At 44.3% G+C, this 71841-nt stretch overlaps 4 protein-coding genes and 1 pseudogene across 4 annotated transcripts; 1 reads left to right on the top strand and 4 right to left on the bottom strand.

Annotated features, from left to right (window-relative positions):
* Nucleotides 1–20933: 20933 nt before the first annotated feature.
* LOC123110659 (uncharacterized) lies at nt 20934–22828 on the bottom strand. The gene is made up of 2 exons (XM_044531238.1): nt 21565–22828; nt 20934–21476 (listed from the first exon to the last, which is right to left on the bottom strand). Exon 1 carries the CDS (start codon nt 22826–22828, stop codon nt 21953–21955), a length of 876 nt encoding a protein of 291 aa, XP_044387173.1. The 3' UTR covers nt 20934–21476; nt 21565–21952.
* A 123-nt stretch (nt 22829–22951) lies between these two features.
* LOC123110658 (uncharacterized) lies at nt 22952–30896 on the top strand (annotated as a pseudogene).
* A 9-nt stretch (nt 30897–30905) lies between these two features.
* Nucleotides 30906–38893, bottom strand: LOC123114685 (glutamine--tRNA ligase-like). The gene is made up of 22 exons (XM_044536123.1): nt 38648–38893; nt 36777–36824; nt 36619–36690; nt 36394–36493; nt 35387–35482; nt 35236–35297; nt 35047–35148; nt 34788–34877; nt 34456–34608; nt 34314–34369; nt 33868–34045; nt 33546–33743; nt 33364–33462; nt 33157–33288; nt 32941–33077; nt 32737–32836; nt 32549–32644; nt 32276–32376; nt 32062–32167; nt 31862–31951; nt 31649–31778; nt 30906–31565 (listed from the first exon to the last, which is right to left on the bottom strand). The coding sequence occupies exons 1-22, from the start codon at nt 38891–38893 to the stop codon at nt 31468–31470; spliced, it is 2490 nt and encodes an 829-aa protein (XP_044392058.1). The 3' UTR covers nt 30906–31467.
* A 3101-nt stretch (nt 38894–41994) lies between these two features.
* On the bottom strand, nt 41995–44551 carry LOC123114686 (uncharacterized). The gene is made up of 3 exons (XM_044536124.1): nt 44306–44551; nt 42436–42483; nt 41995–42349 (listed from the first exon to the last, which is right to left on the bottom strand). The coding sequence occupies exons 1-3, from the start codon at nt 44549–44551 to the stop codon at nt 42149–42151; spliced, it is 495 nt and encodes a 164-aa protein (XP_044392059.1). The 3' UTR covers nt 41995–42148.
* Nucleotides 44552–47647: 3096 nt separating this feature from the next.
* LOC123114687 (uncharacterized) lies at nt 47648–50220 on the bottom strand. The gene is made up of 3 exons (XM_044536125.1): nt 49975–50220; nt 48089–48136; nt 47648–48002 (listed from the first exon to the last, which is right to left on the bottom strand). Exons 1-3 carry the CDS (start codon nt 50218–50220, stop codon nt 47802–47804), a joined length of 495 nt encoding a protein of 164 aa, XP_044392060.1. The 3' UTR covers nt 47648–47801.
* Nucleotides 50221–71841: the final 21621 nt, after the last annotated feature.

The raw sequence follows: 71841 nt of genomic DNA on the forward strand, positions 1-71841 counted from the left end.
GCAGTAATGTAAATGGAGCATCTGTACAGATTCTCCTTGTACTGCTAGTGCATTACAAGGTCCAAGTCTCCGCTCCCCTACTCCGCCATCCAAGGTGCTTGCTCTAACTTGGCAGTGTGATATCTGGTTGCATGTCGCATATGGTGTCTAGCTTGTATTGCTCCTAATTAGTGTAAACTGCATCTTCTTAGTTTACACATGATACATGTGAATATGACACGCTTTCCTGTTTTTGGTACATACTATATATGTCTATCACACCATGTTCTTACATGAAACTACTCTTCTTGTGTATCCTGCATCAGTCGCTTATGATGGGACACCTTTAAGTTGGCAGTGTGATATTGGTTTGCGTCTTGAATATGATTTCTAGCATGTAGTGCTTCTAGTTTGATGAACGCCACCTATGATGAGACAGTTTTAACTTGGCAGAGTGATATTGATTGCACCTTCCATAAGGTGTCTAGCTTGCAGTGCCTTCTGCTTCGTTACCACATCATAGGTGTGAATATGTCAAGCCGTCCAGTTTTTCGTACATATTCCATACTCGTATCACAACTTTGCCTTTCGTCAGAGTAGTGTTCGTCAGTATCATGCATGAATGAGTTCTGAAGAGCGAATTATATTCCTTTTTCTTGTCGGTTTGACCTCACAATGCAAAATCAATGAAGCGGAAGGAAATTGGTAAGGCATTGGATGATGGTGGTCCTTTCGAGCAACTGAAATGGAGGTTCTCTACAGATTCTACTCCGCCATCCTCCCAACAAGATTCGCACGACAATGGAAGGCTGGACAGTCAACGTAGTTGTGTAGATGATGAGCACATCTCCCCTACTCCACCATCACAGCTGCTTGCTCTAACTTGGCACTATTATATGTGGTTGCATGTTGCGTATGATGTCTAGCTTGTATTGCTTCTAACTTTTTTGAATTGCATCTGCTTACTTTACACATATGTCTGTGAATATGACATGTGTTCATGTTTCTAGACATACTATATCTAATCACACCATGTTCTTACATCAGACTACTATTCTTGCATATCCCGCATCAGTCACTTATGATAAGGCACCTTGAAGTCGCCACTATGATATTGGTTGTGTCTTGCATATGAGTTCTAGCATGTACTACTTCTAATTTGTTGAAACGCCATACAGTTTGAACTTGGCAGAGTGATATTGGTTGCATCTTACATATAGTGTCTAGCTTGCGGTGCTTCTAATTTGTTGAAATGCCTTCTGCTTAGTTACCACATCATAGGTGTGAACATGCCATCCTGTTTTTTGTACATATTCCATCCTCGCATCATGTGTTTGCCTTTCATCCGAGTAGTGTCCGTTAGTATCATGCATGAATGAGTTCTGAAGAGCGAATTTTATTCCTTTCTCTTATCGGTTTGACTTCACAATGCAAAATCATTACAGTTGAAGGAAATTAGTCCGGCAGTGGATGATGGTGGTCCTTCAGAGCAACTCAAACATGGGGTCTCTATAGATTCTACTCCGCCATCCTCCCAACAAGATTCGCAATACAACACAAGGCTGGATAGTCAACGTAGCTGTGTAGATGATGAGCACATCTCCCCTACTCCACCATCACAGGTGCTTGCTCTAACTTGGCACTATTATATGTGGTTGCATGTTGCGTATGATGTCTAGCTTGTATTGCTTCTAACTTTGTTGAATTGCATCTGCTTACTTTACACATAATGCCTGTGAATATGACACGTGTTCCTGTTTCTAGAACATACATGTACATGATGAGCACTTCTCCCCTACTCCACCATCACATGTGCTTGCCCTAACTTGGAACTGTTATATGTGGTTGCATGTTCCGTATGATGTCTAGTTTGTATTGCTTCTGATTATGTTGAATTGCATCTGCGTAGCTTACAACTTATACCTGCAACAATCACTTACCCATAAGACACATTTAACTTGGGGCTGTGATGTAGGTTGCATCTTGCATTGTCTTCTAGCTTGTACTGCTTCTAATTTCTTGAAATGGCACTTATGATGAGACACTTTTTACCTGATAGAGTGATATTGGTTTCATGTTCATATGGTGCCTAGCTTTCATTTCTTCTAATTTTGTTGAAATGCCTTATGCTTACTTTGTTCATACATATTCCATCCTCCCATCGTATGTGTGAATATGCAACGCTGTGTTTTTTCGTATATATTCCATCCTCCTATCCTGCGCTTGCCTTACATCAAAGTAGTGTTCGTATCTACCATGCATCAACCAGTTATGCAGAGCTAATTTTATTCATCTTCTTATGGTTTTGACTTCAGAAGGAAATATCAAAAAATAGGAGAAAAAGAGTAAGTTAGGGGATGTTGGTGGTCCTCCGCACCGACGCAAACAGATACTCTCTAGATTTGCCACTGCTATTGCTAATGAAGTTGAAGTCCCAAGTCTACATGATGAGTTCATCTCCCATACTCCACCATCGCAGGTGCTTGCTCTAAGTTGACAGTGTGATAATTAGTTTCATGTTGCATATGTTGTCTAGCCTGTATTTCTATTTTGATTAAATTGCACCTGCTGAGTTTATACATTATACATGTGCATATGACATGGCTTTCTATGTCTGGAATACACTGCATCTATCTATCATACCATGTTCTTACATCAAAGTACTATTGTTGTGTATCCCGCATCAGTCACTCATGATTGGACGCTTTTAACATGGCAGTTTGATAGTGGTTGCATCTTGCATTGATTTTCTATGTTGTATTGCTTCTAATTTTTCGAATTGCCACTTATGACAAGAAACTCTTAACTTGGCAGAGTAATATTGGTTACATCTTTCATATGGTGTCTAGCTTGCATTACTTCTATTTTCTTCAAAATCCTTCTGCTTAGTTTACACATCGTAGCTGTGAATATGTCACGTCGTCTTGTTTTTCTTACATATTCCATCCTCATACGGTTGTCTTACATCAAAGTATTGCTTGTCTGTATCATGCATCAATGAGTTCTGAAGAGCGATTTTATTCTTTTGTGTTGTGGGTACGGCTTGACATGGCAAAGTCAAAAAAGAGCAAGGAAAAGAATATAGTAGGGAATGGTGTTACTCATTGGGTGAAACGGAAAAGGATCTGCCCTCGAGATTCTGCTGGTACTTATAGTGCAGTAGAAGGTCCAAGTCCATCGGCTAAATCTACAAACACAGTATCACCTGCTCCACCAGCTGCAGCATCCGCTTCAACTATACCAGCATCTCAATGAGTTACTCGTTCGTTTGCTCCAGAACTGGCCAATTCCCAAGCTGCCTTCACACCTAACACTACTTTCAAAGCACTGCTGACATAATAGGACTTGTCAAGGTCAGATGAACCTCATGAGCATCAACACCAAGATGGTACCTGACCGAGTCAAGTTGCAGTTGCATGCTCTTTTATATGTACTCTCACAGTTTGATGTACACTTTTCCATATTCGTTGTTGAACTAGCACCACGGCGCAAGCGGAAACAGACATCAGGGATAATGCTTGATAGATTAACAAAATCTAAAGGAGGAAGAATGGAGATCCATTTTGAGGCAGGTTTAAAAAGGTCACGTGATGCTACAGAGTCAGCCAAGTTAGTACAGAGGCAGCCGTTGCCGTTAGGTGTCATGCACGTATCCTCCCAACGTGGATCCAGTACAATAATGAGAAAGACAATACCCAGTTTAACACCTTCCTTGACCTTTATCCGTAAGTAATGTTATTCATCACAATTAGTAATATTGTCTTGCTCTGTCCCATACTTTCTAGCTTCCTCCTAATAAGACTCACATTCTTTTTTCAAGAGATGAGGTTCAAGTTGGATCCGAAAGATGATGCAACTAAACAAGCATGGACTCATGTTTTTTAGTCTGCTCTGCGACAGTATCAGTACCACCTTAGAAAATCTCACTTTGAAGGCAAGGCTAACAATGAAATTGCCCAAACATCTCCAGTGGAATATATTACAGATGAAGACTGGACAGCCCTTGTTGAACACTGGCCTGATCCAAAGTATCAGGTAGGCTATATGTATTTGATCAGACCACATATTGAACTTGTATTTATGTATGTGCCTTACAAGTGTATCTTTTTCTAGGCTAACTGTTTGAAGAACAAGACCAACCATTCTAAAGTGAAATTCCAACAGACAATAGGATCTCGTACCTATATTGCACACTGCGAGGCTCCTGTAAATAGCTGCTACTTCCTTCTTTTTTCTGTGCCATATTATCGTATCTATATTGACTTGTTCCAAATACAGAGGAAAGCCCGTGCGGACCAAAAAGAACCTGAACCGAATGCAGTGCAAATCTTCAAGGATTGCCACACCAACAAGATGAAGGGCATGAGCACACCAGTTCAAGCTGCTGTTGTAAGTCCTTACTCCTCCTTCCTTTGAACTGATTGGTACTGTGATGTGTTCATTTAACTGCTTGGTTTGCAGCCAATGTCAGTTACTCTGTTCACTTTTATAAACAGTTTCTTAACGTATCATTTCACCTTACATGGTTTAAAAGAGATGAAGGATATTCTTTTGGTCTTGATCTGTAATCTAGTTGTTATGTTCACGTGCGCACACACAATGATAAAATAGCATGTTTGTTCTATATCTGTTTGCCCATGATATGAATGATGTCATACTATGTTCATCCTACTTTAAACAATGTCTCTTTATCCTTAGATGTCAATGAATGTGAGGAAATAGACAATACAATAGGCATGCTACATGGACATATGTTTCGAAAGTGATTTTATTATGTAGTTGGCACTACAATACATGCTAATGTATTACAGTAGTTCACCAAAATAAGTTATGTATAAACATGTAACCTACTTTGTTTGTTTTTGTCTCATTAGTAACTTATCTGGTACACTAATCTACAAGTTCAAACTTTCAGCAAGCTATGGAACAAATGATTGAACAGCCACAACCACCTGAAGGTGACGAGGCTACCACAGGCACAATGTCACCTCTTGTTGCAGTGCTTCAGTATCTCTCCACTAATAGTGCAAAAAGCACCTTCCTGCGTAATTCTGGGTTGGTTGTCAAGGTAACCTCGTCCAAATCGCCTACTGAACAAAATCTTCCGGCTAGACAGAGTGATATATCTGTGCTCCAGACACAAGTCCAATCCCTAATGGACGTCTTTACGGAAACAAGAATAGTGGTTGACAAATGTCGTCAAGATATGAATGGTTTTGAAACCAGACTATCAGACATTCGCTTCGTTGTTCAAGAGCAATGGCGAAAAAAGGTGAAGATCGTGCTGCTCCATCAGATTCTACAGCCTGAAACATTAGCACTCGGGTCAAATGATATGTGCTTCTATACATCTGATGGTGCTTTTATCTGCAAGGACTGTAAACTTTATGCCAACAGGCCTTTTGTTGTATGGCTGGAATTTATTTTGTTGTGATACATCATTTATGATGCTGCCAAAGGCTACAGTAATTACGGCACTATTTTTGTATAGTGTAGGTTTATCTTAGACATGTATACGGCTGAAAGCTTCGTAGGAGCCCAACATGCCAACATTCGTCGGGCCCATTCCAATTGGGCTAAAAACGATTATGGGATGAAATTTGCATGTAGCCCACTAAAAATATTTGGGCCTAAATCAGCACAAGCTTTCATATTTTTCTGGTAGGCTTGTGCCCATAGTGGGCCTTTAACAGGCCTAAACATAATTTGGGCCCTTAGTAACAATAGGCCGTTTATAGGTGTAAATATCTCAAGCCGATAAAAACATGGGTCTTTAATAGGCCGAAAGTGAGATTGGGCCCTGATTGTGCCAAATAACCCACTGGTCTTAGCAGGCCGAAATGGTGGCCCGTTTACAATGCGGATCGTTCACAGGCCGAAATTCGGATGGGTTGTAAATGCGCCAACCTACTACACGGGCCTTTAACAGGCTGGAAGTTCGGTCGGGCATGATTAGTGTCATTTTTATATAGGTCGTTAATGGGCCCGATGTGACATTGGGCCACATATGGCCCATGGATTTCGTCCGACGTTAGCAGGCCGAAAATCACAACAGGCTGAAAGTGGCCCAAATCTATAGTGGGCCTCTAACAGACCGAATATGACCCAAATCCTTCATGGTCATTTATGGGCCAAAAGTTTCAATGGCCTGTAAATGGGCCCAAATGAAGCAGGACCTTTGACAGGCCGAAAATACACCAGGCCGTAATTCGGCCCAAATACTTAGCGGATTGTTAACGGGCCAGAAGTGACCATGGGCCGCGATGATGACAAGTTTAGGACGGGTCATTGACGGGCCGATTTGACACTAGTCGTACAGGCCTTAACTAAGAATGTTGGGCCTTTGCTGGGCCGGCCCATTATGGTCTGCAAAATCTTATTGGCCTTTAGCTAGGCCGACCCATTATGGCCCGCTAAATCTTGTGGGCCTTTAGTTGGGCCAGCCCATTTAAACCTTATGGGCCACTTTTGGGCCCATCCATGTGTCAACATATAATAGGCCCATCTCGACCATTGGATGAGTGACACCTATGCCAACGCGGAGCTGACACATGGTTCCGTCGGCCAATGAGAATTTTACACGTGGAAAATCGGCATTGTTCGTGGCTGTTAGCGGGTTATCGGATCCAAAATCGGACCCGATAGCTTAATGTCGTTCTATTACAGTGGATGCCACATGTTGGTCACCCTTGACGAAAGCACTTCTATGACGCGTGATTTATCATCATGGAAGTGGACACTTCCACGATGATAATTTTGGTAATGTCATAAAACACTTCTACAACAGCACAGGTATGATTGTCTTGATTCCGTCATAAAATCGTCATGGATGTACATGCATGACAGAAAACGTGACCTACTATGACAAACACGTATCATCATGGAAGTGTATTTTTTTGTAGTGTTGAGGCCAGTCTTTTTGCATACCCGCTTGACTGATATTTTGAAAATGCCTCCTTACGCAAAGTACATGAAAGATATCATCACCAATAAGAGGAAAATACCGGAAGCTGAAATCTCCACCATGCTTGCTAATCACACTTAAGATGGAGTACCTAAAAAACTTGGAGATCCGGGAATACCAACTATACCTTGCTCCATCAAAATAAACTAAGTGAAAACTACTTTGTGTGATTTGGGAGCTGGTGTTAGTGTTATGCCTTTGTCTTTATATAAAAGACTTGATTTGAATAAACTCACACCTACTTAAATATCTTTGCAAATGGTCGATAAATCAACTGCCATACCTATCGGTATTTGTGAGGATGTGCCCGTTGTTGTTGCTAATGTTACTATTTTGAGTGACTTTGTTATACTTGAGATGCCCGAGGACGACAACATGTCGATTATCCTTGGTAGACCTTTCTTGAATACTGCAGGGGCTGTTATCGATTGTAATAAAAGCAAGATCACTTTTCATATTAATGGTAATGAGCATACGGTGCACTTTCCGAAGAAACAATTCCAAATGAATGTTATTAATGTTGTTGAAAAATCTCCGACAATCACTATTGGAAGTTTTCAACTACCTCTACCTACTGTTAAAAAGAAATATGAAATGCTTATTGTTGGGGACATTCATATCCCCATTGAGGTAACTTAGTGATTTACGAAAGTTCTTCGGTTTCATGCTAATCAAAAGTGGTTGTTAATAAGACATGATCAACCTTGTTAATGGACCATTTTTTAGAGGTATGAAGTTGATGAATTTAGTGAGCACTACTTTCTGTCCCTACCTTTTGTTTTCTGTTCTTATATGTTAAATAAAATAAAATGCCATGTTTTGTCTGTTTTCTAAATTTCCCATGGAATAAAAAATGACCCAAAAATAAAAGTTCTCAGAATGCTCTGAAAATTTAACACGATTTTTTCTGAATATTTATGAATTTCTGGTGCAAATAACATCAGAGGGAGGTGCACCAGGTGGGCACAACCCACCTGGGCGCGCCAGGACCCCCAGGCGTGCCCTGGGGGGTTGTGGTCCCCACGTGGGCCCCCTCACTTATATCTTCATCCCACATCACCGCCTATCTCCAGACAAAATCAATATTGCTCTCTCTCTCTCTCTCTCTCTCTCTCTCTCTCTCTCTCTCTCTCTCGTGTTCTTGCTCTCAAACCCGTGGATTTCGATCTCTTTGCTCCAAGCTCCATTTTGAAACTGTTTTGGGGGATTGTTGCTTGGTATGTGACTCCTCCATTTCTCCAATTAGTTTTTGCTTTAGTGGTATTTATTTTGAATAATTAGTTGCTCTTGGTGCTGCTGTAGATGAGCTTACATGTTGAATTCTTAGAGTTCTAAGTAGTTTGAATGCTTGTTATGGCCTCTATGCACCCTTATGAGTAGTTGATATCAATCTTATGAAGTTTTGTTGAGGAAATTTTGTGGACTAAAAATTTCAGAATTTTGTTCATAGGAAAAACATGAGTATGTTTAGGAAGTTTGCTTCCAAGAAGAACTCCAAAGGAGTGATTGGGAGTCATCTGACAGTGATCTCTATACCCGGAGAATGGCGGAGATACGGCCGTGCGAATGGCCGCATAATCCATTCATGGAAGGGGTCAGAATCCTTCAGGAGTTTACACAATACGCTGCTAATGCCGGCCTCACTGACTTCATCGCAGCTGAATGTGAATAGTATCATCTCCTCACAAACTCCTTTGTGCAAAGTTTCAATTTCCTTCCAAGTAATAACCCCCCTGTGGTAGAATTTAATTTATACGCTGAACCCCATCAGATACCGCGCGCTACTGAATTTAGAAGAGCCTAGGGCCTGCAGAGTTCGAAGGCCTCTATCATACTCTGTCTGTAGGAGATGAGAGAGGGGTGTCCAGTGTCACCGCCACTAGCTTGCACTTTCCTACCGTGCATTATTTTGCTCTATTCATTGCAAAGTGATTGCTTGCTAGAGAAAAGGAGGGTGCACTTAGTGCCCCAGACCTTGCTGTTTTATGCCATGCACTCCAAGGCAACACCACTTATAGCTTGGGAGCAATTGTGGCACGCCGCCTTCACATTAATAAATCCAAGGGCAAAATACATGGTGGTATTTACACTACTCGCTTGGCTAATCGCTTTAACATTCAGATACGCCCACATGATTATCCGTTGCCCAAGGTTCACCTATATCACGCGGCCATGGAACACCACTAGTTTGTTGCAGGCGATTACCCTAACATTCATGTTCCTTATAACCTGGTTTTTAGTGTGAACACTCGTGATATTATTCCATTGCATGCACATGCTTTGTTTGATCCTATTGCCAGGGGTGGATACAGGAGTATGCCTGCGGACATCGTCGCCTACCGGAACAACCTAGCTGCAACACAGGCCCAGCCTCAGCAGTAGGATCCACAGGTGCCCGCTCCTCAACATTTCAACATTGGAACCAATGGTTTCTTCGACTAATTATTACCAAGTTAGGCCAAAAGCCTAAGCTTGGGGGAGTACGTATTTTCACTGACATTACATTCATGTTTACACATTTCATTTGTCGGTGTTTACACTTTTTCATTGTATTATCCATGCTAAATTTATTTTCTTACTTTCTTCTTATGTGTTTGAAAAACTTTGAGAAAATCCAAAAAATATTTCCTGCTTATTTTTTATTTTTCTTCCTTGTTTAATTTGTTGTAGCACTAAAAAGAAAACCCAAAAAGGTTTCCTTGTTCTTCTTTTACCTGTTGGGAGCGTTCCCGTGTAAATAGTTTTTCTTGTTTTTGTTTTTCTCTTTTATTTGTTTGTTTAGAAAAAACCAAAAACTCCAAAAATATTTCAGTGTGTTTCTCTGAATTTCTTTTCTTTTCATTGAGTCATACCGAGGAGAAGACCATGATGAAAATGTTGGGTGACTCTCATATGCATTAATGTTGATCTAACAAAGAGCCCATTTTACCTTGTCTTCTCCTGTTGAATAAAATGTTTGCAGATTCCAGCTTAGTTCATGGCACTCTTGGACTATTATTATTTTCATACCGTTCGGTTGTGCAAGTGAAAGGCAATAATGACGATATTGGATGAACTAGCTGTGGCAGAGAGAAAAGGGTATGAACTCGACTTGTTCTGTTTTTGTAAATATGTTTAACCTAGTATCCATGATTCAGCCCATTATGATTAAATATGTTTGCAATGACAATTGGAGATTATAGTTTCTCATGCCATGCATAAGTAGCTAGCAGTGGATAATGATTTATCTTGGATGTCAACATTGCGTTAAAACGATTGTGATGTAGTATGATGATATGGTATGCTCCTTTGAATGTTCGAGTGACTTGACTTGGCACATGTTCATGCATGTAGTTGAATCAAAACCAACATAGCCTCTATGACATTTATGTTCATGGTCTTCATATCCTACTCATGCTAGTGTCCAATGTTACTTATGCATAATGCATGTTCATGACCGTTGTTGCTCTCTAGCTTGCCGCTTCTCAACCTATTTACTAGCCTTCGCCTATAGTAAGTGAGAATTCTGCTTGTACATCCAAAACCTGAAACCCAAGTTATTCCAGATGAGTCTACCATACCTACCTATATGCGGTATTACCCTCCCATTCTAAGTAAATTTGCATGTGCCACCTCTAAGAACTTCAAATAAATATCCTTTTTGTGTGCTTGGATTGTTCATAAAACGACAGGAGGTAGTCGGTATCTTCCATGCTAAGTGGGTTATTCTCAGGTTGAGTGTTTATTCACTCGCCATTGCATGAGAAAGGGGTGGGTAATAGGGATGCCCAGTCCCAAACTGCAAAAATTGAGCTTACAATAATCAAACAAAAACTCCTATGGAGTAATAACATTTACTTTATCGCTTGGGAACTGCCACTAATGTGTTTAGCATGGAAGATATTGATAATTGATGGTTGCGAAGTAAACAAGAAGGGTGCATTTCTCAAAATATCATTTACCACTTTTTAAAAAACTTGAGCTCTGGCACCTTTGCAAATCACTGCTTCCCTCTACAAAGGGACTATCTATTTACTTTTATGTTGTGTCATCACCTTCTAAAATAAGCGCCAGAACCTGAGAGCACTGTTGTCATGCTTATGCATGGTGTGTAGCTAATGTTGGGTGCATCATGACTGGATCTTTCCTACCATGAATTACAATGTTTAATCGCTTCTTGAACTTTGGAGGTCCTCTGCATTTATGTTTTGCAGTCTCAGAAAGGGCTAGCGAGATACCACTATTGTCATATTATATCATGGTTGTTTTGACAACGTGTTGCTGTCTGAGATATCTTATTATTTCTCGCTAGCTGATTATGTCATCGATATGAGTTAATATAATTTTTAAGAGTTATTGTCAACATGGTTAGTTATAATTTTGGCCGAAAACTTGGGTGATACTTAAGCTTATTTATGCAAACAAGAGCAAAAGAGTTCGTAAAAGTTTTTCTTTTTCACTTTCAGTTTATCAACTGAATTGCTTGAGGACAAGCAAAGGTTTAAGCTTGTGGGAGTTGATACGTCTCCGTCGTATCTACTTTTCCTAATGCTTTTCCTCTTGTTTTGGACTCTAATTTCCATGGTTTGAATGAAACTAACCCGGACTGACGCCGTTTTCAGCAGAACTACCATGGTGTTCTTATTTGTGCAGAAATAAAAGTTCTCGAAATGGAACGAAACTTTTCGAGGATTTTTTATACAATAAAAGAGAATTTCTGGAGCCAAGAACCATCAGAGGGTGGCACCTGGGTGGGCACAACCCACCAGGGCACCCCCCCTCCAGGCGTGCCCAGGTGGGTTGTCCGCACCTGGTGGCCCCGCAGACTCTGAAACCGACGCTATAAAATCCTATTTCTCCAAAAAAAATCAGGGAGAAAGAATTATCGCATTCTATGAGACGGAGCCGCCGCCGTCTCCTGTTCTTCATCGGGAGGCCAGATCTGGACTCCGTTTGGGGCTCCAGAGAGGGGATCTTCGATCTTCGTCATCACCAACTCTTCTCCATCGCCAATTCCATGATGCTCCCCACCGGGAGTGGGTGATTCCTTCGTAGGCTCGCTGGTCGATGAGGAGTTAGATGAGATTCATCATGTAATCGAGTTAGTTTTGTTAGGGCTTGATCCCTAGTATCCATTATGTTCTGAGATTGATGTTGCTATGACTTTGCCATGCTTAATGCTTGTCACTTTAGGCCTGGGTGCCATGATTTTAGATCTGAACCATTTATGTTATCACCATTATATCTATGTTCTAGATCCGATCTTGCAAGTTGTAGTCACCTACTACGTGTTATGATCCGGCAACCCCGGAGTGACAATAGTCGGGACACTTCCCGGTGATGACCGTAGTTTGAGGAGTTCATGTATTTACTGTGTGTTAATGCTTTGTTCCGGTTCTCTATTAAAAGGAGGCCTTAATATTCCTTAGTTTCCAATAGGACCCCGCTGCCACGGGAGGGTAGGATAAAAGATGGCATGCAAGTTCTTTCCATAAGCACGTATGACTATTTATGGAATACATGCCTACATTATATTTATGAACTGGAGCTAGTGTCGTATTGCCCTAGGTTATAACTATCACATGATGAATATCATCCAACAAATCGCCGATCCAATGCCTACGATTTTCCTACATATTGTTCTTGCTAAGTTACTACTGTTATCGTTACTATTGCACTTGCTACAAAACTACTACTATCACTGTTACCGTTACTATTGTTGCTGCTACTATTATCAAAATTATCATACTTTGCTACTGATCACTTTGCTGCAGATAATTAATCTCCACGTGTGGTTGAATTGACAAATCAGCCACTAATACTTACAAATATTATTTGGCTCCCCTTTGTCGAATCTATAAATTTGGGTTGAATACTCTACCCTCGAAAAACTGTTGTGGTCCCCTATACTTGTGGGTTATCAAACATCTCTATGTTGATCATATCTACTATATGATTCACGTTCGACCTTTCGGTCTCTAGTGTTTCGAGGCCATGTCTTTACATGATAGGCTCGTTAAGTTTAACCCAAGTATTCCGCATGTGCAAAACTGTCTTGCACCCGTTGTATGTGAACATAGAGTCTATCACACCCGATCATCACGTGGTGTCTCAACACGACGAACTATCGCAACAGTGCATACTCAGGGAGAACACTTATACCTTGAAATTTAGTTAAGGGATCATCTTATAATGCTACCTCCGAACTAAGCAAAATAAGATGCATAAAATATAAACATCACATGCAATCAAAATATGTGACATGATATGGCCATCATCATTTTGTGATTTTGATCTCCATCTCCAAAGCATCATCATGATCTCCATCGTCACCGGCTCGACACCTTGATCTCCATCGTAGCGTCCTGGTCGTCTCACCAACTATTGCTTCTACAACTATTGCTAACACACAGTGATAAAGTAAAGCAATTACATGGCGTTTGCATTTCATACAATAAAGAGAAAACCATAAGGCTCCTACCAGTTGCCAATAATTTTTACAAAACATGATCATCTCATACAATAACGTATATCACATCATGTCTTGACCATATCACATCACAACATACCCTGCAAAAACAAGTTAGATGTCCTCTACTTTGTTGTTGCAAGTTTTATGTGGCTGCTGCGGGCTTCTAGCAAGAACCGTTCTTAACTACACATCAAAACCACAACGGTGTTTCGTCAAGTTTGTTGTTTTAACATTCTTCAAGGACCAGCCGTAGTCAAATTCGATTCAACTAAAATAGGAGAAACAGACACCCGCCAGCCACCTTTATGCAAAACTAGTTGCATGTTTGTCAGTGGAACCGGTCTCATGTGCGTGGACATGTACGGTTGGTCTGGGCCGCTTCATCCCACAATACCGCCGAATCAAATAAGACATTGGTGGTAAGCAATATGACTATCACCGCCCACAACTCTTTGTGTTCTACTCGTGCATATCATCTACGCATAGACCTGGCTCTGATGCCATTGTTGAGAAACGTTGCATGGAAAACAGAAAATTTCTACACACACGGAATGATCTATCCATGGAGATGCATAGAAACAAGGGGGAGAGTGTGTCTACATACCCTCGTAGACCGTAAGCAGAAGCGTTTCACAACGTGGTTGACATAGTCGAACTTCTTCTCACGTCAACCGATCAAGTACCGAACGCACGACACCTCCGCGTTCTGCACACGGTCAGCTCGGTGACGTCCCTCACCTTCTTGATCCAGAAAGTCATCAAGGTAGTAGATGAGTTTCGTCAGCACAACGGCATGGTGACAGTGATGGTGAACTTATCTCCGCAGGGCTTCGCCTAAGCACTACAAAAATATGATCTGGGGTGTAAACGGTGGAGGGGGGCACCGCACACGGCTAACAAATGATATGGTGTGTGCTAGGCGCCCCCCTCCTCATATATATATATAGGTGGGAGGGAGAGGGGAAAGGCCAAGGGGCGCCCCAAGTAGGTCCCAATCCTACTTGGGCTCCTGCCCTTGGTCGCGCCCCCTGCCATGTTTGTTGGAGGGGGAAGGAAAGAGGGGAGGAGAGGGAAGGAAGGGGGAATCCTATTCCACTCTTTCCTTTCCCTTCCCTTCTTTCCTTCTCCTCCTAGGCCAGCCCATATGGGGGGCGCACCAGCCCCTTGTGGCTGGTGCGTTTCCCCTCTTGGCCCATAAGGCCCATATCTTTTGTCGGGGGTGCCCGGAACCCCTTCCGGTGACCCGATAAGTACCCGGTACCCCCCAAAACACATCCGGTGTCCGAATACCATCGTCTTGTATATATCAATCTTTACCTCTCTACCATTTCGATACTCCTCCTCATGTCCGTGATCTCATCCGGGACTCTGAACAACATTTGGTCACCAAATCACATAACTCATATAATACTATATCGTCTTCGAACGTTAAGCGTGCGAACCCTATGGGTTCGAGAACTATGTAGACATGACCGAGACACCTCTTCGGTCAATAACCAATTGCGGAACCTGGATGCCCATATTGGCTCCTACATATTTTACGAAGATCTTTATCGGTCGAACCGTTATGACAACATACGTAATTCCCTTTGTGCGTCGGTATGTTACTTGCCCGAGATTCGATCGTCGGTATCTTCATACCTAGTTCAATCTCATTACTGGCAAGTCTCTTTACTCGTTCCGTAATACATCGCCTTGTGACTAACTCCTTACTCGTTTGCTTGCAAGCTTATGATGTGTATTACCGAGAGGGCCCAGAGATACCTCTCCGATACTCGGAGTGACAAATCCTAATCTCGATCTATGCCAACTCAACAAACACCTTCGGAGATACCTGCAGAGCATCTTTATAATCACCAAGTTACGCTGTGACGTTTGATAGCACATAAGGCATTCCTCCGGTATCCGGGAGTTGCATAATCTCATAGTCGAAGGAATATGTATTTGACATGAAGAAAGCAATAGCAATAAAACTGAACGATCATTATGCTAATCTAACGGATGGGTCTTGTCCATCACATCATTCTCCTAATGATGTGATCCCGTTATCAAATGACAACACATGTCTATGGTTAGGAAACCTTAACCGTCTTTGATCAACGAGCTAGTCTAGTAGAGGCATACTAGGGACACGGTGTTTGTTTATGTATTCACACATGTATTTAGGTTTTAGATCAATACAATTATAGCATGAATAATAAACCTTTATCATGAATAAGTAAATATAAAATAACAACTTTATTATTGCCTCTAGGGCATATTTCCTTCAAATTTCTCTAAAGGGCTCATGATTGGGTCATGAATATAACATTGACTTAAGCCTCCCCCAAGCTAGAGCGATACTTTCTCCTTCACGAGGCCAGAAATTATATATATAATTTCGATCACGATGAACTAGAAGCACATGATAATTTTTTTGGTGAAATTCCAATTTCAATCGATTTCGTTCCAAGATCCAATATCATCGCTAGCCTATACCATGTCAATGCTTTTCCCTTCAAAGATAAAGGGAAAACCTTCTTCTTAGCTTCATCTCTGGATAAACCTGCAAGCTTAAATAATCAAGAAATTTCATCTACATATATCAAGTGCATATCAGGATGTTCAGTTCCATCTCCTACATAGGGATTGGCTAGCAGTTGTTCCATCATACCCGAAGGAATTTCATAACCAATATTTTTAGTAGGTGCAGTAGGTTGAGGGGCAACTAATTGTGCTTCCAGTCGAGGTGAAGATACCCCGAACAAACCCCTCAATGGATGGTTTTCCATAGTAACAAGTGACAATAAATTTTAGCACGTAGTAATAATTTTTTCCTTACCAATTTCCACTTACCAAGAGCGCTTCACTCCCCGGAAACGGCGCCAAAAAAGAGTCTTGGTGACCCACAAGTATAGGGGATCAATCGTGGTCCTTTCGATAAGTAAGAGTGTCGAACCCAACGAGGAGCAGAAGGAAATGACAAGTGGTTTTCAGCGAGGTAATTTCTGTAAGCACTGAAATAGTCGGTAACAGGTAGTTTGATAGCAAGATAATTTGTAATGGACAAGTAAAGGTAACTGTAAATAAAGTGCAGCAAGGTAGCCTAATCCTTTTCTGGCAAAGGACATGCCAAAATAGTCTCTTATAATAAGCAAAGTGTTCTTGAGGGTACACGGGAATTTCATCTTGTCACTTTCATCATGTTGGTTTGATTTGCTTTCACTACTTTGATAATTTTGATATGTGGGTGGACCCGGTGCTTGGGTGTTGTTCTTACTTGAACAAACCTCCCACTTATGATTAACCCCCCCCCCGGCAAGCATCTGCAACTACAAGAAAAGTATTAAAATAAAATCTAACCATAGCATTAAACATTTGGATCCAAATCGGCCCCTTACAAAGTAGCGCATAAACTAGGGTTTAAGCTTCTGTCACTTTAGGAACCCATCATCTAATAACTACTCCACAATGCATTCCCTTAGCCCCAAATATGGTGAAGTGCCATGTAGTCAACGTTCACATGACACCACTAAGGGAATCACAACATACATATCATGAAAATATCGAACACATATCAAGTTCACATGATTACTTGCAACATGATTTCTCCCATGACCTCAAGAACTAAAGTAACTACTCACAAATGATAATCATGCTCAAGATCAGAGGGGTATTAAATAGCATAATGGATCTGAACATATAATATTCCACTAAATAAATCTTATAGTAATCAACTACAAGATGTAATCAACACTACTAGTCACCCACAAGTACCAATCTAAGGTTCCGGTACAAAGATTGAACACAAGAGATGAACTAGGGTTTAGGAGGAGATGGAGTTGTTGAAGATGTTGATAGAGATTGCCCTCCTAAATATGAGAGGGTTGTTGGTGAGGACGATGGCTTTGATTTCCCCCTTCGGGAGGGAAGTTCCCCCGACGGAATCGCTCCACGGAGGGCAAACGTGCTCCTGCCCAAGTTCTGCCTCGAGATGGTGGCGTTCCATCCCGAAAGTCCTCTCCTTATTTTTTCTAGGTCAAAATGACTTATATACCAGAAGATGGGCACCGGAGGTGGGCTGGGCTGAGCACAACCCACTAGGGCGCGCCTGGGGGGGCATGGCGCGCCCTGGTGTATTGTGCTCACCAGGTGGCCCCTTTCGGTAGTTATTTGCTCCAGTATTTTTCATATATTCCAAATTAATTCTCCGTGAAGTTTTAGCTTATTAGGAGTTGTACAGAATAGGTAACTTTGACGTAGCTTTTTCAAGTCCAAAATTTCAGCTGCCAGCATTCCCCCTCTTTGTGTAAACCTTGCATATTATGAGAGAAAAGGCATTAGAATTACTCCATAAAGATTTATTATGCATAAAAATATTGTAAATAACAGTAAGAAATCATGATGCAAAATGGACGTATCAAATGACCGGCCATTGGTGCCCGCGGTTTGCTTGTAGTACTCATTGGCATTGTGATCCTAAAAACAAACATTGAGACAACTATGAGCTCATGCACTTCATATCAACACGACCAAAGAGACAAAGATGGTGAAATCTCACATAATCATCGATGGTGACGCCACTTGGAGGTGCATTCCGCACGGCCTCCAAGCACCCACTCCAATGACCGCAAGCTTTTTTGATGGTGTCCCAACACCCTTGGAGTGGCTTCAAGCTTCGATCGGAAGGGAATGGCATCATTTTGTGATATTTGTCCTCGATTCTTTGCCAATAGTTCTCATAGGTTTGATCCTTGCCGATCATGGCGTCAAGAGAGACGCTTTCCCATGCTTTAACTAAGCACACATCCTCCGTCTCCGTGTAGTTGCCTGTCCTCCCCACCCTAGAATCATAATTGGACTCGTTGATATCTTGCACCTCATCGTCATTATCTTCATTCACCTCCGCCTCGACCTCAACATAAGATGCATCAAAATAACCGAGGTGGGCACTCAAATCCACCGTGCTCTCGACCAACATCTCGGCATATGTGGAGGGCACATTTTGGCTACAAAATTAAATGGCCGAAGATCAAACAAGTGTTGGGAACAGCCGATGCATGGATCATCGGAGCAAACCGAGCAAAAGAACATGTTTATACCTCCCGATTGTTTCATCAAACACATTGTATGCATGCCCGGCCGCTTCGCTGTGAATGTGGATGCCATCGTCGGCCGGAGGCAGAGGAGGAGCCCGACCCCTTGTCGCAATCGCCTTCTTCCCCGGTGGCTTCGCCTGCGCACCGCTGGGCCAGTGGAGGTGGTCTTCTTCCTCCCGCCCGCACCTTTGGCGGGCGGAATCAGAGAGAGGCCGAAGGAGGGTCGTGTCGCGCCAGCCGCGCCACCTTGGACGATGTGGTTCCCCTGCCTCTTCCTTTTGATGGCGGCGGCGGGAGGAGTTGGGGCAGCGGCGGAAGCCGTTGCCGGCGCGGGCGGACGGAGCGGCGACGACGGTGGAGGCACGATCAGCGCATGATATGAGGCACCCGGGGCGGCGGGTACTCCATCCGGTCAATTTCCGGTGCCGTGAGGCCGAACTGCGAGGTCAGAGGCGGGATTGGAGGCGCGGGAGGCGAGAACTGAAACGACCGGAGTTTGCGTCAAGGGTAAGGGGACCCGACAAACTTGGGCGAAATCTCGTAGATATGGAGGGAATGGGCTCGCGGATTCGAGATCTCAAATTTTTTCTTAGGACGATTGGATTTGAAGGATCTGTTCGGGACGGGTATACAGGATGGATCTCGTAAATCGACAATTATTATACCGAATGGTTCTGTTTGCTCTTAGCCTGCCAAGATTGGGACATTGATGTCTACCTAAAAAAAACTATTGCTGCTATTGGGCAAAGCGTGGCAGACATTTACACCAATACTCTACTAGCTTTTCTTCGTTATTAGCATATATGTATCATCTAGCCATGCAATGTACCCCCATAAACCAATATTAAAACGCATTATACTATTTCACTCCGGCATGTGTATTGAGTTAGTCTTACTCAGTCTTTTACACATCCAGAACAATCGTACAAGTAATAACTAAATGTTGCTGCCTGTTCGGTAAATATGTATTGGTCTCTTTTGAACTAAGCACTTACTGTACATTTTACATTCTTTGTTTTCTATTAAGTCATTCCACAGAATTCTGGTAGTATGTATTTATAGATCAAAACCAAGGCGTGTCGGCATATGAACATAGGAATGAATGAGCTATAAACATTCACCATATGCCAAAATCAGGGCACGAACCAATCCAATTAAAGAACAGCTCGACCAGAACAGATGTACTACGTACTAAAGTTTGCACTGAAATGAACAGTTTTGATAATAAAAAACTTCCACACTGTCAGCTCTATGTGGAGCAAACTATTTAAAGTTTCTTCCATAAAAGAAAACGACAAAGACAATCTTGTGCTTCCACGCGCGCGCTTCTGCCCGATAGTGCCAATTTAGCCGCACTCAAGATGTTTGCTCCTCAAGAGTCCAGTACGAAAGCCACATTCATGAATCTGGAAACAAACCCAGCCGACGTGGTTAGCCTCTACCTGCCCCGTCACACCACAGGTTTTGTTCGCACCAAACACCAACACAGCCCCAATCAGCTCTATGCTACCGAGCAGCTTCACCGAAACTGGACAGGCAGATTTCTCCAACCAGCACAACCAGTCACTTGGCTGTGGGTTTCTAATTTCTACTGTAATTACAAATCGCGATTTCTTCATGCAACATCAAATTGCTCTGCTTTTTGTTTAATACTCCCTCCGTTCCTAAATATTTGTCTTTCTAGAGATTTCAACAAGTGCCTACATACGGAGCAAAATGAGTGAATCTATACTCTAAAATATGTCTATATACATTCGTATGTGGTAGCCCATTTGAAATCTCTAAAAAGACAAATATTTAGGAACGGAGGGAGTACATCAAATCGCGATTTGATGTTGGTTGTGCTGGTTGTGCTGGTTGCATAAAAGAAATGTTTAACACTAGGCATACTAACGATTTTTCAGACCACAGCTAGTCGGAAAAATAACCCAATAGCTCTGAAACCAAAGATGCCATACTTGGTTTGTTTTTTCAGACTGGCTGCGAATGAACATACGTGCATTTCACGGTTTTTTGTAACATATGACGCATCAACTGCACTAGTGACCAGCTAGGTGATAAAGAGAGAAGTTCCATGGTTTGTTTTCAGATTTGTTCAGGTTCACCGACGGTTGGCTAAAATGAGTAGTGTCACAACTCAACTCATATGCAGAGGCCGGGGTTGCACCCCTTTTCCAAAAAAAACAAAAACAAAACACAACTCAACTCATATGGATTTAGACGATGATGAATAAGAAACCCATATCTAGTGGAGGCATTTATTGTGACAAGTGAGACAAGATTGTTGAGGTGCTATTTTGGGTAAACATCTGACTCTGAAGGCAATTTCGCGAAAAAACACAGCTTCATTTCGATCAAAAATCTCAAAAAGAACACCAGAAACGGGATAAGATGAATTCCCAACAGCTACAGCAGATCCGACCTAACAAACATCAACTAAATTCAACAGGTTTATCCTCGAACCAAACGAACCACAGTAAAGAAGCCTCGAAGAACTTGTAGCAACAATTGCAAGCTGCTGAACATTCAGCCTATAGAGAACCTGAACTGTAGCAACAATTGCAAGCTGCTGAACACGCAGCAAGCAACTAGAAGCTCACAAACAATAGCAACAAACAAGTAGAACCTCTGAATACTATCAGCAAGTAATTTGAACCTCGTGATCAGCACCACTATTGAAGTGCCTCAACTAGCATCAATCGCTTTGATTAACAGCAAAATCAGAAAACTAACTCCAGAACAGTAAAAGTAACAAGATGAAGCCAGCAACCAGCATCCCCAGCATCTCCAGCACCATCTTCAATGGAGATCATCTTCTTCAGCGACCCGCATCTCAAGCACCATCTTCAGTGAAGAGCAAAATCAAAAAGCTAACTCCAGAACAGTAAAGGTAACCAGATCAAGCTAGCAACCACATCATCTTCCATGAACATCATCTTCTTGTACATGCGTTTCAAGCAGCTCCTCCTCGGCAGTTTCTTCAGTGCTATCACCTCCTTGAATCCTAAACCATCAATCAAGAACAATCAAAACCTGAATATACTAGCAGCAAGCAGTACACAAGGGTATGAACAGATGAAGAAAATCATAACCTGAAGGGCAGCGCCCAGACTGCTGGCGCTACCGATGAGGAGACCTCCTGATCTGGAAATGGTCGGTCGACCAAGCCGTGGGGCAGCCACACGCCCATGTCATTGTTAGGGTACACCTTGGGCCTGACCACATCAAAGGTACTCGTGTCGAGGAAATAAATGCCAGAGCGCAGGTGCAGGTCCGATGTATTGAAGGAGCGTGAGCAGCCTCGCCCAACAAAGATCAGGCGGTTGCCAAGATCTTCCTCGACCCAACGGTGCAGACCAAGCTCGCCGGTAGGGCTTTTCATGGAGAAGACTCTGAAGCCTGTGGTGAGGCGAGGCTCACCAAGCACGTCTGCGAGAGGCGCGATCTGGATCACCATGAGAAGCCTCCCGCGGCTCTCCACTAGGAAGCGGGCAACGACCGGCTCAGGCGCGACTCCGGGTGGCCTTGGATAGAAGATGCACCTCCCCGAGCGCATACTGTGCATGCTCTGTTCTGTGCCTGTGGCATGTGGTACTTGAGAATGTTCTCGTTGCGAGTCAGGACACAGAATGACTCGTTGTAGAAGATGACGTCCTCCAGGCCCCCCGCCAAACCCCCCGCGTTCCTTGGCGCAGGTGTCCAGATCGTCCCATTAGCAAGTGGCCAGAAGGCGAGCTGGGTATTCCCCACCATGATGGCGGCGATGGTGAAGCCTGGAACTGGAATGGTGTACTCGGTCTCGTAGAGTGGGGAGACATGGAGGGCCGCGGAGGTGGAGTCGGAGAGGGCCGTCGGGTCGACATACCCGAGTCCGGGAGGCGGCGGCGATATGGCGGCGGCGCTGATGCGGACGAACCTTTGATCGCTGATGCGGTCGCGGATGTCCCGCATACAGTGTGGGAGGCTTAGCCGCGCGCCCGAGTTGAAATTCACCAGCTCATAGTTGCGATCCTTTGTTCCCACCAAAATCCAGCCCCCCTGCCTCGCCGAGCTGATATGCCGCGGCATGTGGTGCAGGATTGCGGGGACGGGGTGGTCGTGGGGGTTACCTCCGTTGCCGAGCAGGCAGACGAAGGAGGGAGGGAGGGCGCCGCGGTGTGGGAGGAGAAGCCAGGGGATCGGCGGCGCGCGCAGGTCGGAGACGACGCGGCGCCACGCCTTGCAGACTCCGGCGACGGCGAGGCGGTCCTTGAAGCAGTCCAGGTAGTCGAACACCAGAACGATGAGGATGTCGACGGGTAACTCGCCCCAACCACCCGGGCTATCGCTGGCAGGTGGAGATCCGAGACCCGCCATGGGAGCCTCTCTCTCTCTCTCTTCTCTTCTCTTTTGGGCGGTAGTGTGAAATGTGGTGGGATGAGGGGGGCGGGGGGCTCGCTTGGGTGGGGGCTAATGTTTCGAAAATTGAGCCGTGTGGCCTCTGGCCCTCTACAAGGAAAGCGTGTCTATGTGGGTTAATCCGCCGTGAGGAATTGGATGGCCCCCGCCTGTCAGACTCTGATTGGTTTTGGCTCCGGTGCGTTCACGCATCGGCCGATATGGAAGGGGGAAAATGACTTCCGAGTTCCCCAATCTCAGATCTAAGAAGAAGAAGGCGGAATCCGTGGCGGTGGCCGAATCTCGGATCGAATTCAACTTCCGGCCTCTGCCTCGGGCCTGAAATTTTAATAGGTTAGTCTCTATTAGGTTAGTTTATTTATTGACCTATATGGATTTCTAGGGTTGCCTCTGATCGAAGTTTACAAATCAACTGTTCTGAAATTCACTCCGAGCTTTGTCATTTTGCCAGGTAATCACGTTGATTGCCCCAGATGTTGAGCTCAGCTGCCCTGCGGCTTGGTCAAAATTTTGCTGGCGCGGACTTCAGTTTGCACGGGCGCAAGCTGAAGAAAATTGTCAGATGATACTGCATTTAGTACGGGTTCCAGACAGTGTCCGAGCTCTGAAAGAGTGGAAGTTCGTAACTATGCAATTCCCGGCAACATCTATTCATGCAGGAACTAGCAAGGGAGATCACCATCTGAGTATGTATGTATCACGTTTTTCTTCTGTTCCAGCAGCTGAGGAAGGGTCCGATTTCAGCAAAAGCAAATCAGGGTCATCAATCTCAACTAACTGTGCCAAACAAGGTGTTTATGCAACCGGTGAGCAGGTACAATGAGGCCAGGTAGGGCATCAGCGACCAGCTGTGGCAAATCAAGTTCAGAGTACTGCTAATCAACGACAACTAGGTCCTGCTCAGGGCAGATGCATGCCTAGTGTTGCACCAAGGCCATCATACGATCCATGGAACAAGTTCAAATTATTTGTTGAAACAAGACCAGGGCCATCTCAGTTCAGCTTTTCCTCTGAAATCAGCAGCAGCATGACACAAATGACCCCAATATCACACTGTATGTCTGGTTACTCTATTCAGAGCACTGCTGCATCAACAACTCAAACAAAGTTTACCTCACTCCGTCCATTGCCCCCTTCGGTGGTCTCTTCTCATGTTTATAGTAGTGAAGCTGCACGGCCTCATGGATATACTACATTCCGTCCACTAGTTCCCCTGCCTTGCGAACCAGGCAAATGTAATGCTCCTGGGGATGTGATCTTTATAGACAAGGGTAGCATGAAACAGGCTCCCATAGCATCAAGATCAAATACTGAGATTTTGAAGCAAATCAGCAAAAGTTTCAAAAGACCAGCAAAAAAGGATGATGTGTTATTGTCATTACCAAAGAAACCTTGTGTAGCAGGGAAGGACATAAATCAATCTGTCGCCACTCCTGGAAGAAGTCTGTGGATCCAGACCAGATGGACAACCCTGAGATATTTGCCTGTTCGTCTCAACAAACCTAAAATAAAACTTCAAGCTGTAGGCAGTGATGCAAGTACAGTTCGCATTGGCAGATTCTGTTAACAGTGTGGGTACAAGACCTGTTAAGTTGCAATCTGGAGCAAAGCACATACTCCAGCCATGTGCTAGTGCTAGCTTGGACCAAGTAGATTCCTGGCCTGTGCATTCGGTGATACAGTTGGAAGTGGAGAATGCATCTCACACGGTAGGTCCATCGGAAAAGACCACAGATCTATGCTGAAAGTTGCAGGGTTTAACCATTCCTGGTGGTTAATGTGAGTCTTTTTATTGTCATCGGAATAGACATCGTGTTACTGCTATGAAGCCATGCTCTGACGAAGTCGACACCACCAGTACCTAGGATGCAGCCTAGGAGAAGGCCCAGCCGAAGAAGCGTGTACCCAGGCCCTCACAGAGATATGCGTCTGATCAATGGTCAAGTGAGCTGGTATAAGTAGCATATAGGGGAATGGTTTGTATTGCGGCGAATAGATACACGGCTGACAGCTGTATAGATTGCTGCTTTACCTGTAAGCTTTCCTCTGTAAGCGACAGAATTCCACCATAGCCATCTCCAGATCTTGCTGTGCTCCTAACAACTGGTACTCCAAGCCAGAAAATTTCGCCCCACCTTAAAGCTGGATCACCCTCACGATACGCGCCTAGCGGCAGCGGCTGCGCGCCGGCGGCAGGAGCTTATGGAGCACCTCACCCCTGAGGGGAAGGCGGTCTATGAGACCATCAACCAGGCGAACGAGGCGGCACACGTCCGACACCAGAAGGAGCTCGATGAGCTCATCATTGCAGCAGTCGGCCGTGCGGTCGATGCGGCGGTGTCGCGCTCCGTCAGCGGGTGGTGGACAAGGCGGTCGGCACCATCATCAACGACATGCAGGCCTACACCGACGGCGCCGAAGGGAATTGCTCAAGCAGATCGAGGAGCTTTGAGCGGCGAAGGGTCTCGCCTCCCATTGCGGCGACTCTGATCCGCTCATCAGGACACCGAGGGGAGCCGCGGAAACCGGCCCAGATGGGCACCGTACGACTACGATCACACGGGGGGCGGGATCTAGGGCACCTCTCTCTGCCTTACATCCCTCCTCCGACACGAGGTATCCATGAGAATCAGAACTCGAACTCTTCCTTTGCTAGTCTGTTGAATAGGGAGAGGAGAGGATCCAACTCAAACCATGGAAAACTACCTTCCATGGAGTTTCCAAAATTTGACGGCAAAAATCCTAAACTCTGCCGAACATGCTGTGTCGATTACTTTACCATGTTCGATACTGATCCTGACCTCTGGATAGCAGTAGCAGCAATGCAGTTTGAGGGTGCTGGCACACGCTGGCTTCTTCAGTTCAGCACAAATTTGTGCGTGCTTCCTGGACTGAGTTCTGTGAAGCAGTAATGCACCACTTTGTTAGAAATTAACATCGAAAACTTGTTCCTCAATTGTATCGTTTGCATCAAATAGGCACTGTGGAGGATTACATCAGTCAATTTTCTGAACTGATGGATCAGCTCACAGCATATGAACCTCAACCTGATATGCTACCTTACACAATTAGACTTGTAGATGGGTTAAGCATGAGGTGCCTTTAATTGTTGCTGTTCAGAGACCTGTCAATTTGGATACTGCTTATTCTGTTGCTTCTGTGCAGGAAGAGGTGGGCTACAGGGAACCTGATTATTCTTCGCCATCATTCAGTCAAAGAGACAGCTCTAGATCTTTATTCTTGACAGTACAAGCCAGCCAGTTCCAAGGGTACTGAAGAAGTTAAAACCCATGACCCAGGCAAGCAAGCAGCAGGATCTGAGGATAAGCTAGCAGCACTAAAAGCCTATCGCTGTCCCAAGGGTCTGTGTTTCATTTGCGGTGAGCGCTGGGGTAAAGAGCACAAGTGCAACACCACTTTGTAATTACATGTGGTTCAGGAGCTGATGGAGTTTTGTGCTGCTGATTATTTAGATTCCAATGACAGTGGTATGGACCTGATGGTGTTATCTGAGGAGACTCGGTCAGGTAGCACGGAGGCTAGTGCCCTTCGTTTACAGAGTCATATTTCAGGTCATGAGGTGGTATTTCTTTTGGATTCTAAGTTCTCATTCCTTCCTGAGTGAGCATTTCACAAGCAACCTTCAGAATCAACAGGAGCTTGGCAAAGTACAGCGTGTGAGAGTAGCTGGAGGAGGGCAATTTGTGTGTTCCAAATGGATTCCTCAGTGCGCTTGGTCTGCAGGAGGACATCCGTTCCTGACAGATTTCAAAATTTTACCACTCAATCATTATGACGGTATAATTGGTATGGATTGGCTATCTGCACAAGGCACCATGAGCGTGAATTGGTTGCAAAAATGGCTGGCTTTTGAACATAAGGGCAAACTGGTGTTCTTGCAAGGAGAACTTCCAGAACATTTTGCTTTCACTGTAGTGGAATTACAGTTGTTACAGGATGGTACTATTGACTTTATTACTGACGTTTTTACCAACAGATATCAGTCAAGTGTTGTCTGAATTCATGGAAATATTTGAGACACCCACGGCACTGCCACCTCGGTGTGCATGTGATTACCATATTCCTTTAATGGAGGGTGCAAGGCCGGTCAACATTCGTCCTTACAGATACTTGCCAGAACTAAAGAGTGAAATTGGAAATCAAATCAAGGAAATGATTAAATCTGGTGTCATTGAACCAAGCTCTAGTGCGTTTGCATCACCCATTATTATGGTTAAGAAGAAGGACCACGCCTGGAGGCTGTGCGTTGATTACAGACACTTGAACCTTCTGACCTTAAAATCCAAGTTTCCTCTGCCGGTGATAGATGAACTGCTCGATGAATTGACTGGACCCTTGGTTCTCCAAATTGGATCTTCGTGCTGGTTATCATCAGATACGATTGGCTCCAGGGGAGGAGTACGAGACGGTGTTCCATACTCACAGTGGTCATTATCAATTCAATGTTATGGCATTCGGTCTCACAGGAGCTCCCGCAGTGTTCCAAGTTGTCATGAATGAAACACGGTCGGCTGTGTTACGTTAATGCACGGTGGTTTTCTTTGATGACATACTTGTATATAGCGAGACATTAGCCGATCATGTGGAGCATCTGAAACAAGTTTTGCAATTACTCCAGCAGAATCAGTGGAAGGTCAAAGCATCCAAATGTGTTTTTTCCCAATGCAGCATTGCTTATCTGGGTCTTGTAGTGAATGAACAAAGGGTATCCACTGATCCTTCTAAAGTGCAAGATGTGCTATCCTGGTCAGCCCCGCAAAACTTGAAAGAACTGCGAGGATTCCTTGAGTTGTCTGGATATTATCGCAAGTTTGTTTGCCATTATGGCATTATCAGCCAGCCCCTCATTCAGTTGCTTCGGAAGAATGTTCCATTTGTATGGTCTCCTGATGCTCAGGCTGCATTTGACTTATTAAAATCTGCACTGACTTCTCCTGTATTGGCTTTGCCCAATTTCAGCCTGCAGTTCACTATTGAAACGGACGCTTGTGATTCAGGAGTTGGTGCAGTTTTATTCCCATGGACATCCGATTGCTTTTGTCTGCAAAAGTTTGGGTTCAAGAACAAGGGGTTTGTCAACATACGAAAAGGCTATTTTATTAGCTGTCAAACAGTGGTGTACGTATCTCCAACATGCTGAATTTTTTATTCTTACAGATCATTGCAGCTTGGCACATTTAGAAGACCAACGTTTGCATACAACCTGGCAGCACATGATGTTTTCCAAACTACTGGGGCTTCAGTTTACGATCAAGTACAAAAAAGGGAGTGAGAAGTGAGAACAACAGAGTGGCCGATGCTCTATCTTGTAGACCACATGATGAATTGTCATTACCTGGCTATTACTTCTCACCATCCAGTGTTGGTGGATTCAAGAGGTTATGGATTTGTACCAATCTGACCAACAAGCTAAAGAATCGTTGACTAGGCTGGCAGTGCACACTGAACATGATGATATGATTCGTTACAAATCTCGCTTATGGCTGCCCCGTGCATCCCCTACAAGATTATTGAGGCTTTTCACTCTAGTACTGTAGGAGGCCATTCTGGCATTCCGGTAACCTTGAGGCGCCTCAAACAGCTCCTATATTGGAAAAGGGATGAGAGCTCAAGTGCATCAATATGTGAGTGAGTGCATTATCTGTCAGCGTGCCAAGCCTGACAGAACAGAATACCCAGGGCTGTTGGCAGCTCTACCGGTTCCTATATTGGAAAATGCTTACCATGGATTTTGTGGAGGGTGTTCCAAAATCTGGCCGAATCAATTGCTTTTTAGTGGTGGTTGATAAACTGTCGAAGTATGCTCATTTTATCGGATCGACGCATCCCTTCACAGTTGCTACTGTCACCACTGCTTTCATGGGCAATATTCACAAGCTACACGGTATACCCGAGTCTATTGTCACAGATCGTGACCGTATCTTCACCAGTTGTTTCTGGCGAGAAATTGCTGCTCTTACTGCTATGAGGCTTCACATGAGTTCATTGCACCATCCTCAGACTAATGGACAGTCTGAGTGAGTAAACCAATGTCTTGAGGCTTACTTGCGGTGCTTTACTCACGCATGTCCAGTGAAATGGGCGCGGTGGCTCTCTCTTGCGGAATACTGATACAATACGTGCATGCATTCGTCCCTGGATGGCAAGTCACTTTTTTGAAGTGTTGTATGGACATTCTCCTGGGCAATTTGGTATCTCTGCCACTGATACTTGTGTTGTGCCTGATCTAGACACTTGGCTCAAAGATTGCGCATTGATGCTTCGTATTTTGCAACAGCATTTGGAACGAGTGCGTACTCGTATGAAAAATCAGGCGGATAAGAAACACTCTGATTGTGTGTTTAACATTGGGGATTCAGTGTCTATGGAAGTCCAGCCCTATATACAATTGTCAGTGGCTCCACTTGTGCATCATAAGCTGTTATTCAAGTACTATGGCTCCTTTGAAGTTCGAAGTGATCGAACGCATCGGTCCATCGGCTTATCGGCTTCAGTTACCTGCAGGCAGCCACATCCACCCGGTGCTGCATGTGTCCCAGCTTAAGCAGGCATTGGGACCTCACTGTCAGGTACAGCCAGAGTTACCTCCTGATGATGCTCAATTTGCCATTCCTGTTTGTGTTCCGCAGCGTTGCTTTCATCAATGGGGCTTGGTGGCTATACAGCAAGGTTTGATCCAGTGGTCCGGTCAACCAGAAACACTGGCAGCCTGGGAGGAACTTGATGAACTGCGGCAACGTTTTCCGCGGGTTCCAGCTTGAGGACAGCTGTTCCTCAAGGGAAGGGGAATGTTACTGCTATGAAGCCCTGCTCTGATGAAGTTGACACCACCAGTACCTACGATGAGGTCTGATCTCAGGTTGCTGGCGGGGCGGGATGCGGCTGCCCGCAAACACCAAAGCGGGAGCCAGCTTTTTTAGCGGCTGCCCGCCGGCCGCTTGATTTTTAGCGGGCAGTGTGGCAGCCCGCAATGACCTGCCAGCAACCAATCGTTCTCATGACAGTCTATTTCCGAACACTCTTCTGCTAGCTCTAGTGTGCCCCTGAAGGTCTTCAGATGATTCCTTGTTTGCCTCGCTAGCTCCTCAACAGGCTTCCTACCATGCAGCTCATGAGATTCTCAATCAAGTGACGACTGTAACTGTTTGTTTTATGAACACTGGTATACATGCAACTTTTTCTGTCCAAGGAAACACTTTTACTTAAGCTTGCCCTCTCCCCCCGCTGAATGTTGTCAATCAAGTGCCATATGTGCTTGGCCATCTTGCTGCTAGATATGGACCTTGGAGTCATGGTTTTGGCTTCGCCCAAATAGGATTTCACACTTCAGCCGTGACTCTGAAGTCTGAACTCTGCAATGATCGGCCTTCGTCACTCTGTAGTTATAACTGAAATTGGAGAAGAGATAGACAGTCCGATGGAACTCGTATAATGCTGATCCTAGTAGCCTGATGGGTGATCCTGATGTTTAGCTCATTCAGGATGGTGCTGACTTACAGGGAATTGGCCCCAGTCAGATCAATGCAGTTCAATATACGTCTGTTTTCAGCTCCTATGGACCTGGTCGCCAGCGAGCCAGATAGCGTGATGTATTCCAAGCTACCTCAAGCCCCTCTTAGCATCCCAGATCATGCCATGGCGGCGGCAGCTACTGCTCTGCAAGTACTGATGACAGACGGTAACAACATTTTCGGCTAAAGTGATTTTAAAATGTCACTTAAAAAAAATGCCGCTAATGTCCTACATTCATGTCTAGCATGTTTGTCGTAACTCCTTTAGTAACCGGTGGTTTAAGAATGCAATGTGTATTATTTTCTGATCTGAAAATTGATCATTAATCATTAAATCTATAAATATTACTCCCATTCCTAAATACGTCTTTAAGAGATTTCACTATAGACTACATACGGAGCAGAATGAGTGAACTATATACATCCAAATGTAGTCTCTATAGTGGGGTCTCTAAAAAGACTTATATTTAGGGACAGAGGGAGTAAATAGTATAGAATGCATTTTAATATTTTATTCCCTCCGTTTCTGAAGAGATTTACATACGGATGTATTATGTAGTTTAGAGTGTAGATCCACTATTTTGCTCCGTATGTAGTCTATATTGGAATCTCTAAAAAGACTTATATTTAGGAACGGAGGGAGTATTTATTTAGCATTGTGGTTACTTTATTACTTTTTTGTGTCAAACATAAGAGTTTACTTTCTTTTCTGAAACGGAACTTAAGAGTTTTACTTTTGATAAGTTTGGTGTAATGCCATGATGTGGTGCTGAAGGAAACATGGAACAGCAAAGATAAGCTGATATTTTCTGAACTTGGTTACTACCTCCATGGGTAGTTTAATTTAAACTACCTTTAGGAATGGAGGTAGTATTTGGGTTGCGGGCATAAAGGCATGAAAAGCTCCAGGTGGAGGACAAGTAATCTGAGCATACATATCTGACCATTCAAATTTTGATTGACTGAAACAAAAACATACACTAATAGTCATCACAAGCCCAGGAAGGCTCTGTCGGTTTTCTCCCATTAGCTAACCAAGCAAAATCAACTTAAATAATCTAGCAATCACTTGGGTCCAGTTTTCCCATAAGAGTCACGCAGAGTAACAGTCCTGTTAAACACGAGCTTCCCGGGCTTCGAGTCGGTGTCCACAGCATAGTAGCCTGGAATTCACATTCAAGCCAAGTCAGTTGCATCACAACAGATACAGCCAAACATTATACAGAGACCGGTTGACAGAGTTTACCGAGCCGCTCAAACTGAAACTTATTACCCACAACGGCGGTTGCAAGCGACGGTACAGCATATGCGCCCTTTACAACCTCTTTTGAGTGCGGGTTAAGGTCACCCAGCCAATCTTTCAATTCGGCAGGATTCTAAGAGAGCAAGAAACACATAAGTGGCTTTCCAGTCCAACACACATCTGTAATGACAACGACAACAGCGAGCGAAACTATACCTCTGATAAGAATAATTTCTCAAACAATCTTATTTCGACCTTCAAGGGCTCAACTCCAGGTGCTGGCTCGGAAACCCAGTGCAGAACACCCTGAACAAATTGCAAACCAAGTCAGTCAACTTCTGGAATATTTTTACGGTTTCCCAACTCCCTAACTAGATTTTTAAGATTTGAACGAAAAGATTTAAGTGGCCAGCTACCTTAGGTTTAGAAGTCTTTGAGGGGTCATACTCAGCTCGAATTTCAACAATATCATCTGGAGTATCACCATAAATAACCTCTGTGCATTTTATAGGGAATGCATACCTATATCAATTAAAATTGACAAGCACCAAACTGTAAATATGCCAATGTGGAGTCGAATAGTCGAGTAAATCCAGATCAACTTTCTCCACAAAAGAACAATAGTTCTACCTTAGCAGGACAGATTTACCAGGAGCTAGCCCATAGTAATCTTTCGAGTCCTTAGGGCGAAAATCAGTTTGTTCAATGTAGACAGTTCTTGAGAAAGGAACCTGTAAAAAGGTGGTGCATAATATTACGAAGCACGAACACAAGGTAAAACTTATAAAACATCAAAGATATATTTCGAACATAAAATATTTCACAAACAGAATTTTGAACAGGTTGTGCCATAGCAACAAAACTTATTCTTGCCATCATACACTCGATGAACAAGAGAGGCACCTTGTAGTAGGACGAAGCTTCATCAGCAGGAGCATCAGGCCACTTCTTTCCATCAAGCTCTATGACTTTTCCATCTTCTAAGTTAGTTATTACAACCTAATTTAGCAAAACGAGGCACCGTGAATGTGTTAGGAACTTCTAAAGGCTGAAGACATGGAGTGATTTGCAGCAGGAACCAGATGCCATACCCTTAGAGGATGCATAACAACCATGGCCCGAGAAGCTGTTTTATTAAGTTCTTCTCTGATATGATATTCAAGACGGTCGACACGAATCAAGCTACTGTCACTGCACATAAAGAATATCAAGGGCAATCATTAGCAGAAACAGAGGTTTTGCGATTGTGCGCCTGGCTCAAAGCACAGTTCATGCCAAGTCATTTGTTCACTTACCTTCTTGTTATCCCAATTCCACGGATAAATGAATTGATTGCAGTTGCTGTCACTCCCCGTCGCCGCAGTCCTGCCAGTGTTAACAAACGCGGATCATCCCAACCATCTACCCACTTATCTGTCACAAGGCGATTCAACTGCAACAGAACAAGGACAATGGATATCAATAAATATAGGCCAAAGCGGGTAACATTTATTCCTCAATTATTAGCATACCTTTCTTTTAGACATAACGGTATTTGATATGTTCAGCCTTGAATACTCCCAAACATATGGCTGGTACAAGCCTGAGGCAACAAGTAGCCAGTAGTATGACAGGCGACGTGTGTCAAACTCAAGCGTGCAGAGCTAATAAATAACCACACTCAGTTAGTCCTGTTATCGTTCAAACAAGCCAAAGCTATTTTGGAAAGGGAAAATTACCGAGTGAGTAATGTTTTCAAAAGAATCCACCATGCAATGGGCATAATCATAGCTTGGATAGATACACCATTTGTCACCAGCATGTGGATGAGGGGTGAACTATATGGACATCAAAATATTGAGTTATGTATTTACGATATATGGACATTCCAAATAATTTATCAATCAAATTTGTAACTTACTTTTATTCGGTAAGCAATCAAGTCAGACATGTTTTTGTTATCATTCTGCATGTCCTGCTTCATTCGGAGAGTTGCTGCGCCCTCGGCAAACAACCCACGTCGCATGTCTTCGAATAATTGAAGCGACTCTTCAATAGGTCTATCCCTCCATGGACTATCCACCTTGTTTCTCCTGCATTCCTTGATTTGTTGTGCAGTCTGGCAATCATAGACCAGTCAGCATTTGCACATTTTATTTCTCATGGACTCAATATACATGTTCATTTCCTCCTTTCAGAATTTTTGTAATAATGTGATAAACAAAGGAGAAGAGAAAAAGAACCTGGTGATCCACATAGGCTAACCCTTTCCGTATTAACTCAACTGCATGCTCATATAAAGCTTGAAAATAATCACTTGTATATGTGATTTTGTAGGGCTCCCAACCCATCCACTGGACTATCTCCTTGATGTGGTCTATATATTCCTTCTTTTCAGCTTCTGGGTTTGTGTCATCAAACCTGTTGTTCAGATAGACAGCAGTTCATTTTTGTCGTGAAAGAGAATGGCAATGGGGAAGAACTTAAGCAGCAAGAATTCTATGTATGCATTTTTAGACCAAGCAAAGCTAATCAGAACTCCAGACTGAAAGATGGAAATTAAATAGATGCAGAGAAGAAACATAATCTCCAGCAGTAAGGGAAGACATGACTAAGATATGTAGTCGGTACATAACCAGTAAACATGGCCAGGAGAAAATTGCTCCAAATGGAAAACAAATGTTATTACCTCAGATAACAATTGCCATTCCGCTCTTTAGCCAGTCCAAAATCAATAAACATAGCCTGTATCAGATGAAGAATTTAAGCATAATATTCCGTTTCTCATGGAAGTGGTACATGGAAATGCTTTTCATGAAGATTATAAATACCTTGGCATGACCGATATGAAGATATCCATTAGGTTCTGGAGGGAAACGGGTAATCACTTTTCCACCAGTTGCCATAACATGTTTCTCTAAAATCTCTTTTGCATTATGCGCCCTCCATATGTTTCCATCGCTGAAGAATATTTCTGTATGAACCTACCTCGTGAAAAGAAATCAAAACCAATTTAAGTTCATTTCTTATAAGTGACGACCAAAAGTCCAACAGAACAATACTGACCACATGGGGATATCAGGGAACAGTGCCGTGTAGAATTTATATGCATAACACTAACAGACATTTAATTTAATCGACTTAACTCATCAGTTTACTATACCTTGTTGTTTTCTGCCGGCAGAGGAAATACCGAGTATGGATTCAGGTCCTCTGATGGTGGGGCAGCAATAGCTACTGCAACGTTTTTCTCCTGGATTTCAAAGAAAACACAGCTAGCTAATTACTCCCTCCGTCCCATAATATAAGAACGTTTTTGACACTAGTGTGGTGTTAAAAACGTTCTTATATTTTGGGACAGAGGGAGTAGTAATCAATCGTCCTATTTTAAACCCAAAGGCTCTCTACTTCAGAGTACCAACCTCAACTTTCGCTGGTTTTTCTTTCTTCTTTTTTACTGGTTTTACATTGTCAACTTCCGTCTTTGGACCTAGTATCTCTGTAAGCCTCTTCTCGATTTCCTCCTGTATGAGCAAAGTAATGAAGAAGGTTAAAATAAAGTTAATACAACCCAAACAAGTGAAGTACTTTGTCTCTAGCATTGTTTGCACCTTTGTCGCCTTAGCATCACCCCAGGGGTGTCTCTTCCTAACCTGTCCGCATAGGCTACCAACTGAAAGAATGAGAAGAAGGATAAAGGACCAGTTCGCCCGAATAATAAATCAGAAAAATGTGTAGCACAAAAGTAAATTGGAAGGCAACCATTTATGTGATACCGCTGCACCAATATAGCTCCCATATTTTCCTGTAGAACCTCCGCGACAGTTGAATGAATCTCTTCAACCGAAACAATCACACCTACAGTTACACATCGCGCTCCAATCAATAAGTCTAAACAACCACATTATCGAGTCACCATATTGGTAGAAGCGTATATATTTTTGTTCATATCTGATCATCAAAATGCATAGTTACCCTATACTATTATAGCGTCCAAACAACCACATTATCAAGTCACCATCGTAGACTTTCTTAGGGCATGTACAGTGCAAGGTGCTTATGTGTGATATGGGTGCTTACAGAGAGAGAGGGAGAGAGAGAGTATTGCCACATCATTAAGCAAATATGTGAATTACTCCCTCCGTTTCTTTTTACTTCGCATATAAGATTTGGTCAAAGTCAAACTACACAAAGTTTGACCAAATTTATATAAAAAAATATGAATATCAACAATATAAAAACTATACAGTATGAAAATACGTTTCATGGTGCATCTGATAATATTGATTTCATATTATAAATGTTTATATTTTTTAATACAAAGTTAGTCAAACTTTATAAAGCTTGACTTTGACCAAAGCTTATATGCGGACTAAAAAAAACGGAGGGAGTACATCTACTCCACTGGCACACTGCAAGCTCCTCTTTTAGGTGCTTATTAGATGATTTATTATACTCCGTCCGTCCGGAAATACTTGTGGAGAAATGGATAAAAATGGATGTATAAAAGTATTTCCGGACGGAGGGAATAGTAGTTAGTACTAGTTAAACTCTTAAGCACCTCCTTAACATTGGTGCCTAATCAAGCACTCATCCTTCAATATAAGCACCAATGCTTATCCTACGCGGCAAGAATAAAAAGGTTTATCTTGCTGAGCATCTTTCTAAGCACTTACACTGTACATGCTCTTAGTGTCCAGTCCGTGAATGTGGCATGCATTAGTAAAAATTGGTTGAACCATGTATACTTTTGTTGCAGAAAAACATACCTACACCACAGGCTTCTTCAAACTTCCCAGTATCCAGAGAATCAGGGCCAACATTAGTAAGAAATGACAGAGCAGCATCTAGCTGTGCAGGGTTCTTTATCTGAATGGTGGCAGAAGGAAACTCTTCAGATTCACAAAAGTAAGACAAATGAGCTGTGAAACAGAGTGTGCGTTCTTCATCTGCACTCTTTTCGATCGGACAATGAAAAAGGTAGAAGATATTACCTTCATGGACACAATATAGTTGATGAGATTAGGACGATGGACAAGTGCATTGCTTGGGTATTTGGTGGCAACCTATTTCACCCAGCACGCTCATAAGTCAGACATCAAAAATCTCAAATGTATAAAATATAGAGAAAAAAAATGATAGAAGCACTTACTGCATACAAAAGATTGCCTACTGACTTGTCACACCAAGTTATACCAGCCTGTTTATAGGTAAATCCAGTTAAATCGTGAAACATGAAATGCTTTGAAGAGATGAAAACCGCAGTGGTTTGGTTCACAATAATCAAATGCAACTTGCATCACAAAATAGCAGAAACAAGAAGTAAGACATCATACTATAAGTGATGACTGAAAACCAACACGATCAGTTATGCTATCAAAAACTCTGCATCCTAAAACACATCGATAAGCATCAAGATGAAAAACAGGACAACAGGAAAAGACTGCATATAGTGTAACATCATCCTTACAAATTTACAGCTGCGTGAGGCAAAAAGAATTCGATACTGATCGACTAAACGCAAACCAAATCGGGATGCAATAGATCGTCGTATTTGGGCATCTCTAGATCAAGTTTACTCTACAGCTGACACGGTCGAGCTGGAAGGAGCTAATCGAGTGATCAGGAGTAAGGACAGATCTCAAGAAACCAGGCTCACGGGGAGAATTCTAACAACAAAGTTGAAAGCCAGTAAACCCCATACCACAATTCAGCAACTAAGCCTAAATGAAGCCCTGGACAAACATACATGAATTAGAGATCTCCGAATTCAGAACTAACTACAGGGCGCGACCATGGCAAGCATTACACCGAAAAAGGGTTTCCCCCCGCTTTATATTATAAAGCACCAGACACACGATCACAGGGTAACTGCCGGGGCGAACGGCACAACAAGCCCAAAAGGGAAAAAGAAGAAATAAAAGCCAACAACGGCAGCTCGGCAAGCACAAATGATCCGCCACCGCTGCGCCCTCCACCTTCGTCCCACCACACGCCATGGCACCGGCCCGCCGCATACCAAGCAGCACCTCCAAGAAGGAATGCGACGCCAACGATGCTGCTGCCCGGACGAGTCCTAGGGTTTCCCCCGGCATACGGAGGGGAGCGGGTGATGGGTAGCGCCGACGCCCTTCAAGAAGGAATGATGGCACCCTCAGGTGTCACCGCGTCGGAGCCGGAAGAACCGGCAAAGATTTCTCCCACATCCCCAAGCACCGCTACCCACTCGAACCGGGGCCATCCAACCATCAAGCCACCCGCAAGCACGCGCCACCACGGTCTTGGACACATCCACGCCGCCCTGCTGCGAACACCACCACGAGGCCAAGGAGGCCGGAAAGAAGCGCCAAGCGACGGGAGGAACCACACCGAAGCCAAGCGGGAGGGAACCACCTCCCCCGCCGACGTGCGTGAGGCCCGAGCCCCCGGCGACGTCATGGTCGCCGACCGGACGTGGCAGCAGGGCACACCGGGCCACCCCTGGCCCGGCCAGGTCCACAACGGACCCGCAAAGCCCCGCCGGCCATGTTGCAGCAAGCCGGCACCTGCGCCGCCCGCTCCCAGCCGTCAACGCCGCTCTCCCGCCCTCCTGGAGGCCACGCCGCCGGCCCGTCCCGCCGCCGGCCCGCCCAAACCCAGATGGGGCCCGAAGGGCCCAGATCTGGGCCGAGCGGGCTGGTTCAGGCCGCGCCGCCGCGCCGCCCCGCCGCCAACGGCGACGCCGTCGCCCAGTCGTCCACCCACGCCGCGCCAGGATCTCCGCCGCCACGTCGGACCGCCGCCGCCGAAGAGCACCCCCCGGCGCACACCGCCCCGCGCCGGGGAGCACCGAGAGGGGAAGGGCAGGAGGCCGCCGCCGCCAGCAACCCAGGGGCCAGGCCTGGCCGCGGGTGCCGGCGACGGCGGCGGGAAGGGAGGGAGGGAAGGGGGGGCTCTAGAGGAGGGGGGGCGCCGGAGCGCGGCCGGTCGCCCGCGGGGACGACGCGGTCGCGCGAGAGGAGAAGAGCTGATGGCAAGCATTACCTCGGCTATAACGGCGGAAAGATTGGCAGTGACCTTGCTGTTGACAAGAGCGGTCTCCGCAGTGCGCTGATCGAGGCCAAGAGCCAGCAGCTGTTCCAGCTGCAGTAGGGCCGGGGTCTTATCCCCCTTGCATCCTGTGACCGTCGATGCCTCCCGCTCCGTCCTGGAGATGCCAGCAAATATCAGACAACAGTTGAACGCAAAACAGAAGGAAGAAGAAAACAGCACACGACGGTCGTCATACATAATGAGGAAAGAAGGAAACAGCACAACAGTTGGGCGGCGGCGGGATCAAGGGTTTCCAACCGAACTTGCGACGTCCTTTGGTTCCGCGTATTGAGTTTCTTGTATCGAGGACCTCTGCTTCCGATCATATATTCGTGGAAGACTTGTGTTTCTAATCGGCTACGATTCGTTTCAAATCCGGTTTTGCTATAAAGGGCGAGGCTACGAGCTTCGGCCGGTCACCGCGCCAACCGTTCGATTGGCCTATCCAGGGCCGTCTGATCCCACCAAAGACGTCTCCGCGTCCGCTCGGTCAACGCCGAAGAAAAATTCCCCCTCGTGGCTGTTAGAATAGACGAGAGACAACAATCCAAAGAGATGTAAAGTGAAGGATGTCGATAACTGCCACACGTGTGGCAGGAAAGAAGACGCACCATACGTCTCTAATGCAAATAGATTGCCACGTCATTGCATACATGCATGCGAGAATTTTTTTGGATTTTCAGTTTTAAAAATGTTTTATCTTTTAAATGAAAAATCCGATTGAGAATTCGTTTTCAACATTAAATCCCTCGCGGCGAGATCTTCAAAACTAGATGTCATATCGATATATTTCGGCGATTTTTTTTTGTTAAAAGTTGCCATGTCTATTGCACATGAATTGCCATGATATTTACACTGAAGTTGCCATGATATGTTTCAACTATTTTCTTTTACATTTAAAAGTAAATTTTAACATATTATAAAACGGAGAATTAAGAAACTAGACTTGTCATGCACCATAAACTAAAATTGCCATGATACGTGCACTTAAAATTGCCATGGTTCAATAAAAAAAATATTTTCATGATCAAAGTACTGGAATTGCTATCATAAAAAAACTAAAATTGCCATGATCTACAAACTAAAATTAACACATGGCAACTTTAGGTTAAGCACTATGGCAACTATAGTGTAAACATCATAGCAACTTCTGGGCAAAAAAAATTCGTCGAAACATATCAACATGGGGTCTAGTTTTGAAGATCTCGTCGAGACGGATTTAATGGTGAAAATGGATTTTTAGTTCGCTTTTTTATTTAGGAGATAAAACATTTTTAAGCCGAAAACCAAAAAAAATTCTGCTCGTGTCATCTATTCATACGTGGCACAATGAGTGGTGATGGAGGCATGTGGACGATCTGCAAACGCCCACACGTGTGGGCGTTAGTTTTTCCGAAAATGAATCAGTGGTTCTCATTGATGATGGGATTACACATATATATAGCCCCTGAAAGTAGTGGCGGAGCTTAGTGGAACCCTGCAGGGGCCACAACCCCCCCCCCCCCCAGGTTTGAGTAAATTAGTGAAGAAAATTTTTCTGGGACAACATAGATTAGAGGAAACAGTCTGCTTGCCCCCCCCCCAATGTTCATATTTTCTAATTGCCCCCCCCCCATTGATCCTTGTCAAGCTCCGCCACTGCCTGAAAGGTACGTCCGAAGGGACGAGGCAACCGCCTCGGTTAGAAAAAACTGAGATTAATAGGATTAATTAAATCCTAACACTCCCCCCTGATCCATGCTTGTTAGTGTAAGTATCATCATATTGAAAAAATGATGTAGGGCGGAACCCTAAGTAGTCGATCTTTCACGTTTGGAGGGATCCCACGGGAGAAACACGAGAAACACGCGGAAATCACAAAGGGGAACACGAGGGAAACAAGAGAGAGAAACCCTAAACCGAACAAGAATCGATTACACGAGTGCTAGATCATCACACACATAAGGTAACACATGATCCACAATCAACAAAGGGAAAGGATACAACGGAACCGTTCTTCTCCGAGAGGAGGCCTTGATGTTCTTCCCTAAAGAGGGGTCTTGAATCCGCTTGGGGATATTCTCCGGAGAGGTCCTGATCTCCGAGGAGAAGTATCCAAGTGGATGAGCAAAGGCTCTCACACAAACATGAGCTAATCCAATGCTAAGTCTCAAAAGGAGGAGGAGGAGTCCTATTTATAGGCTAGGGGGGCGAAGGGGTACATGGGCTCAGCCCAACACGCGCACACAGGCGCTGGCCGGATGATCCACATAGGCTACCAACTGAAAGAATGAGAAGAAGGATAAAGGACCAGTTCGCCCGAATAATAAATCAGAAAAATGTGTAGCACAAAAGTAAATTGGAAGGCAACCATTTATGTGATACCGCTGCACCAATATAGCTCCCATATTTTCCTGTAGAACCTCCGCGACAGTTGAATGAATCTCTTCAACCGAAACAATCACACCTACAGTTACACATCGCGCTCCAATCAATAAGTCTAAACAACCACATTATCGAGTCACCATATTGGTAGAAGCGTATATATTTTTGTTCATATCTGATCATCAAAATGCATAGTTACCCTATACTATTATAGCGTCCAAACAACCACATTATCAAGTCACCATCGTAGACTTTCTTAGGGCATGTACAGTGCAAGGTGCTTATGTGTGATATGGGTGCTTACAGAGAGAAAGGGAGAGAGAGAGTATTGCCACATCATTAAGCAAATATGTGAATTACTCCCTCCGTTTCTTTTTACTTCGCATATAAGATTTGGTCAAAGTCAAACTACACAAAGTTTGACCAAATTTATATAAAAAAATATGAACATCAACAATATAAAAACTATACAGTATGAAAATACGTTTCATGGTGCATCTGATAATATTGATTTCATATTATAAATGTTTATATTTTTTAATACAAAGTTAGTCAAACTTTATAAAGCTTGACTTTGACCAAAGCTTATATGCGGACTAAAAAAAACAGAGGGAGTACATCTACTCCACTGGCACACTGCAAGCTCCTCTTTTAGGTGCTTATTAGATGATTTATTATACTCCGTCCGTCCGGAAATACTTGTGGAGAAATAGATAAAAATGGATGTATAAAAGTATTTCCGGACGGAGGGAATAGTAGTTAGTACTAGTTAAACTCTTAAGCACCTCCTTAACATTGGTGCCTAATCAAGCACTCATCCTTCAATATAAGCACCAATGCTTATCCTACGCGGCAAGAATAAAAAGGTTTATCTTGCTGAGCATCTTTCTAAGCACTTACACTGTACATGCTCTTAGTGTCCAGTCCGTGAATGTGGCATGCATTAGTAAAAATTGGTTGAACCATGTATACTTTTGTTGCAGAAAAACATACCTACACCACAGGCTTCTTCAAACTTCCCAGTATCCAGAGAATCAGGGCCAACATTAGTAAGAAATGACAGAGCAGCATCTAGCTGTGCAGGGTTCTTTATCTGAATGGTGGCAGAAGGAAACTCTTCAGATTCACAAAAGTAAGACAAATGAGCTGTGAAACAGAGTGTGCGTTCTTCATCTGCACTCTTTTCGATCGGACAATGAAAAAGGTAGAAGATATTACCTTCATGGACACAATATAGTTGATGAGATTAGGACGATGGACAAGTGCATTGCTTGGGTATTTGGTGGCAACCTATTTCACCCAGCACGCTCATAAGTCAGACATCAAAAATCTCAAATGTATAAAATATAGAGAAAAAAAATGATAGAAGCACTTACTGCATACAAAAGATTGCCTACTGACTTGTCACACCAAGTTATACCAGCCTGTTTATAGGTAAATCCAGTTAAATCGTGAAACATGAAATGCTTTGAAGAGATGAAAACCGCAGTGGTTTGGTTCACAATAATCAAATGCAACTTGCATCACAAAATAGCAGAAACAAGAAGTAAGACATCATACTATAAGTGATGACTGAAAACCAACACGATCAGTTATGCTATCAAAAACTCTGCATCCTAAAACACATCGATAAGCATCAAGATGAAAAACAGGACAACAGGAAAAGACTGCATATAGTGTAACATCATCCTTACAAATTTACAGCTGCGTGAGGCAAAAAGAATTCGATACTGATCGACTAAACGCAAACCAAATCGGGATGCAATAGATCGTCGTATTTGGGCATCTCTAGATCAAGTTTACTCTACAGCTGACACGGTCGAGCTGGAAGGAGCTAATCGAGTGATCAGGAGTAAGGACAGATCTCAAGAAACCAGGCTCACGGGGAGAATTCTAACAACAAAGTTGAAAGCCAGTAAACCCCATACCACAATTCAGCAACTAAGCCTAAATGAAGCCCTGGACAAACATACATGAATTAGAGATCTCCGAATTCAGAACTAACTACAGGGCGCGACCATGGCAAGCATTACACCGAAAAAGGGTTTCCCCCCGCTTTATATTATAAAGCACCAGACACACGATCACAGGGTAACTGCCGGGGCGAACGGCACAACAAGCCCAAAAGGGAAAAAGAAGAAATAAAAGCCAACAACGGCAGCTCGGCAAGCACAAATGATCCGCCACCGCTGCGCCCTCCACCTTCGTCCCACCACACGCCATGGCACCGGCCCGCCGCATACCAAGCAGCACCTCCAAGAAGGAATGCGACGCCAACGATGCTGCTGCCCGGACGAGTCCTAGGGTTTCCCCCGGCATACGGAGGGGAGCGGGTGATGGGTAGCGCCGACGCCCTTCAAGAAGGAATGATGGCACCCTCAGGTGTCACCGCGTCGGAGCCGGAAGAACCGGCAAAGATTTCTCCCACATCCCCAAGCACCGCTACCCACTCGAACCGGGGCCATCCAACCATCAAGCCACCCGCAAGCACGCGCCACCACGGTCTTGGACACATCCACGCCGCCCTGCTGCGAACACCACCACGAGGCCAAGGAGGCCGGAAAGAAGCGCCAAGCGACGGGAGGAACCACACCGAAGCCAAGCGGGAGGGAACCACCTCCCCCGCCGACGTGCGGGAGGCCCGAGCCCCCGGCGACGTCATGGTCGCCGACCGGACGTGGCAGCAGGGCACACCGGGCCACCCCTGGCCCGGCCAGGTCCACAACGGACCCGCAAAGCCCCGCCGGCCATGTTGCAGCAAGCCGGCACCTGCGCCGCCCGCTCCCAGCCGTCAACGCCGCTCTCCCGCCTCCTGGAGGCCACGCCGCCGGCCCGTCCCGCCGCCGGCCCGCCCAAACCCAGATGGGGCCCGAAGGGCCCAGATCTGGGCCGAGCGGGCTGGTTCAGGCCGCGCCGCCGCGCCGCCCCGCCGCCAACGGCGACGCCGTCGCCCAGTCGTCCACCCACGCCGCGCCAGGATCTCCGCCGCCACGTCGGACCGCCGCCGCCGAAGAGCACCCCCCGGCGCACACCGCCCCGCGCCGGGGAGCACCGAGAGGGGAAGGGCAGGAGGCCGCCGCCGCCAGCAACCCAAGGGCCAGGCCTGGCCGCGGGTGCCGGCGACGGCGGCGGGAAGGGAGGGAGGGAAGGGGGGGCTCTAGAGGAGGGGGGGCGCCGGAGCGCGGCCGGTCGCCCGCGGGGACGACGCGGTCGCGCGAGAGGAGAAGAGCTGATGGCAAGCATTACCTCGGCTATAACGGCGGAAAGATTGGCAGTGACCTTGCTGTTGACAAGAGCGGTCTCCGCAGTGCGCTGATCGAGGCCAAGAGCCAGCAGCTGTTCCAGCTGCAGTAGGGCCGGGGTCTTATCCCCCTTGCATCCTGTGACCGTCGATGCCTCCCGCTCCGTCCTGGAGATGCCAGCAAATATCAGACAACAGTTGAACGCAAAACAGAAGGAAGAAGAAAACAGCACACGACGGTCGTCATACATAATGAGGAAAGAAGGAAACAGCACAACAGTTGGGCGGCGGCGGGATCAAGGGTTTCCAACCGAACTTGCGACGTCCTTTGGTTCCGCGTATTGAGTTTCTTGTATCGAGGACCTCTGCTTCCGATCATATATTCGTGGAAGACTTGTGTTTCTAATCGGCTACGATTCGTTTCAAATCCGGTTTTGCTATAAAGGGCGAGGCTACGAGCTTCGGCCGGTCACCGCGCCAACCGTTCGATTGGCCTATCCAGGGCCGTCTGATCCCACCAAAGACGTCTCCGCGTCCGCTCGGTCAACGCCGAAGAAAAATTCCCCCTCGTGGCTGTTAGAATAGACGAGAGACAACAATCCAAAGAGATGTAAAGTGAAGGATGTCGATAACTGCCACACGTGTGGCAGGAAAGAAGACGCACCATACGTCTCTAATGCAAATAGATTGCCACGTCATCGCATACATGCATGCGAGAATTTTTTTGGATTTTCAGTTTTAAAAATGTTTTATCTTTTAAATGAAAAATCCGATTGAGAATTCGTTTTCAACATTAAATCCCGCGCGGCGAGATCTTCAAAACTAGATGTCATATCGATATATTTCGGCGATTTTTTTTTTGTTAAAAGTTGCCATGTCTATTGCACATGAATTGCCATGATATTTACACTGAAGTTGCCATGATATGTTTCAACTATTTTCTTTTACATTTAAAAATAAATTTTAACATATTATAAAACGGAGAATTAAGAAACTAGACTTGTCATGCACCATAAACTAAAATTGCCATGATACGTGCACTTAAAATTGCCATGGTTCAATAAAAAAATATTTTCATGATCAAAGTACTGGAATTGCTATCATAAAAAAACTAAAATTGCCATGATCTACAAACTAAAATTAACACATGGCAACTTTAGGTTAAGCACTATGGCAACTATAGTGTAAACATCATAGCAACTTCTGGGCAAAAAAAATTCGTCGAAACATATCAACATGGGGTCTAGTTTTGAAGATCTCGTCGAGACGGATTTAATGGTGAAAATGGATTTTTAGTTCGCTTTTTTATTTAGGAGATAAAACATTTTTAAGCCGAAAACCAAAAAAAATTCTGCTCGTGTCATCTATTCATACGTGGCACAATGAGTGGTGATGGAGGCATGTGGACGATCTGCAAACGCCCACACGTGTGGGCGTTAGTTTTTCCGAAAATGAATCAGTGGTTCTCATTGATGATGGGATTACACATATATATAGCCCCTGAAAGTAGTGGCGGAGCTTAGTGGAACCCTGCAGGGGCCACAACCCCCCCCCCCAGGTTTGAGTAAATTAGTGAAGAAAATTTTTCTGGGACAACATAGATTAGAGGAAACAGTCTGCTTGCCCCCCCCAATGTTCATATTTTCTAATTGCCCCCCCCCATTGATCCTTGTCAAGCTCCGCCACTGCCTGAAAGGTACGTCCGAAGGGACGAGGCAACCGCCTCGGTTAGAAAAAACTGAGATTAATAGGATTAATTAAATCCTAACACTCCCCCCTGATCCATGCTTGTTAGTGTAAGTATCATCATATTGAAAAAATGATGTAGGGCGGAACCCTAAGTAGTCGATCTTTCACGTTTGGAGGGATCCCACGGGAGAAACACGAGAAACACGCGGAAATCACAAAGGGGAACACGAGGGAAACAAGAGAGAGAAACCCTAAACCGAACAAGAATCGATTACACGAGTGCTAGATCATCACACACATAAGGTAACACATGATCCACAATCAACAAAGGGAAAGGATACAACGGAACCGTTCTTCTCCGAGAGGAGGCCTTGATGTTCTTCCCTAAAGAGGGGTCTTGAATCCGCTTGGGGATCTTCTCCGGAGAGGTCCTGATCTCCGAGGAGAAGTATCCAAGTGGATGAGCAAAGGCTCTCACACAAACATGAGCTAATCCAATGCTAAGTCTCAAAAGGAGGAGGAGGAGTCCTATTTATAGGCTAGGGGGGCGAAGGGGTACATGGGCTCAGCCCAACACGCGCACACAGGCGCTGGCCGGATGATCCACATAGGCTACCAACTGAAAGAATGAGAAGAAGGATAAAGGACCAGTTCGCCCGAATAATAAATCAGAAAAATGTGTAGCACAAAAGTAAATTGGAAGGCAACCATTTATGTGATACCGCTGCACCAATATAGCTCCCATATTTTCCTGTAGAACCTCCGCGACAGTTGAATGAATCTCTTCAACCGAAACAATCACACCTACAGTTACACATCGCGCTCCAATCAATAAGTCTAAACAACCACATTATCGAGTCACCATATTGGTAGAAGCGTATATATTTTTGTTCATATCTGATCATCAAAATGCATAGTTACCCTATACTATTATAGCGTCCAAACAACCACATTATCAAGTCACCATCGTAGACTTTCTTAGGGCATGTACAGTGCAAGGTGCTTATGTGTGATATGGGTGCTTACAGAGAGAAAGGGAGAGAGAGAGAGTATTGCCACATCATTAAGCAAATATGTGAATTACTCCCTCCGTTTCTTTTTACTTCGCATATAAGATTTGGTCAAAGTCAAACTACACAAAGTTTGACCAAATTTATATAAAAAAATATGAACATCAACAATATAAAAACTATACAGTATGAAAATACGTTTCATGGTGCATCTGATAATATTGATTTCATATTATAAATGTTTATATTTTTTAATACAAAGTTAGTCAAACTTTATAAAGCTTGACTTTGACCAAAGCTTATACGCGGACTAAAAAAACAGAGGGAGTACATCTACTCCACTGGCACACTGCAAGCTCCTCTTTTAGGTGCTTATTAGATGATTTATTATACTCCGTCCGTCCGGAAATACTTGTGGAGAAATAGATAAAAATGGATGTATAAAAGTATTTCCGGACGGAGGGAATAGTAGTTAGTACTAGTTAAACTCTTAAGCACCTCCTTAACATTGGTGCCTAATCAAGCACTCATCCTTCAATATAAGCACCAATGCTTATCCTACGCGGCAAGAATAAAAAGGTTTATCTTGCTGAGCATCTTTCTAAGCACTTACACTGTACATGCTCTTAGTGTCCAGTCCGTGAATGTGGCATGCATTAGTAAAAATTGGTTGAACCATGTATACTTTTGTTGCAGAAAAACATACCTACACCACAGGCTTCTTCAAACTTCCCAGTATCCAGAGAATCAGGGCCAACATTAGTAAGAAATGACAGAGCAGCATCTAGCTGTGCAGGGTTCTTTATCTGAATGGTGGCAGAAGGAAACTCTTCAGATTCACAAAAGTAAGACAAATGAGCTGTGAAACAGAGTGTGCGTTCTTCATCTGCACTCTTTTCGATCGGACAATGAAAAAGGTAGAAGATATTACCTTCATGGACACAATATAGTTGATGAGATTAGGACGATGGACAAGTGCATTGCTTGGGTATTTGGTGGCAACCTATTTCACCCAGCACGCTCATAAGTCAGACATCAAAAATCTCAAATGTATAAAATATAGAGAAAAAAAATGATAGAAGCACTTACTGCATACAAAAGATTGCCTACTGACTTGTCACACCAAGTTATACCAGCCTGTTTATAGGTAAATCCAGTTAAATCGTGAAACATGAAATGCTTTGAAGAGATGAAAACCGCAGTGGTTTGGTTCACAATAATCAAATGCAACTTGCATCACAAAATAGCAGAAACAAGAAGTAAGACATCATACTATAAGTGATGACTGAAAACCAACACGATCAGTTATGCTATCAAAAACTCTGCATCCTAAAACACATCGATAAGCATCAAGATGAAAAACAGGACAACAGGAAAAGACTGCATATAGTGTAACATCATCCTTACAAATTTACAGCTGCGTGAGGCAAAAAGAATTCGATACTGATCGACTAAACGCAAACCAAATCGGGATGCAATAGATCGTCGTATTTGGGCATCTCTAGATCAAGTTTACTCTACAGCTGACACGGTCGAGCTGGAAGGAGCTAATCGAGTGATCAGGAGTAAGGACAGATCTCAAGAAACCAGGCTCACGGGGAGAATTCTAACAACAAAGTTGAAAGCCAGTAAACCCCATACCACAATTCAGCAACTAAGCCTAAATGAAGCCCTGGACAAACATACATGAATTAGAGATCTCCGAATTCAGAACTAACTACAGGGCGCGACCATGGCAAGCATTACACCGAAAAAGGGTTTCCCCCCGCTTTATATTATAAAGCACCAGACACACGATCACAGGGTAACTGCCGGGGCGAACGGCACAACAAGCCCAAAAGGGAAAAAGAAGAAATAAAAGCCAACAACGGCAGCTCGGCAAGCACAAATGATCCGCCACCGCTGCGCCCTCCACCTTCGTCCCACCACACGCCATGGCACCGGCCCGCCGCATACCAAGCAGCACCTCCAAGAAGGAATGCGACGCCAACGATGCTGCTGCCCGGACGAGTCCTAGGGTTTCCCCCGGCATACGGAGGGGAGCGGGTGATGGGTAGCGCCGACGCCCTTCAAGAAGGAATGATGGCACCCTCAGGTGTCACCGCGTCGGAGCCGGAAGAACCGGCAAAGATTTCTCCCACATCCCCAAGCACCGCTACCCACTCGAACCGGGGCCATCCAACCATCAAGCCACCCGCAAGCACGCGCCACCACGGTCTTGGACACATCCACGCCGCCCTGCTGCGAACACCACCACGAGGCCAAGGAGGCCGGAAAGAAGCGCCAAGCGACGGGAGGAACCACACCGAAGCCAAGCGGGAGGGAACCACCTCCCCCGCCGACGTGCGGGAGGCCCGAGCCCCCGGCGACGTCGTGGTCGCCGACCGGACGTGGCAGCAGGGCACACCGGGCCACCCCTGGCCCGGCCAGGTCCACAACGGACCCGCAAAGCCCCGCCGGCCATGTTGCAGCAAGCCGGCACCTGCGCCGCCCGCTCCCAGCCGTCAACGCCGCTCTCCCGCCTCCTGGAGGCCACGCCGCCGGCCCGTCCCGCCGCCGGCCCGTCCCGCCGCCGGCCCGCCCAAACCCAGATGGGGCCCGAAGGGCCCAGATCTGGGCCGAGCGGGCTGGTTCAGGCCGCGCCGCCGCGCTGCCCCGCCGCCAACGGCGACGCCGTCGCCCAGTCGTCCACCCACGCCGCGCCAGGATCTCCGCCGCCACGTCGGACCGCCGCCGCCGAAGAGCACCCCCCGGCGCACACCGCCCCGCGCCGGGGAGCACCGAGAGGGGAAGGGCAGGAGGCCGCCGCCGCCAGCAACCCAGGGGCCAGGCCTGGCCGCGGGTGCCGGCGACGGCGGCGGGAAGGGAGGGAGGGAAGGGGGGGCTCTAGAGGAGGGGGGGCGCCGGAGCGCGGCCGGTCGCCCGCGGGGACGACGCGGTCGCGCGAGAGGAGAAGAGCTGATGGCAAGCATTACCTCGGCTATAACGGCGGAAAGATTGGCAGTGACCTTGCTGTTGACAAGAGCGGTCTCCGCAGTGCGCTGATCGAGGCCAAGAGCCAGCAGCTGTTCCAGCTGCAGTAGGGCCGGGGTCTTATCCCCCTTGCATCCTGTGACCGTCGATGCCTCCCGCTCCGTCCTGGAGATGCCAGCAAATATCAGACAACAGTTGAACGCAAAACAGAAGGAAGAAGAAAACAGCACACGACGGTCGTCATACATAATGAGGAAAGAAGGAAACAGCACAACAGTTGGGCGGCGGCGGGATCAAGGGTTTCCAACCGAACTTGCGACGTCCTTTGGTTCCGCGTATTGAGTTTCTTGTATCGAGGACCTCTGCTTCCGATCATATATTCGTGGAAGACTTGTGTTTCTAATCGGCTACGATTCGTTTCAAATCCGGTTTTGCTATAAAGGGCGAGGCTACGAGCTTCGGCCGGTCACCGCGCCAACCGTTCGATTGGCCTATCCAGGGCCGTCTGATCCCACCAAAGACGTCTCCGCGTCCGCTCGGTCAACGCCGAAGAAAAATTCCCCCTCGTGGCTGTTAGAATAGACGAGAGACAACAATCCAGAGAGATGTAAAGTGAAGGATGTCGATAACTGCCACACGTGTGGCAGGAAAGAAGACGCACCATACGTCTCTAATGCAAATAGATTGCCACGTCATCGCATACATGCATGCGAGAATTTTTTTGGATTTTCAGTTTTAAAAATGTTTTATCTTTTAAATGAAAAATCCGATTGAGAATTCGTTTTCAACATTAAATCCCTCGCGGCGAGATCTTCAAAACTAGATGTCATATCGATATATTTCGGCGATTTTTTTTTGTTAAAAGTTGCCATGTCTATTGCACATGAATTGCCATGATATTTACACTGAAGTTGCCATGATATGTTTCAACTATTTTCTTTTACATTTAAAAGTAAATTTTAACATATTATAAAACGGAGAATTAAGAAACTAGACTTGTCATGCACCATAAACTAAAATTGCCATGATACGTGCACTTAAAATTGCCATGGTTCAATAAAAAAAATATTTTCATGATCAAAGTACTGGAATTGCTATCATAAAAAAACTAAAATTGCCATGATCTACAAACTAAAATTAACACATGGCAACTTTAGGTTAAGCACTATGGCAACTATAGTGTAAACATCATAGCAACTTCTGGGCAAAAAAAATTCGTCGAAACATATCAACATGGGGTCTAGTTTTGAAGATCTCGTCGAGACGGATTTAATGGTGAAAATGGATTTTTAGTTCGCTTTTTTATTTAGGAGATAAAACATTTTTAAGCCGAAAACCAAAAAAAATTCTGCTCGTGTCATCTATTCATACGTGGCACAATGAGTGGTGATGGAGGCATGTGGACGATCTGCAAACGCGCACACGTGTGGGCGTTAGTTTTTCCGAAAATGAATCAGTGGTTCTCATTGATGATGGGATTACACATATATATAGCCCCTGAAAGTAGTGGCGGAGCTTAGTGGAACCCTGCAGGGGCCACAACTCCCCCCCCCAGGTTTGAGTAAATTAGTGAAGAAAATTTTTCTGGGACAACATAGATTAGAGGAAACAGTCTGCTTGCCCCCCCCCCCCAATGTTCATATTTTCTAATTGCCCCCCCCATTGATCCTTGTCAAGCTCCGCCACTGCCTGAAAGGTACGTCCGAAGGGACGAGGCAACCGCCTCGGTTAGAAAAAACTGAGATTAATAGGATTAATTAAATCCTAACACTCCCCCCTGATCCATGCTTGTTAGTGTAAGTATCATCATATTGAAAAAATGATGTAGGGCGGAACCCTAAGTAGTCGATCTTTCACGTTTGGAGGGATCCCACGGGAGAAACACGAGAAACGCGCGGAAATCACAAAGGGGAACACGAGGGAAACAAGAGAGAGAAACCCTAAACCAAACAAGAATCGATTACACGAGTGCTAGATCATCACACACATAAGGTAACACATGATCCACAATCAACAAAGGGAAAGGATACAACGGAACCGTTCTTCTCCGAGAGGAGGCCTTGATGTTCTTCCCTAAAGAGGGGTCTTGAATCCGCTTGGGGATCTTCTCCGGAGAGGTCCTGATCTCCGAGGAGAAGTATCCAAGTGGATGAGCAAAGGCTCTCACACAAACATGAGCTAATCCAATGCTAAGTCACAAAAGGAGGAGGAGGAGTCCTATTTATAGGCTAGGGGGGCGAAGGGGTACATGGGCTCAGCCCAACACGCGCACACAGGCGCTGGCCGGATGATCCGGGTCCGGAGCCGGATGATCCGGGCTGGTCCGGATGGTCCGGGTGGAGGCCCGGATGAGCCGGATGCTCGGCTGGTGGAGGCGCAGGGCCGGATGTCCGGCTGGGGGTCCGGACGTCCGGGTAGGGTCCGGATGATCCGGCTTCAGGCTGGAGCTTCTGTTGTCTTCGGGGTCAATTAGCCGGATCGTCCGGGCCGGGGTCCGGATCGTCCGGGCTCTGTCCGGATCATCCGGGCCGCCGTCCGGATCGTCCGGCCATCCTGGGCCTTGGTGCTTTTCCTCTCCGTCTTCATGCATGTCTTCCGCTTCCGGTTCTCCTTGCTTCCTAGCTTCTTCACGGTGAACTCCTTGGTACCTGAGTATGCATAGCGTTTCCGTTTGAGGTAGTAACCATGTCTCATGTGAATAGGGAATTGGGAGAGGAGAGATGTCACCTCGGTTTCGAGAGCTCTTGCACGTGCTCGAGTCATAGGTCCAAGTGATGTTGTAGGGGACGTAGATGCGTCCATGGGGATGATCATGGGATGCTCCGCATCATCTCCCCCCCCCCTTGTGAAAGATCCGACCTCGGATCGAAATCCTCATCACCATGGTACGGGGAGAGATCGGAGACGTTGAAGATGTCGCTCATGTTGTACTTGTCGCGTGGGAGGTCGATCTTGTAAGCGTTGTTGTTGTAGCATGCTAGCACCTTGAATGGTCCGTCGGCTCGAGGGAGAAGCTTGGACTTGCGTTCGTTGGGGAAGCGGTCCTTGCGAAGGTGCAGCCACACTAGGTCTCCAATGTGGAATATCATGGGTTGCTTGTTGATGTTGAGCTTGGACGCTAGTCGTTGTACTTGGCGCTCGATGGTGTGCCTTGTATCCTCATGCATCTTCTTGATGTAGCTTGCTCGTGCACTCGCATCCATGTTAGTGCGCTCTTGTAGAGGAAGAGGTAGTATGTCCAATGGTGACAACGGGTTGAAGCCGTAGACGACCTCGAAGGGGGACTTGCCGGTAGTCGAATGTCTTGCACGGTTTTAGGCGTACTCGGCGATGGGTAGACACGCCTCCCACTCCTTGATGTTCTTCTTGATCAACACACAAAGTAGAGTGGATAGTGTCCGGTTCGTCACCTCCGTTTGGCCGTTGGTTTGAGGATGGTATGCGGATGAGAACAAGAGCTTGATTCCGAGCTTGGCGCATAGAGTCTTCCGAAAGTAACTCAAGAACTTGACGTCGCGGTCGGAGACGATTGTCTTTGGTACTCCATGGAGGCGCAATATTTCCCTACAAAAGAGATTTGCAATATGTGAAGCATCGTCTATCTTGTTGCAAGGAATGAAATGTGCCATCTTAGAAAATCGGTCCACAACGACAAACACGGAATCCTTTCCATTTTGAGTTCTAGGCAAACCAAGTACAAAATCCATACTAATGTCTTCCCATGGTTGATAAGGAATAGGAAGAGGCATGTAAAGACCATGAGATTGAGCTTTAGACTTAGCTTTGCGACATGTAGAGCATCGGTTTGTGAAGCGTGATACGTCGCGGAACATCTTTGGCCAAAAGTAGTTCTTGGAGAGCGTGGTGAAAGTCTTGTCGCGTCCAAAGTGTCCCATAAGTCCACCTCCATGAGCCTCTTGCAAAAGTAGCAAACGAAGAGAAGACTCGGGAATGCATGGTTTGTTAGCTCTCATAAGATAACCATCCTTGATGTAGTAATGTTCCCAAGATGTATGCGTCAAACATTTAGCATAATGAGGTGCAAAAGATGGATCATTGGCATACAAGTCTTTTATGTGCTCAAAGCCAATGACATTCAACTCAAGTTTAGTCACGAGCGTGCATATGCGAGAAAGTGCATCGGCAACAACATTTTCCTTATCCTTAATGTACTTGATCACATATGGGAAAGATTCGATAAGTTCACTCCATTTAGCATGTTGCTTGTTCAACTTAGTTTGACCTTTTAAGTACTTAAGCGTTTCATGATCCGTATGGATGACAAACTCATGAGGTCTAAGATAATGTTCCCAAACATGTAGTACACACACTAAAGCATACAATTCTTTGTCATATGTGGGATAGTTAAGTTGAGCACCGGAGAGTTTCTCACTAAAATATGCAATGGCTCGTTTTTCTTGCAATAAAACTCCGCCAATTCCGGTACCACTTGCATCACAATGAACCTCAAAAGTTTTGTCAAAGTTGGGCAAAGCAAGAATCGGAGCATGTGTAAGCAAAGACTTGAGCTCTTCAAAAGCGGTGGATTGCAAAGATCCCAAAACAAAAGGAGTATTCTTCTTGCTCAAAGCATGCAAAGGAGCGGCAATTGTGCTAAAATCTTTCACAAAGCGACGATAAAAACCTGCAAGACCAAGGAAACTTCGCACTTGTTGCAAATTGGTGGGTTGGGGCCAAGTTTTAATTGCTTCAATTTTAGTTTCATCAACATGGACACCCTTGGAAGAGACAATGAAACCCAAGAAAACCACTTTGTCAACACCAAATGTGCACTTTTTCATGTTGGCATAAAGACTTTCCTTGCGAAGTGTTTGCAAAACAAGCCTAACATGATCAAGATGCTCTTTCATGGTTTTGCTAAACACAAGAATATCATCGAAGTAAACCACAACAAAGACTCCAATGTAAGGTCGAAGTACATGATGCATAAGACGCACGAAAGTTCCGGGAGCTTCCGATAAACCCATAGGCATAACTAACCACTCATATAAGCCAAATTTAGTTTTGAAAGCGGTTTTCCATTCATCACCCTCGTGAATGCGTATTTGATAATAACCACTTTTAAGATCAATCTTTGAGAAAAAGTTGGCTCCACTAAGTTCATCAAGCATATCATCTAAGTGAGGAATGGGATGCCTATAGAGAACGGTGATAGCATTAATAGGTCTACAATCGGAACACAAGCGGAAACTTCCATCGGGCTTAGGCACAAGTATAACGGGAATGGCACAAGGGCTTAAGCTTTCACGTACATGACCGTTGTCGATTAGTTGTTGTACTTGCCGTTGAATCTCCTTGGTTTCTTCGGGATTGACACGGCATGGAGCTTTGTTTGGAAGTGGCGCTCCGGGGATGAGGTCGATTCGATGCTCAATGCCTCGTAGCGGAGGTAGACCCGGAGGTAGCTCATCGGGGAAAACATCTTGAAATTCCTGCAAAAGAGATTGAAACACCAAAGGTAGCTCATGAATGGTGTTAGTTTTTGGTTCTCCATCGTTGCACACAAGGACAAAGTGCATCACACTCGATGGGTTCTCACACACTTCTCTCATCTCACTTTTGGTGGCAAATAGGATGAGGTTTTTCTCTCTAGGCGAAGAGGCGCTCAAGTTTGGCTTGTGGCTCTCACTCACTTTTTGGTGGTTCACTTTCTCACTCTTCTCTCTATGGTGGGTGGCTTGCTTGTCGGCTATCACTTGACTAGGAGACATAGGTCGTAGCACATATTCCTTCCCTTTCATCTTGAAGCTATAGTGATTGGTTCGCCCATTGTGGATGACACCACGGTCGAATTGCCATGGTTGACCAAGAAGGAGTTGGCAAACGGTCATTGGGACCACATCACACTCCAAAGTGTCTTCATATGCACCGATTTTGAAAGAGACTTGGACCGTATGCTCAACTCGTATAGTGCCGGAGTCACTTAGCCATTGAACCTTGTAGGGGTGTGGGTGCTTCTTCTTGACCAATTGGAGCTTGGAGCATAGTTCTTCACTTGCCAAGTTGTGGCAACTACCTCCATCGATGATAACCTTGACGGATCGTCCATTGATGTCGGCCTTTGTGTGGAAGATGTGGCATCGTTGGTGTTCTTCTTGTTGATGTTGAAGAGTCAAAACCTTGGAGACAACGAGAGCGGGGCTCGAATCTTCATCACAAAAGACTTGATCATCTTCATCCTCGTTCACGCGCCGGTGCATGGCCACTTGCTCAAGTGCTTCCATCTCCTCTTCACTCATGGAGTCATAGGTGCCATCTTTGTTGAGAATCATGGTGCGCTTGTTCATGCATTCATAGGACTTGTGGCCTCGGCCGCCGCAAGTGAAACACTTGAAGGAGCTTGTCTTGACGGTCTCATCGGTTGGGGTAGATGATGAAGCACGCGGCTTGAAGTTGCTTGTAGTAGGAGGAAGACGACTTGAACTTGCCGAAGTTTTCTTGTAACTTGACTTGTCGTCGTTGATTGGAGAAGGCTTGGTTGATGTTGGAGGAGTTGTTGAAGCTTGGGTGTTGGAGAAGCTTGGGTGTTGGATGAGTACTTGGCGTACTTGAAGTCATCTTGCACTTGACGTTCCGCCTTTGTAGCTTGATGCACGAGCTTAATGAGGTTGGAGTAGGGTTGGAAGTCGGCGATCTTCTTGATGGGATGATTGAGTCCATTCAAGAATCGTGCCATTGTTTGCTCATCATCTTTCGTGACATTGGCTCGAATCATGGCAATCTCCATTTCCTTGTAGTATTCTTCGACACTCTTTGTTCCTTGCTTGAGGAGTTGTAGCTTCTTGAAGAGATCGCGGTTGTAGTATGTTGGAACAAAACGTGCTCGCATGACATCCTTCATTTGAGCCCAAGTGGTGATTGGAGGTTCACCTCTTGCTTGTCGGCGCTCAATTACTTGTTCCCACCATATGAGGACATAGTCTTGGAACTCTAGTGATGCCATTGCGATCTTCTTCTCTTCCTCAAAGTTGTGCAAACGAAAGATTTTGTCGACCTTCAATGCCCATGAGAGGTATTCTTCGGGATCATTGCTTCCATTGAACTTGGGCATTGTGAAGTTGAGCTTGCCATAGCGTTGCTCTTCATTGTGTTGTTGGCGATGGTGATGATGACGCCCTTGACGTGGAGGGTAATCATCCTCATGTTGCTCTTGGCGTGGAGGAAGTCCATGCTCAACTTGCTCTTATCGACCTTGAGGTTGAAGTTGAGCTTGACGAGCTTGTAGAGGGGCTTGTGGAGCTTGACGTTGCACATGTGGTTGGTAGTTCCTCTCTTGGATTTCTTCTCGAAGAGCTTCCTCTTGATTGCGCCGTTCGCGATTGCGGTTGGCGATAGCTCGACTTGATGCTTGAAGGGCACGTTCCGCCTCAATAGCTTGTGCTTCTCGTTGTTGTTGTTGAAGACGTTGAGCCTCAGCGTCTTGTTGCTCTTGGTGTAGACGCACTTGTTCTTGTTCTTGTTGACGCCTTAGTCGTTGTCGTTCTTGAGCTTGAGCAAAAGCGACTTGATTTGCTTGAGGACGAGGGACTTGCTCATCGACTTGCTCTTGTGAATGCTTGTCATGTAGCAGGTTGCGGGATGCATGACGGTCTTGATGCGCGGCTCGTCGAAGAGTGTTCGATGACGGTGTACTCGAGCCGGAGAAGGAGTCCTCGGAGTGTCGACTTGAGTGGCTTCGTCTTGAGTATGACGATGTAGAATGAGGTCGGTTCACCAACAAAGCGCGGATTTCGTCCATTCTTGCATCGTTCTCTTGCTTGTGCGCGTCGAGCTTGTTGTCAAAGTAGTCTCTTGTACGTTGCTCGGAGAGTCGCAAGTCGGTGGCGAGGTTGTCGATGCGGTCGTTCATAGCTTGTTGCTCTTGATGCAACGCTCGTTGTGCACCAAAGAGGTGGCTCTTGGTGACGTATGATGACATGTCGTCGCCTTGCTCGATGAAGAGTGGGTTGGTAGAAGTACTTGGCCTATCCATCATTTCAAGCAAAATGTGAGTGGTAGAAGGAAAAGAACGAATACCAATGTACCTTTGACCGATGTTGAAAGTGAATCAAGTTCACTCAAATGCGGACAATGAAATAGCACTTTTGGTACCAATTCTTGTCGGTTCTCACACCTACACAAGTAAAAGCTTATAGTGGAGTTTGGTTAGGATGGTGGCATAAAATTGTTTGCAATCGTTAGCTTGACTCAAAGATGTTGAAAATGATTCGCAAATTCGCAAATGTAACAAGTAGACCAAGCAAGTATGGGTACACGGAAACACACACGCAAATAGATAAGTGGGATTGTGCAATCCAAAAGTGAGCCAAAATGTGGAGACCACGAAAATGCTCTTGTTGCACAATACTAGAGAGACGCTAGCACGATTGCACAATAGGCGGATACGCAAACTTGTGCACAACCTACTAGGCAACAATGCAACTATCTCTATCCCAAGTATGCTATATGTATGGTATTTCGGTGCAATGATCCAAGATGATCCAATATGACAATCTTAATGTAGTATGATGCTATGGTTCTTGCTCATAAGCTCTTTGCTTATCTCTTTATTTGCTTAAAAGCTTGGTTGGCTCTTTCTCTTTTGAGCTCTTTTCTTATGAAAACTTCACGAACCAAGATAGCAATTGTGTATGCTATGACAACTTTGGGACACACAAGTGGATCCCAAGATATGCACCACTATGGTATGGTATGTATGTTATGGAGTATGATCCCTAATGTGCACAAGTCACATTGCCGGCAATACTCAAGGGCTAGTCTTGATGGGTAAGTGACGCGAAATGAGGCAATGTGGGTTATCAATGCAATTGCAAGTTATGACAAAGATGTCGTCGAAGTTACCGTCCGTAGCGAAGATGAGTAGTCGACGAAGATGAGCGTTGGTTGTTGATGTCGCACCGTACCTAAATAGCCGAAACACAATAGGACACGGAGATCACAACTCAAATTCTCGAACCCAAAGTCGAATGGTGGTACGGAGGTTGTGTCGTGGTATTTTGGCAGGTGGAAGTGGTGGTGTTGGAGGTGAGGGAGTATGTAGACGTAGGTGGTGGTGGTGGAGAACTGCAAAATGCAGTTTCGGCAGAGGAAGCCGGACGATCCGGGCCAGGAGCCGGATGATCCAAGCGCATCCGGATGATCTGGGTCAAGGTCCGGATGATCCGGGCAGGTCAAACGCGGTCGGGAACTGCTCGGGATGAACTCGAAAACGGCGAGAAATTCGGCGATTCCGCGGATTTTGGATGGATTTCGAGGGGGAGAAGGTGGGGAAAAGCAAGATCCACAAGTTACACACCGAATCCACGGATCAAAATCAACAAATCTTCATCAAAACCAACAAATCACAAAAAAAAATTTGGGGGCTATTTTTGGTGGGGATTTTCGGATTTAGGACGAAAACAACAAAATCAAGCTAGAAAACACGGGGTAGGGGCTCCAAAAACATGATCAACGTGGCTCATGATACCAAGATGATGTAGGACGGAACCCTAAGTAGTCGATCTTTCACGTTTGGAGGGATCCCACGGGAGAAACACGAGAAACACGCGGAAATCACAAAGGGGAACACGAGGGAAACGAGAGAGAGAAACGCTAAACCGAACAAGAATCGATTACATGAGTGCTAGATCATCACACACATAAGGTAACACATGATCCACAATCAACAAAGGGAAAGGATACAACGGAACCGTTCTTCTCCGAGAGGAGGCCTTGATGTTCTTCCCTAAAGAGGGGTCTTGAATCCGCTTGGGGATCTTCTCCAGAGAGGTCCTGATCTCCGAGGAGAAGTATCCAAGTGGATGAGCAAAGGCTCTCACACAAACATGAGCTAATCCAATGCTAAGTCTCAAAAGGAGGAGGAGGAGTCCTATTTATAGGCTAGGGGGGCGAAGGGGTACATGGGCTCAGCCCAACACACGCACACAGGCACTGGCCGGATGATCTGGGTCCGGAGCCGGATGATCCGGCTGGTCCGGATGGTCCGGGTGGAGGCCCGGATGAGCCGGATGCTCGGCTGGTGGAGGCGCAGGGCCGGATGTCCGGCTGGGGGTCCGGACGTCCGGGCAGGGTCCGGATGATCCGGGACGGGGTCCGGATGATCCGGCTTCAGGCTGGAGCTTCTGTTGTCTTCGGGGTCAATTAGCCGGATCGTCCGGGCCGGGGTTCGGATCGTCCGGGCTCTGTCCGGATCGTCCGGGCCACCGTCCGGATTGTCCGGCCATCCTGGGCCTTGGTGCTTTTCCTCTCCGTCTTCATGCATGTCTTCCGCTTCCGGTTCTCCTTGCTTCCTAGCTTCTTCACGGTGAACTCCTTGGTACCTGAGTATGCATAGCGTTTCCGTTTGAGGTAGTAACCATGTCTCATGTGAATCGAAAGGGAATTGGGAGAGGAGAGATGTCACCTCGGTTTCGAGAGCTCTTGCACGTGCTCGAGTCATAGGTCCAAGTGATGTTGTAGGGGACGTAGATGCGTCCATGGGGATGATCATGGGATGCTCCGCATCAAAAAATCTCCTTCAAAAACCCTATGGAAAAAATATGAGGAGATAGGTGTTTGATATGTTGCTAAAACTCCTTCAAACCCAGTGAAAAAATAAGGAGAAAATGATGCAACATATAATGATTATTGTCTCTTCTAACTCAATACAAGAAAACTCATAGAGTTTAGAGGACAATAAATATGTCACATATACTTTCTTAAAAAACCCGGTGAGGAAAACAGAAAATATGACATATGGTCTTGTGTTGATATTACCTCATTAAAAACCTTTATGAGAACCTATAAAGTAAGCTCGTGAAGGGAAAAAGAGTATAATATGATGCTTTTAACAGGAACAATTCAGGAAGATACTCCCCTGATTCTTGCATATTCCGAAGCCGTCATATACCAATTCCATGAACACATTTCTTGGAACATAGAAGTTGGTAGAGAACTGGTGAACAAATCAGTCGTATGATTTGACTTCCAAGATATGCAATATAGTGATATTGCTTATCATGTAACCCGTTTGTATCCGGACAACACAAGAAACATTATCGTTGAGATAATGGTTGGTGGATGTAGCCATGAGGTCTGTTTTGAAGACTCTTCATGACTTCATGAGAGGGATACCACACCTAGTAGAAACACTAAGCTTGTCTACGATCTGACATAGTGGGGATCTGATCGATGTATCCAATGATATCGGTGTTCACATTTCTGTGAAACTGAAAAACCAGGACAAGATGTTTGATGCCTTGGAGATATCGAAAGATATTCTTGAGTACCAACCAATTGTGTTTGGTGGATCCAATGACATTATGGAACATTGAGTCCCAATATCTCATTTTCATCATCTCTTGGTCTAAATGGATCTTTCTCTATGTCTAGAGAATGAACTACCATGAGAGTTATGGATGGATAAGATTTGTCCACAATGGATTTCTCCAATATATTATGGATATAGACAACAAAGCATACCATGGTGTATGAATGAAGGTGCTCAATTTGTAGTAATGAGCGGTATTTTGGTTTACCCAAATCCTTCATTTTAAACTCCGTCATTTAGATGATTGCATGTGTCGTCATTGCAGACACACAAATATGGATAATCATCATTGTAGGAGTAATCCTTGTGTATAAGGATCTCACTATGTTAGTTGTCCCATATGTACCAGCAACAATAAGTCATATGGTGACTTACTGATTTTATACAATGTATGTTGCATTTTGTATTTCGATTCAGAATTGAGATTCCATGAAGAATCAATCATATATGTCTGAATCTAGTGATCCACATGGATATGTAATCACTACATCTATCAACTACAAAGATAGATGATTTTGTACTGCCAATGATATAAGTTATCGGAAAGAGATTCCACCTCTGGAGAATAGTTGGGTATCTGCGTGTATCCATGTGCTACAATACTTGCTCCATGTTTCACCATCGTTTCCAGAAGAAAACTGGTGTAGGTATTACTTATGAATATCTTCCCATTATTGAGCAAGATTATTTCTACCTAGATTATACCCTTTGCTTGAGTTCAGTCCGAGTGTATTCATACTTTGCCATGGCCATGGTCTTTGGATCTGAATATTTGAAAGGTATGGTTTCCTTCTGCGACGTCTTAGTCGCGGTGGGGTGTCATATCTGGAGTTCGATGGCGTGTCCGGGGTGTTGCCCCGGTCTGATTCGTTCAACGGTAAGGGCATCACTTTTGGTGAGCCACCTTGGAGGTCCGCAAAGCTGCATATCAGCAATGGAGCCGCGTCGAGCTCGGGTGAGGATGTGATCCATCATTCTTTTCTTCGGTGGATGCTGTCGTGGTGCCGGAGGAAGGTGATGGGCGTTGGTGTCAAGCTCAGAGATGTTCTTCTATCTTTTCAGTTTTGTCATGTCGGTCCTTACGTGACTTGTACTTTAATCTTTATGATATGAATGATACACGTATTACCATGCAAAAAAAAGAATATTTGAAAGGTTTTTTCAATCTAGTTGAGAAATATATGTCAACAATTATAGACTTCTGGTTATATGTGTCTCCAGAATCTATATATCAACTAGCAAAAGAGCCTGTGCGTTGCAACGGGAGAGAAAACATAACACACTTTTAACCCAACAACCATCACTCAAGACCACAATAGGTCCATCTCCTTTATTTTTGCGAGGCATCATATTTGTGTTGCCGCTTATCCTCTTTCTCACCCTCACCGACGATGGCCTCGGTGTTTACACAAAAAACGTGTTTGAATATGGTTATTAATCCTAAGGCGTCTCTCTCTCCCTCTCTCCTCCCTCTCCCTTCCTCTCTCTCTCCCTCGCTTTCTCTCACTCTTGCGATGAGAAATCTGTTGTTTTCCCCTGCGACATTTTTCACAGGTATGCATGTGTAGTTATCGATGTTTTCTTTTCCCTATATTGTTATAGTGGGGTGTTCATTTGCAATCCTTATCGACGCCGGTACAAAAGGAAAACGGATCTTACGCTATAAATTATAAGTTTGCTCTCAAAACAATATTTAAAAAATATTTAACAGGTAAAATTACCATCATATTTATATTCCACATATTTTTCTAATAAAATTTCATATATAATATGTTAAAATCGAAGTTACGATTTAAAAGATACAGATAATTTAGAAAATCATTTGTTTGACTTAAATATATTCCAAAATAATATTTAGAAATACTTAACATGTAAAAATAATCTCATATTCATATTCTACATATTTTTCTAATCAAATTTCATATATAACATGTTCAAATCGGATTTACGGTTTAAAAGATATGGATGATTTAAAAAAACATTGTTTGACTTAAATATGATCCGCGGATGAATTACCTAAAACATCATGGTTTTTTTAAGAAAAATGTAAAATAACGGTTCGTGTGTGACTTAAATCCGAACCGCGGGTTGATTTCAAGTAAACACAGGGACTTTTGTGTAAAATATGAAAAATGATTCGTTTTAACTTAAAACAGGACCGCGGGTTGAATTCTCTAAAATAGAGGGACTTTTCTGAAAAATGCCATGACAGACAAAAGAAACCCAATTTGCTTTATTATTAGTAAAGATAAAGATATAGAGTTGATGGAAATATCGTTACCCAAGGTGACTGCTCGCGATTTCCGAATGCGACTGAGTCGGGTATTCCGATGTCCCGGTCAATGTGTGCACTATGACCTGGGTTGGTGGAGGTTTCCCATCCCCTGGGTATACTACCCATTAGGTGTCTGTCAACGTGAAGTTGGCCTGCATTTACTGATTTAGAGGCCTTGATATCCTTGCTTGCAAGAAGCTGAATCCCGACGTACTATTGTCGTACTTCTCTTCCTATTGCTTTGAACGAGGAGTTGAGTGGTTTTAGTTCGTACCTCCACCCTTTTCGACATATTTTTCAGGATTGTAGGATCGTATGACACCTTTATAGTCAGTAAATGAATGTGGCAGGTTATTTGCAATGAGTTGCACATCTTCTGAATGCATGGTTCAGATCTTTGAGTAGATGGAATTGAGGCAGAAATGTGTTGAATATTCCACTAATTTCCTGGCATTCTTTTGTTGGGAACGTAGCATGCAATTTCAAAAAAATCCCTACGCTCGCACAAGATCTATCTAGGAGATGCATAGCAACGAGAGGGGGAGAGTGTGTCCACGTACCCTCATAGAACGAAAGCGAAAGCGTTAGGTTAACGCGGTTGATGTAGTCGAACGTCTTCACGATCCAACCAATCCAAGTACCGAACGTACGGCACCTCCATGTTCAGCACACGTTCAGTTCGATGACGTCTCTCGAACTCTTGATCCAGTAGAGGGTCGAGGAAGAGCTCAGCACGACGGCATGTTGACGGTGTTGGTGATGTGATCTGCGCAGGGCTTCGCCTAAGCACTACGACGCTATGACCGGAGGAGTAAACTATGGAGGGGGGCACCGCACACGGCTAAGAGAACAATTGATGTTTTTTGGGGTGCCCCCTGCCCACGTATATAAAGGAGGAGAGGAGGGGCGGCCGGCCTAGAGGGGGCGCACCAAGGGGGAGTCCTACTAGGACTCCTAGTCCTAGTAGGATTCCCCCTTCCTTTTCCGGAGTGGAAATGGGGGAAAGAAGTGGAGAGGGAGAAGGAAAAAGGGGGCCCGCGCCCCCACCCCTTGTCCAATTTAGATTGGGCGGGGGGGGGGGGGCGCCACCTCCTGGCCGCTGCCTCCTCTCTCAACTAAGGCCCATGTAGGCCCATTAACTTTCCCGGTGGGTTCCGGTAACCTCCCTGTACTCCGAAAAATGCCCGAACCTCTCCAAAACTATTCCGGTGTCCGAACATAACCTTCCAATATATCAATCTTTACCTCTCAAACATTTCGAGACTCCTCGTCATGTCCTTGATCTCATCCGGGACTCCGAACAAACTTCGGTCACCAAAACACACAACTCATAATACAAATCGTCATCGAACGTTAAGCGTGCGGACCCTATGGGTTCGAGAACTATGTAGACATGATCGAGACACATCTCCGATCAATAACCAATAGTGGAACCTGGATGCTCATATTGGCTCCTACATATTCTACGAAGATCTTTATCGGTCAAACCACACAACAACATACGTTTTTCCCTTTGTCATCGGTATGTTACTTGCCCGAGATTCGATCGTCGGTATCTTCATACCTAGTTCAATCTCGTTACCGGCAAGTCTCTTTACTCATTCCATAATGCAGCATCCCGTAACTAACTCATTAGTCACATTGCTTGCAAGGCTTATAGTGATGAGCATTACCGAGAGGGCCCAGAGATACTCTCCAATACACGGAGTGACAAATCCTAATCTCGATCTATGCCAACTCAACAAACACCTCCAGAGACACCTGTAGAGCATCTTTATAATCACCCAGTTATGTTGTGACGTTTGATAGCACACAAGGTGTTCCTCCGGTATTTGGGAGTTGCATAATCTCATAGTCAGAGGAACATGTATAAGTCATGAAGAAAGCAATAGCAATAAAACTTAACGATCATTATGCTAAGCTAACGGATGGGTCTTATCCATCACATCATTCACTAATGATGTGATCCCGTTCATAAAATGACTACACATGTCTATGGTAAGGAAACATAACCATCTTTGATTAACGAGCTAGTCAAGTAGAGGCATACTAGGGACACTTTGTTTTGTCTATGTATTCACACATGTACTAAGTTTCCGGTTAATACAATTCTAGCATGAATAGTAAACATTTATCATGATATAAGGAAATATAAATAACAACTTTATTATTGCCTCTAGGGCATATTTCCTTTAGTCTCCCACTTGCACTAGAGTCAATAATCTAGATTACATAGTAATGATTCTAACACCCATGGAGTCTTGGTGCTGATCATATTTTGCTCGTGGAAGAGGCTTAGTCAACGGGTCTGCAACATTCAGATCCGTATGTATCTTGCAAATCTCTATGTCTCCCTCCTTGACTTGATCGCGGATGGAATTGAAGCGTCTCTTGATGTGTTTGGTTCTTTTGTGAAATCTGGATTCCTTCGCCAAGGTGATTGCTCCAGTATTGTCACAAAAGGTTTTCATTGGACCCAATGCACTAGGTATCAAACCTAGATCAGATATGAACTCCTTCATCCAGACTCCTTCATTTGCTGCTTCCGAAGCAGCTATGTACTCCGCTTCACACGTAGATCCTACCACGACGCTCTGCTTGGAACCGCACCAACTGACAGCTCCACTATTCAATATAAATACGTATTCGGTTTGTGACTTAGAGTCATCCGGATCAGTGTCAAAGCTTGCATCAACGTAACCATTTACGACAAGCTCTTTGTCACCTCCATAACCGAGAAACATATCCTTAGTCCTTTTCAGGTATTTCAGGATGTTCTTGGCCGCTGTCCAGTGATCTCCTGGATTACTTTCGTACATCCCTGCTAAACTTATAGCAAGGCAAACATCAGGTCTGGTACACAACGTTGCATACATGATAGAACCTATGGCTGAGGCATAGGGAATGACTTTCATTTTCTCTCTATCTTCTACAGTGGTCGGGCATTGAGTCTGACTCAACTTGACACCTTGTAACACATGCAAGAACCCTTTCTTTGACTGATCCATTTTGAACTTCTTCAAAACTTTATCAAGGTATGTGCTTTGTGAAAGTCCAATTAAGCGTCTTGATCTATCCCTATAGATCTTGATGCCCAATATATAAGCAGCTTCACCGAGGTCTTTCATTGAAAAATTCTTATTCAAGTATCCTTTTATGCTATCCAGAAATTCTGTATTATTTCTAATCAACAATATGTCATCCACATATAATATTAGAAATGCTACAGAGGTCCCACTCACTTTCTTGTAAATACAGGCTTCTCCAAAAGTCTGTATAAAACCATATGCTTTGATCACATTATCAAAGCGTATATTCCAACTCCGAGAGGCTTGCACCAGTTCATAAATGGATCACTGGAGCTTGCACACTTTGTTAGCACGTGGATACAGAAGACTCCAAGATGGGATCTCGTGGATACAGAAGGTTGCGGCGGTGGAATTAGGTTTTCGTGGTATGTTTTGATGTTCTCGGGGTACGTGGGTATATATAGGAGGAAGAAGTAGGTCAGTGGCCGCCCGAGGGGCCCACGAGATAGGGGCGCGCCTAGTAGGGGTGGGCGCGCCCTCCACCCTCGTGGCCGCCTCGGCTGCTTCTTGACTTGCACTCCAAGTCCTATGGATCACGTTCATTCCAAAAATCACGCTCCCGAAGGTTTCAATTCGTTTGGACTCCGTTTGATATTCATTTTCTTCGAAACACTGAAATAGGCACAAAAAAACAACAATACGAGCTGGGCCTCCGGTTAGTAGGTTAGTCCCAAAAATGATATAAATGTGTAAAGTAAAGCCCATAAACATCCAAAACGGGTAATATAATAGCATGGAACAATCAAAAATTATAGATACATTGGAGACGTATCAAGCATCCCCAAGCTTAACTCCTGCTCGTCCTCGAGTAGGTAAATGATAAAAACAGAATTTTTGATGTGGAATGCTACCTAGCATAGTTCTCAATGTAATTTTCTTTATTGTGGCATGAATGTTCAGATCCAAATGATTCAAAATAAAAGTTCATATTGACATAATACTTCAAGCATACTAATCAAGCAATCATGTCTTCTCAAAATAACATGGCTAAAGAAAGTTATCCCTACAAAATCATATAGTCTGGCTATTGCTCTATCTTCATCACACAAAGTATTTAATCATGCACAACCCCGATGACAAGCCAAGCAATTGTTTCATACATTAGTAATCTCAAACTTTTTCAACTTTCACACAATACATGAGCGTGAGCCATGGACATAGCACTATATGTGGAATAGAATGGTGGTTGTGGAGAAGACAAAAAGGACAAGATAGTCTCACATCAACTAGGCGTATCAACGGGCTATGGAGATTCCCATTAATAGATATCAATGTGAGTGAGTAGGGATTGCCATGCAACGGATGCACTAGAGCTATAAATGTATGAAAGCTCAATAAAATAAACTAAGTGGGTGTGCATCCAACTCGCTTGCTCACGAAGACCTAGGGCAATTTTGAGGAAGCCCACCATTGGAATATACAAGCCAAGTTCTATAATGAAAAATTCCCACTAGTATATGAAAATGACAACATAGGAGACTCTCTATCATGAAGATCATGGTGCTACTTTGAAGCACAAGTGTGGTAAAAGGATAGTAGCATTGTCCCTTCTCTCTTTTTCTCTCATTTCATTTTTTTTCTTTTTTTCTTTTTTTCTTTTTTTTTCTTTGGCCTTTCTTTTTTTCTTATTTTCTTTAGTCCAAAGTCTCATCCCGACTTGTGGGGGAATCATAGTCTCCATCATCCTTTCCTCACTGGGACAATGCTCTAATAATGAAGATCATCACACTTTTATTTACTTACAACTCAAGATTACAACTCAAAACTAGAACAAGATATGACTCTATATGAATGCCTCCGGCGGTGTACCAGGATATGCAATGAATCAAGAGTGACATGTATGAAAATTATGAAGGTGGCCTTGCCACAAATACGATGTCAACTACATGATCATGCAAAGAGCAATATGACAATGATGAAGCATGTCATAATAAGCGGAACGGTGGAAAGTTGCATGGCAATATATCTCGGTATGGCTATGGAAATGCCATAATAGGTAGGTATGGTGGCTGTTTTGAGGAAGGTATATGGTAGGTGTATGGTACCGGCGAAAGTTGCGCGGTACAAGAGAGGCTAGCAATGGTGGAAGGGTGAGAGTGCGTATAATGCATGGACTCAACATTAGTCAAAAGAACTCATATACTTATTGCAAAAATCTACAAGTTATCAAAAACAAAGTATTACACACATGCTCCTAGGGGGATAGATTGGTAGGAAAAGACCATCGCTCGTCCCCAACCGCCACTCATAAGGAAGACAATCAATAAATAAAATTGTGCTCCAACTTCATCACAAAGCGGTTCACCGTACGTGCATGCTACGGGAATCACAAACTTCAACACAAGCATTCTTTAAATTCATAATCACCCAAACTTTTAATATCACTACCTCCATATCTCAAAACAATTATCAAGTATCAAATTGATCATAGCATCCAATTCACTTTCTATGATAGTTTTTATTATACCCAACTTGGATGCCTACCATTCTAGGACCAATTTTATAATCATAGAAAATACCATGCTGTTCTAAGAGACTCTCAAAATAATATAAGTGAAGCATGAGAGATCAACAATTTCTTCAAAATTAAGCCACCGCCATGCTCTAAAAGATATAAGTGAAGCACTAGAGCAAAAACTATCTAGCTCAAAAGATATAAGTGAAGCACATAGAGTATTCTAATAAATTCTAATCAAGTGGGCTTCTCCCAAAGGTGTGTACAGCAAGGATGATTCTGGAAAACTAAAAAGCAAAAACTAATATCATACAAGACGCTCCAAGCAAAACACATATCGTGTGGCGAATAAAAATATAGCTCCAAGTAAAGTTACCGATAAACGAAGACGAAAGAGGGGATGCCTTCCGGGGGCATCCCCAAGCTTAGGCTTTTGGCTATTCTTGAATATCTTGGGGTGCCATGGGAATCCCCAAGCTTAGGCTTTTTCCACTCCTATTCCATAGTCCATCAAATCTTTACCCAAAACTTGAAAACTTCACAACACAAAACTCATCAGGAAATCTCATAAGCTCCGTTAGTGAAAGAAAGAAAAACCACCACATACGGTACTGTAATGAACTCATTCTTTATTTATATTGGTGTTAAACCTACTGTATTCCAAGTTCTCTATGGTTCATACCACTTAATACTAGCCATAGATGCATCAAAATAAGCAAACAACACACGAAAAACAGAATCTGTCAAAAACAGAGCAGCATGTAGCAATCTGTAGCCCTCGAATACTTCTGGAGCTCTAAAAATCCTACCAACATAGGAAGTCCTGGGAAATTTTTCTATTGATCTACAGAAAAAAGAATTAACGCAAAAGCACGTTTCTGTGATTTAACAAAACTAATTTGGTGCGCGCAAAGTTTCTGTTTTTCAGCAAAATCAAATTAACTATCACCATGGGTTTTCCTATAGGTTCTACTTGGCACAAACACTAATTAAAACTTAAAAACACATATAAACAGAAGGTAGATGCAAAATTTATTACTAAACAGGAACAAAAACAAAAAACACAAATAAAATTGGGTTGCCTCCCAACTAGCGCTATCGTTTAACGCCCCTAGCTAGGCATAAAAGCGAGGATAGATCTAAGTAGTGCCATCTTTGGCACTCAATTCATAAGTAGCCCGCATGATAGATTCATAAGGTAATTTAATTTTCTTTCTTGGAAAGCGCTCCATGCCTTTCCTTAATGGAAATTGGAATCTAATATTCCCTTCCTTCATATCAATAATCGCGCCAATCGTTCTAAGGAAAGGTCTACCAAGAATAATAGGCAAGAAAGATTGCAATCTATATCAAGAACGATAAAATCTACGTGCACCAAATTTCTTTCTGCAACAATGAGAACAACATTGATCCTTCTCATTGGCTTTTTAATGGTGGAATCTGCAAGGTGCAAATTTAAAGAACAATCATTAAGATCATGGAAACCTAGAATATCACATAAAGTTTTCGGAATCGTGGAAACACTAGCACCCAAATCACATAAAGCATAAAACTCACAATCTTTAATTTTAATCTTTATAGTAGGTTCCCACTCATCATTAAGTTTTCTAGGTATAGAAACTTCCATATTAAGTTTTTCATCATAAGATTGCATCAAGGCATCAACAATATGTTTGGTAAAAGCTTTATTTTGACTATAAGCATGAGGAGAATTCACAACGGATTGCAACAAGGAAATACAACTTTCTAAAGAACAATTATCATAATCAAATTCCTTGAAATCCAAGATAGTGGGTTCAATGCTATTTAAAGTTTTGACCCCTCCAATCCCACTTTTACCAAATTTAGCATCAAGATCTAAAAACTCCGAATTATTGGGACGCCTTTTAATTAAAGTTGACTCATCTCCAGTCCCATCATTATTAAGATTCATATTGCAAAACAAAGATCTAATAGGGGACACATTAATAACTTTAAGATCTTCATCATTATTTTCATGGAAACTAGAAGAACACGCCTTTACAAAGCAATCTTTCTTAGCACACAATCTAGCGATTCTTTCTTTGCACTCATTAATGGAAATTCTCATGGCTTTGAGAGACTAATTGGTATCATGCTTAGGAGGAGTAGATCTAAGTTTTAGAGAATCAACATCAAGCAAAAGTCTATCAACGTTCCTAGCCAAATCATCAACTTTGAGCAATTTTTTTCAAGCAAGGCATTAAAATTCTTTTGAGAAATCATAAATTCTTTCACACTATTCTCAAAATCAGAGGGCATCTTATTAAAATTACCATAAGAATTATTGTAGGAATTTCCATAATTATTAGAGGAGTTACTAGGGAACGGTCTAGGATTAAAGTTTCCTCTATAAGCATTGTTTTCGAAACTATTCGTACCAACAAAATTCACATCCATAGATTCATTATTATTCTCAATGAAAGTAGACAAAGGCATATCATTGGGATCAATAGGGGAACTCTTAGTAGCAAACAATTTCATAAGTTCATCCATCTTTCCACTCAAAACATTAATTTCTTCTATATCATGCACTTTTTTACTAGTAGATCTTTCGGTGTGCCATTGAGAATAATTAGCCATAATATTATCAAGGAGTTTTGTAGCATCTCCTAAAGTGATTTCCATAAACGTGCCTCCCGCGGCCGAATCTAAAAGATTTCTAGAAGCAAAATTCAATCCAGCATAAATTTTTTGTATGAT

The sequence above is a fragment of the Triticum aestivum genome, chromosome 5B (assembly GCF_018294505.1).
Source record: "Triticum aestivum cultivar Chinese Spring chromosome 5B, IWGSC CS RefSeq v2.1, whole genome shotgun sequence".
In the NCBI taxonomy this organism is placed as follows: Eukaryota; Viridiplantae; Streptophyta; class Magnoliopsida; order Poales; family Poaceae; genus Triticum; species Triticum aestivum.

Excerpts from the sequence above, each read along its gene's own strand:
- LOC123110659 (XM_044531238.1), bottom strand. The coding sequence starts at position 22,828 with ATGGCGGGTCTCGGATCTCCACCTGCCAGCGATAGCCCGGGTGGTTGG.
- LOC123114685 (XM_044536123.1), bottom strand. The coding sequence starts at position 38,893 with ATGTATGACGACCGTCGTGTGCTGTTTTCTTCTTCCTTCTGTTTTGCG. Across the intron at positions 34,878-35,046 it reads AAAAACCAGCGAAAGTTGAG|GAGAAAAACGTTGCAGTAGC; the intron begins GTTGGTACTCTG and ends TTTGAAATCCAG. Across the intron at positions 31,566-31,648 it reads GTTTCAGTTTGAGCGGCTCG|GCTACTATGCTGTGGACACC; the intron begins GTAAACTCTGTC and ends TGTGAATTCCAG.
- LOC123114686 (XM_044536124.1), bottom strand. The coding sequence starts at position 44,551 with ATGTATGACGACCGTCGTGTGCTGTTTTCTTCTTCCTTCTGTTTTGCG. Across the intron at positions 42,484-44,305 it reads TTTCCGCCGTTATAGCCGAG|GCTGGTATAACTTGGTGTGA; the intron begins GTAATGCTTGCC and ends ACCTATAAACAG. Across the intron at positions 42,350-42,435 it reads TAGGCAATCTTTTGTATGCA|GTTGCCACCAAATACCCAAG; the intron begins GTAAGTGCTTCT and ends TGGGTGAAATAG.
- LOC123114687 (XM_044536125.1), bottom strand. The coding sequence starts at position 50,220 with ATGTATGACGACCGTCGTGTGCTGTTTTCTTCTTCCTTCTGTTTTGCG. Across the intron at positions 48,137-49,974 it reads TTTCCGCCGTTATAGCCGAG|GCTGGTATAACTTGGTGTGA; the intron begins GTAATGCTTGCC and ends ACCTATAAACAG. Across the intron at positions 48,003-48,088 it reads TAGGCAATCTTTTGTATGCA|GTTGCCACCAAATACCCAAG; the intron begins GTAAGTGCTTCT and ends TGGGTGAAATAG.